At 44.8% G+C, this 72,089-nt stretch overlaps 1 protein-coding gene across 1 annotated transcript; it reads right to left on the reverse strand.

Annotated features, from left to right (window-relative positions):
- Positions 1-35,387: 35,387 nt before the first annotated feature.
- Positions 35,388-36,138, reverse strand: LOC145823872 (uncharacterized). Its single transcript, XM_082923416.1, has 3 exons — positions 36,130-36,138; positions 35,660-36,047; positions 35,388-35,575 (listed from the first exon to the last, which is right to left on the reverse strand). Exons 1-3 carry the CDS (start codon positions 36,136-36,138, stop codon positions 35,388-35,390), a joined length of 585 nt encoding a protein of 194 aa, XP_082779542.1.
- Between the last annotated feature and the right edge of the window lie 35,951 nt (positions 36,139-72,089).

Consider the following 72,089-nt stretch of genomic DNA (forward strand, 5'->3'; position numbering starts at 1 on the left):
CCTTCTCTTTCGTTTGAGACGCTGAGAATTGCCTCTCTTCTCTTGCGTGTGATACGTTGTGAATTGTCTTCCTTCTCCTGCGTGTGATACGCTGAGAATTGCCTTCCTTGTCTTGCCTGTGATACTCTAAGAATTCCCTTCCTTGTCTTGCGTGTGATATGCTGAAAATTGCGTTCCTTCTCATGCGTCAGACACGCCGAGAATTGCCTCCCTTCTCTTGCATATGACATACTGAGAATTGCCTCCCTTCTCTTGCGTGTGATACACTGAGAATTGCCTTCCTTCTCTTGCGTATGACACGCTGAGAATTGCCTCCCTTCTCTTGCGTGTGATACGCTAAGAATTGCCTTCCTTCTCTTGCGTGTGATATACTGAGAATTGTCTTCCTTCTCTTATGTGTGATACGCTGAGAATTGCCTCCCTTCTGTTGCCTGTGATACGCTGAGAATTGCCTTCCTTCTCTTGCGTGTGACACACTGAGAATTGCCTCACTTCTCTTGCGTGTGATACACTGAGAATTGCCTCCCTTCTATTGCGTGTGATACACTGAGAATTGCCTCCCTTCTCTTGCGTGTGAGACGCTGAGAATTGCCTTCCTTCTCTTGCGTGTGACACACTGAGAATTGCTTCCCTTCTTTTACGTATGATACGCTGAGAATTGCTTCCCTTCTCTTGCATGTGATACTCTGAGAATTGTTTCGCTTCTCTTGCGGTTGATACGCTAAGAATTGCTTGTTCTTTCTTTTGCGTGAGATACGCTGAGAATTGTTACTCCTTCCCTCTCTTGCGTGTGATACGTTGAGAGGTGTTGTGTTTGAGGCTGTGGGTTTGATCGGTAGTCGCTTTTAAACTTCTCCGCCTGAGACGCAGCGAGAATTACATCATTTTCTTACATCCTTTCTGCATGTAATGTAGTTAGATTTGTGTTCGCCTGCTAAAAACTGTTTCATGTTTTGCTTCTTTATAGCTTTCTTTGCATGATCATAAGTTATGTTCGGCATCGTGCATTGTCATTTGCATCTTGCCCCCGCCTGCAGGCGCATATCTTTGTTATCTTGTATGCTTGTCTATGTCTTCGGCCTTGTCGAAAATGGGTCATTTCTGGGCTTTGACATTCACTCCCATCATCTTATGACTTTTGAGTACTGTCAAAGAGGGACAATAGTAGACACCCCATTTTTAACCGTCCTTAAACTTGGACGTCATCATTTGAACACTCGATGGTCATCCATGCTCGTGTTCATTTTGAGTTCCCGAAGGTCTAGGCTGCGCGCCTCGCCTTAAGATCTCTTAACTCGTCTGTGTGGAGAAGTGGTTTTGGAAATACTCTTCAGATCCTGGGAGACGCTAGTGATCCTCAGCTAGTCACCTAAAAAGACGCAAACACTCCGGTCGGGGTTGCCGGAATTAGCACTCCGACGGACAAGTCAGTTCTTGTACTCAAAATAGCTTGTCCTCTAAGTTAAGAAAAAAATGATTGTTACATACCTTTCTAAATATGTGGTTCTTGTATTTATAATTGCTTTTAGGGCCTCAGGGCCTGAGCCTACTTTTATCCCATTCCCCATTTATTTATTCAAAACTACTGATCTCCGGCTATTCGGCCTTCCTAACGCATTCGGCATCCTAGTTACGCAATATGAAGCCGAATAATATCTGATTTATGGGGTACGCACCTTCCGACTCTTCTATTTATTCGGCTCCCACAATTGCCCCCCAAGCACTTTACCAACGGCAGTTGGCTGGAGCGCTTGGTTCCGAATTTCGAAAAGTCAAAGCCAAAATTCGGCAGTTGACCTCATCCTCATGTGGATATCTAAGAGCACCCGTTTTGGTCATCGTATCGACTTCCCGCCCCCTCGTACGTATCTATTTATTGTGATTTAAAATTTTGACGTCCTTTCGAGTATGTATTTTATGACGCTCGTCACTGGATTGCCTTTTGAATCGTCCCTACAACTCTCTTCTCCGATATCCTCTTCGTCCTTTGTAAGTTCTCTCCTTCCTTGCTTCGAAGACTATTTCTGGTTTATTCCTTCCTTGGCATATTCTTATAAACTGTAGGGTATGGCGAAACATTTAAAAGACCTTCTCTCGTCAGATCAAATTGCTGGCTTTAAACGCCATTTCTCCATTCCTGATGATGTCCGTCTATCGTTTGTGGCAGACGGCGCTCCTGATATGGAGAGGAAGGACAAAACCACGATTGTCTTTCCTCTTTTGTCAATCGCAGAGGGTGGAGTCCATTTTCCCCTTCACCCGTTTCTTAGGGTTGTGCTTCGCCATTGGGGTTTAATCCCTTCCCAATTCAATGTGAATTTCTTTAGAATTATAATGGGGGTGGGTTATAGCCCTCAATCGTCGCCTTAGAATTAACCTTGGCATTCCAGCCATCCAGCATTGCTATGCCTTGGCTAAGTCTTCTGGTCGGCACGGGCGTTTCTTCCTTAGGGCCAAGGATATCGACCATCAGCTAATTGCTATGCTTTCCAGTTCTGGGAAGCTAGTTGATGATGTTATGGTCGTTGTCCAGGGTAACTGGGAATTTGGCGACGGGGAGGATCACGTCAACCCTATTCCTAGACGGAGGGCGAGCCAGGTGGCCAATTTCCTTCTCGCTTTTATTATTTGATCATTTTTGTTGTAAAGCCTCTTCTTTGAAATGTTACGGCTTAGCTTGCGCAGGGAACGATTTGAAGAAAGTCCTGTCTTTGACTGACGACACCGTTCTTTCGAATATCAATGTCGCGCTCAAGTATTTCGGCCGTCGAAGTCTTCAGAAACAAGGGAGGGCGGCCCATGTTCTGCTTCGTTACGAGCCGACATATACGACCTTCTCAGTGGAAGAAAATATCCCGGTTATGGAGGGTGAAGATTCTCTTATCGCTCTTATTTTGTCCGACTTTAAAAACTTGAGGCATGTTGGTTTTGAAGGGTCTGATTCGGAGCGAGATGTAGCTAATGTTACCGAATCAGATCAATACGAAACCGAGTCTGACGAGGTATTGAATTCGGCCGATCCTGCATCCACGTCGGGCCGAGGGGAACTTTCACTTGACGACGTTTTTCACGGCTTAGAGGATCTTCCTGCCGCAGGCCCCGAAGACATGGCCGGGTTAAGCCTGACAAAACTTGCCAGGAAGGCGAATACGGAAAGGTTAGCCGCGCGGCGAAGAGCGGAGGCCCTTCTGTCTGAAGTACCAATCGCCACCGAATCGCAACTCTCCCTGCCTATTAGCGAATCAGAGTCCCTGCGCGTTATTGAGATGGAGACGGCAAAAAATCAAAATGCCAAATCTACTTTGATCGTGCAGGTCAACCAAGAAGTTGAGGAAGAGGCAGAGAAACGCCTTGCCGAGTTTGAGGCCGGCTCAGAAGAACAAGACGACAAACGTCCTTGATTAGAGGGATCAAATGTGAGCATTCCTTTTGTCATTCAACCGATGATAAAAAACACGTCGGTTTCTTCTGATGCTTCGGCGCTTAAAGATCCAGAAGTCGCATTCAGCTTGGCTACATCCGTGTCGTTGCCGTCTGACAGGGAGGCTTTTCGGGTGGAACCAGATCTGAATGTGACAGCACTAGCCGTCCAATCGGCACTTTTGGTACATATTCAGACTTTGCTTCACTTAATCCAAATACTGTTGAAGTTATGGTTTTAAATTCTTATTTTGCAGACCATCGGAAGGATAGCCGATATGGGCCGTCGCCATCGCGACGCCGTCAAACAGATTGGTCGTTTACGAAAGAAAGTTGAGGACTAGAGGAGAAGGGCCGAGGTCGAAGCTTTGAGGCCGAACAAGGAAGCCTCAAGGGCTAACGCCGAGGTGGAGAGGGCTCGTAGCACAGATCAATTGAGATCGGATGCCGAGAATGAGGCGGACGCGAGCAAAGATGCGCCCAAATTGGCCCAAAAGGCGGTTTCCAAACTGGAGGTTGAGTTGGCTGAAATGAAGGCGGCGAAGGAAACACCCGATTCGGAGGCTTCCAAAGTATTCGAGGCCGGGAAAAATGCTGGACTCGCTGAGTATTTGGACCAAGTCCCCAAGTTTGAAAATCGGGGATTCAAACATGGCTGGCACAAAGCGCTTGCTGCTGTAAAAGTTTCATTGATTATGCCAAAACCATATGAGCAGGTGGATGTTGAGCCGTTGGAGTCTGATTCCGATGACTGATCTGGGCGACTGACATAGTTTTTAGGATGTCGAATGTATTTTTACAGTTTTTAATTTGGTATTTTTCATGTGTTGCTACAGTCATAGTTTTTTGCTAGTCATTTTCATGCGGGCTTGTAGGTTTTTGTTTAGTAATTTGCGTACATAAAATTTCATGAGTTGTGCTCAACTTGCTAAGGAAAATGTTGTTGATGAATGATATTGCATTCGGTTATGGTTAGATTGGCTGCTTAGCTTAGGTATTTGGCCGACCAGATTAGTAAATCTACCCTTGCCTTAGCCAGGGCGCGAGCTTGCGAAGCCGAATGGGCCTAACTCGTGGGCTGGCTGAGGCACAGATTGATCGGCGCTTGCGCTTGAAAACAAGGCCTAATCGATTCATGAGCCGGCTGGGGCAGTTGAGCCGAATAGATTGATGAATCTGCCCTTGCCCCAGGCGGTGCATGATCATTCGAGCGCCGGATGAGGCGACCTTAAGAACTTTGAAGAATCGATTCGTGAGCCGTCAGGGGCACTTGAGCCGAATATATTGATGAATCTTCAGAATTTTGAATAATCGATTCATGAGCCGGTTGGGACAGTTGAGCCGAATATACTGATAAATCTGCCCTTGCCCCAGGCGGTGCATGATCATTTGGGCACCGAATGAGACGACCTTAAGAACTTTGAAAAATTAATTCGTGAACCGTCTGTGGGCACTTGAGCCGAATATATTGATGAATCTTAAGAATTTTGAAAAATCGATTCATGAGCCGGCTGGGGTAGTTGAGCCAAATAGATTGATGAATTTGCCCTTGCCCCAGGTGGTGCATGATCATTCAGGCGCCGGATGAGACGATCTTAAGAACTTTAGAGAATCGTTTCGTGAACCGTCTGAGGCACAAACTGATCGGTGCTTGCGCTTGAAAACATGGCCTAATCGATTCATGAGACGGCTGGGGCAGTTGAGCCGAATAGATTGATGAATCTGCCCTTGCCCAGACGGTGCATGATCATTCGGGCGCCGGATGAGACGACCTTAAGAACTTTGAAGCATCGATTCGTGAGTCGTCTGGGGCACTTGAGCCGAATATATTGATGAATCTTGAGAATTTTGAATAATCGATTCATGAGCCGGCTGGGGCAGTTGAGCCGAATAGATTGATGAATCTGCCCTTGCCCAGGCGGTGCATGATCATTCGGACGCCGGATGAGACGACCTTAAGAACTTTGAAGAATCGATTTGTGAGCCGTCTGGGGCACTTGAGCCGAATATGTTGATGAATCTTCAGAATTTTGAATAATCGATTCATGAGCCGGCTGGGGCACTTGAGCCGAATAGATTGATGAATCTACCCTTGCCCTAGGCGGTGCATGATCATTCGAGCGCCAGATGAGACGACCTTAAGAACTTTGAAGAATCGATTCGTGAGTCATCTGGGGCACTTGAGCCGAATATATTGATGAATCTTGAGAATTTTGAATAATCGATTCAAGAGCCAGCTGGGGCCGTTGAGCCGAATAGATTGATGAATCTGCCATTGCCCCAGGCGGTGCATGATCATTTGGGCGTCTGATGAGACGACCCTAAGAACTTTGAAGAATCGATTCGTGAGCCGTCGGAGGCACAGATTGATCGGCGCTTGTGCTTGAAAACATGGCCGACCAGATTAGTAAATCTGCCCTTGCCCTAGCCAGGACGCGAGCTTAGAAAGCCGAATGGGCCTAACTCATGGGCTGGACAGTTGTCATCCGTCTTTTGACGTTTGGGATTACTGACATTGCCTCGGGAGAGCTGCATACATTGAAGGATAAATGGGGCGGGTGCACGCCAAACGCCCTACTTATTTCCATTCAGACAACTTGGGAGGAACGAAGATTGGCTGAATTAGACACCACAATGAGTCGCAGTAGTGAGCCTATGCGTACGGGAAGAAAAACGTCAAAGGATCGGGAAACACAGTAGCCCCTTAGTCGTCGAAGCAGATCGCCTCGAAAGGACAAACAACAATGGGGAAATTCTCCGTGCCCGCGACTGAGAATCATGCTTGATGCGACGCCACGACTGTTGAGTTTTGCTATTTTTGGGAGGAATAGACCAATGACGGAGGCGGATTATATCATTAAAGACCCAGGTGTGGCAGTCGAGTTCGCTCAACAGATCTTCCTGCCAGAAGTCCAACAATCGATGGTCGGACGTCAAGATTTTGAAGTATTTCGGGACGACATACATGGAGCCATGAAAGGACTATATACTGCTTACGAAGTCGACATGCGTCTACGAGAAGCGCGACGTGAGAGTGAGGAAAAGGACGAAAGGAATCGCAGTCTGGAGATTCGCACGGAAAAGGCTGAGTGTGAGCTTCGGGAGCTGAAGAATGTTCAAACGAGCGTGTTGGTGGCGGTCGTCAATCTAAATTGGTCGTTGAGGAGAGAGTGACCCAACGGACCTCGAGTTATGAAAAGGGGTTTCAGGACAGCCTGAAGGTCGGGATAGAGAAGACCAAACGAGACCTTGCCGAGGAGGTCTGCTGATGTGAAAATCGTGGATTCAAGCACGGCTGGATCAAGGCCCTTCAAACCGAGAAAGCTCTCGAAGTCGTGGGCATTGATTCGACTTCGCCCCTGTACCATTGTCACTACTTACCCTATTCCGACTTCAAAATTGAGAGGAGCAACGATGAGGGTGCCGAATAAATTGACTTCGCATTGCGAGAACAGACTTCGCACCGAACAAATAGAATTTCTTTTATTTTCAACGTTCATATTTGGTCTTGAAATGTTATGTGCTTAATTAAACGTATTATTTTAACTTACTGGCAAGTTTTGTGTTGCATGGTGCAAGTGTTTAAACATGCATTGACTGGCTTGAATTAAGAACAATTCTCAGTGAATATTTATTCGGCCAGTGAAGTGATCTGAATGCATCGCTCACAAAGGCTCCAAATCCGGAGACTATTTTGGCCAATCGTGATATCCTCGAAGGGCGCTCCGAATTCGGAGTCTTAATCGGCCTTAAGAGGTTTAATCGGCCCTAAGAAGCTTAATCGGCCCTAAGATGTCATGCGCGGAAAGGCACTCCAAATCCAGAGTCTTAATCGGCCTTAAGGTGTCATGCACCATAAGGGGCTCCGAATCCGAAGACTTTAATTTGGCCAATCGTGATATCCATGAAGGGCGCTCCGAATCCGGAGACTTCATCGGCCCTAAGGTGTCATGCACCAAAAGGGGCTCCAAATCCGGAGACTTTATTTTGGCCAATTGTGATATCCACGAAGGGCGCTCCGAATCCGGAGACTTAATTGGCCCTAAGGTGTCATACACCAAAAGGGGCTCCGAATCCGGAGATTTTATTTTGGCCAATCGTGATATCCACGAAGGGCGCTCTGATTCCGGAGACTTAATCGGCCCTAAGGTGTCATGCACCAAAAGGGGCTCCGAATTCGGAGACTTTATTTTGGCCAATCGTGATATCCATGAAGGGCGCTCTGAATCCGGAGACTTAATCGGCCCTAAGGTGTCATGCACCAAAAGGGGCTTCGAATCTGGAGACTTTATTTTGGCCAATCGTGATATCCACGAAGGGCGCTCCGAATCCGGAGACTTTATTTTGGCCTTAGAAGGCTCAATCGGCCCTTAAAGGCTTGGGAGCGAGCTTGAGGAAACGAGAAGCTTTGTATTGCAACGGTGGAATATGTACAAGTATCAAGCCCACAAGTCGGGTCAATGATAGAATTTACGTAAATGTGTTGAATTCCAAGGCCGTGCCAGGCTTCTTCCTGACATATCTAAGAGTCAGTATGCCTCTGTTCCTATGATGGATTCTATCTGATAGGGGCCGTCCCAGTTTGGACCCAATTTTCCATCGGCTGGTCTCCGGTCGGCTGGAAGTACCTTCTTTAGGACCAACTCTCCTGGCGTGTATCGGCGCACCTAAACTCGCTAATTATACGACTTGGCGAGCTGTTGCTGATACCGTGCCGTGGATGCCAGGGCGCGGTCTCTTCGTTCTTCGATTAGAATCCGATCCAGGGCAAGCATCATGTCATTTCGGCCCGTATCAAAAACTTGCGATTTCAGAGTTGGGAGGCCGATTTCTAGAGGTAAGATTGCCTGGGTTCCAAAGCATAGAGCCAACGACGTTTCTTCAGTGGATCTCACCGGCGTAGTACGATGAGCCCACAATACACTCGGCAATTCTTCGACCCATTTGCCTTTAGCTTTTTCCAGCCTCTTTTTTATGCCGTCCAAGATGCATTTGTTAGAGGCTTCGGCTTGACCATTGCTTTGGGGGTAGGCCGGTGTAGAGAAGTAAGGCCGAATGCCATATTTGCTGCATAACTCTCGATATACGCGACAATCGAACTGGGTGCCATTGTCTGAGATGAGAGCTCTCAGAATGCCGAATCGTGTTATGATGTTTCTCCATACAAAGTGTTTAATGTCCGCATCTTGTATATGTGCTAAAGCCTCCGCTTCGACCCATTTTGTGAAGTAATCTATCGCGACGACTAAGAATCGCTTATTCCCTGGGGCCCTCGGCAATGGTCCTACGATATCAAGTCCCCACTGAGCAAACGGCCAGGGACTGGTGATAGAGTTCAACCCTTCGGCAAGCAGATGGGTTAATGGAGAGAACTTTTGGCACTGTTCGTATTTTTTTACATAACTCTCCGCGTCAGCTCTCATTGTCGGCCAATAATACCCCTGTGTTATAGCTCGATGGGCCAGGGAGCGTCCGCCAGAATGGGCACCACAACTGCCCTCATGTATCTTTGTCAGAAGCTCCGCCACTTCGTCGGGGTGCACGCATTCCAAATATGGACTACAGAGGGACTTTTTATAAAGCCCTCCTTGCGGATCTAGATTATATCGCAGGGCTTTATTTTGCAACTTATGTGCTTCTTTTTTGTCCTCTCGGAGTTGTTCAGAAGAGAGGAATGTAGCAATGGGGTCCATCCAACTTGGTGCGGATTCTATAACGTTGACATGGATTTCCTCCGAAGGGCCAATACTCGGCTCCGAGATGAAACCTACCTCTATGGTCTGTTTGATCTCAGAATTGATGGCAGAGGCTAGGCACACCAAGGCATCCGCGTGTGTGTTCTGGTCGCGTGTTATTTGGTTCAGTTCGTGATGGTCAAATTTTGCCAGCAAAGAATTGGTCGTTTTCATGTAGGCCACCATACGGTCGCTTCTTGCCACGTACTCCCCCTTTAGCTGACTGATTACCAATTTTGAATCACAAAACACAAGCAGACGCCGAGTGTAGACGTCCCCGAACGCCCCTGGAGGAACGAGCTCCCGTTCCATTCATTTTGGGGTCACTACAACTCAGGACTCTCAAATTTGTCACGGTTCTAAGTCTGAACCAAAGATTCCAAATCCGGCAAATCGTTTTGAGAAAACAGATTTTTGAAAGAAGTGCCAAACATGGACTGCTTTGCCAGATACAGAGTCGCCACCTAAATGTTTTTTAATGGGAAATTTAGGAAACCCTGACTCGGTGCCAAAGGCCACGTGTCCGTCATCACCAAAGTTGCCTCGGCTCGGGAACTTGGGTACGATTGGGGAAGGTCACTTCGTGAGCACCCCCGCTCGCCCGATCAAAGATCGGCCTCTACTAACCATGATATCTATTTTTGAAAACTTTGTGTGTTCTTATTCCGGTTATTAGCCTAGGTTACTATGTGATGCGCACAGCATACAAGTATAGACTGGATCGCCTGAATTGGAACAAAACATTTCATGCTTGTTTATTTGAAAGATGGTTTGCTACTCGCAAGTAGGCTCGAAATGCAGATTTTGCCACCCTCAGGTGGGCTTAAGAAAAGATGGTTTTGCCACTATCTAGTATGCTATTCATGGCATTCACTCACACCATGGCTTAAGAAAAGATGGTTCCAATCCAAATAACCCAACCTTCACCCACAGGCATTCAGGCAGTTATATCACATAAGCAATTAGCCTAATGGTAAGTATGCTATTCATGGCATTCACTCACACGCATGCAAGGATGCTAAAGCATAAAACTTACCGAGTACTCCAAGCCAAAACAGACATTCATTAGAAACCCATGCATGAATCCTAAGTATACAGAAATGCCTAATGCAACACATGCAAAATGCAACTATAGCAGGCTCGGCTATTCTAAACATGGCATATGGAATGCTACAACTAACATGTATTCAATTTGGAATTGAAAGTACAATGCAGTTAGTATGATGCGCCGAGCCCGGTGCATGCAAAACAGATGAATGATGCAAACATGCTGTCATACTGTATGCTAATTGAAATATGCCCTAATCTAACCATCATAAGCAGGTAAATAAAAGGGAGGAAGACGTGGGGTTGGAAGACATACAACACACACACGCACACTTATTACAATTATGCCCTCGCTAGGAGGGTCCGAATAAATATACAGTCCCGAATAAAAGAATAGTACAGTCCAAATAAATATACAAATTCCTAATTAATTAACAAATTAACTAAGAAAGCTGTAAAACTGGCATGCAAGCCAGGGACTGCCTTGCTTCTGATGAATGATGCATGCCTGGGCTACCTTGCGCGGAAATCCACTGGGATGCCCCGATTAGCCTCTGTTTTGTGATTTTTCTTGGAAAGCGTGCCAAACTCCAGAAGTTTGCTGATTCTTCATTTGCTGCAACAGAGAGCAGGAAAGGGGCATAGCAATGTATTTTCACTCAATATAGAATGAATGCACATATAAACACAAAAGGACCTAACTTCATCATGGGTAATCCGGAGTGTTGGTGACTTGGAATTGGGACACGTTCCGTCACTCGGAGTACGGAACGCACCTCGTTTCCTGCGCCCGGGCTAACTCCTATTCCGAACACAATGCAATATGCATGATATGCATGAAATGCAACTAAGATACAGCCTAGTATGCACTATGTTGTGAAAATGAGATGCCTCGAAATGCGTGCACACGGGCACGCAAACTGAGACAATGGAATTTGCAATGAAATATGGCTAACATGGCATATAGAATGCAACATGGACTTATACTAACATGAGAGAGCCTCAGCCGCACTCACATAAAAGGCCGATGGATAAAAATGAAGTGTCTCGAAATGCGTGCACACGGGCACGCAAACCGAGACAACGACATATGCAATGCAATAATGGGCTTACACCAACACGAGAGAACCTCAGCCACACTCACATAAGAGGCCATCAAATGAAAACAAGACAACTCAAAATGCGTGCACGCGTGCACGCAAACCGAGGACCGACCCTCAGGCACCGAAATGCCACTCTAATGAGACATGGCAAAGACATGGAATATGACATGTAAATATGCAAAAATCAGTAGCAAAATAAAGGGGAAAACAGCCCCAAAATAAGGCGAAACGACACCCGATGCAGGGAATCTCTCCCGAAATGCAAAACTAGGTACATGAAATGACTTACAGCTATACAAAGCATGCATAATTGGTACATGAGATGAAAAGACAGAAGCAAGGCAGCCTCAAAATCAGTATTTTTCCAGTTCAAAGCATGGCCAAAAAACAAACATAAATAGGGCAAAACTAGTATGCAAAAATGGCCCTAAATGTGAGGTTATGAAGCAACTCACAGCTGCTGACCTCAAACAGGTTAGGGCCCTTCAACAACATTGAAGAGGGGCCAAAAATAAGCCACTTTACAGAACTGTAAAAACCCCAAAAACAAACATAGATATGGCTAAGCTCTTATGCAAGAAAATGGGCCAAAAGGTGGCCAAAGAAGCAAGTGGTAGATACAAAGCCCAAGCTGAAAAATTCCCTTCTACAACACTGAAGAGGGACCAAAAATATGTATATTTACAGAGCTGCAAAAACCCCAAAAACAAACATAGATACACTCAAAATGTCATGCAAGATGAGGCTCAAAAAGAGGCTATAACACAAAGTCTATAAAATATTCCACAAACGGCCAAAGACCCTTAACGAAACATGAATAATGGGCCAAAATAAGACTATTTTCAGTACTGTAAAAAGGCCAAAAATAGAAGCACAATGGGCTGCCAAAGCATGCAAGAAAAGGCGACCAAAGAGGGATATAACATGAAGTGGCAGATGGAGGTCCCAAACAGTAATGAGCCCTTCTTCAATGTTGAAGAGGAGCTCAAAATAATCCTATTTACAGTTTACATCATGCTCCAAAACAGATCACATATAGGCTAAAAATATCATGCAAGAAAATGGCATTCAAGGAGGATATTGAAGCAAGTGCAATATAGGGGCCTCAAACAGTGTTGATCCCTTAAGCAAAAGTGAAAAAGAGCTCCAAAGAAGGCCACTTTCAGTTAGGGCCGGAGCTCAAAACAAGCAGCATATATGGCTTAAGAATGACACAAGAAATGGACCAAAAAGGGGGAAATGAAACTCACCCTTAGAGACAAGTCTTTGGTTGCTTCTTGGCTTGAGAAGTGATGCCTCCTAGCTGCTGGAAAGCCCCTCAAGCTGCTGGAAATGGAGTAGTGGTGGTGGTGCTTGGTGGTGGTGAAGAAATGAGGTAGAACTTAGGAGTTTACAAGGAAAATGAAAGAGATGGATGGAGATATGTATGTATATGCTTGAAGCAATTTTTTCTAACCCCTAAAACCAATGTTGGCAGCTGGTTATATGGACCAAGGAGAGGGGGAGCATGGAGGGAAAGGGTGGGGGAAAAGGACCAAGGCTTTTCCCCAAAAGGTGTCCCCCGGATTTAGATATTTCTGGGGGACAACAGCTATACAGCTGTAAAGTGCCAATTGTGAGGATCATGGCCGGCCACCTTTTGGAGTTGCAGGTGGCCGACCGGCCACCCCCCCTAGCCAGCCGGCTAGGGGTCAAAAAGGTCAAGTTCATTTTCTGGCCGGCCACCACAAAAACATGGCCTCCCAGGTCCCCTCATCACAACCCTGTGGTTCGAATTTGGAAACTCTAAAACAGGAGAGAGAACAAGCCATTTTTAAGAGGGGTTCAAAAGGGTCAATTGGAATTTATGGCCGGCCACCAACTTTTAGGGTCCTCCCATGTGTGTACAACACAAATATGTGGTTTGGGGTTGAAGAAAGTGGCCCCAAGGTGTTCAACATTGGCTCGGAAGTGAGAAAAACGGGTGCCGGAGGGCGAAAATGGAATATAACTGGTTGCCAAGATAATTGCTAGCCTCCCACCCTCCAGTGACCTTCCTGGTGATAAAACAGAGGTACCTGCCAAAAATGAACGAAAACCGATGCAAAACGAATGCTCAGGGGCCAAAACACGCAGTTTGGGGTCCCGAAAATGGGCTACTAAGCACCAAAAGTGGCGTTCGGCCACGAAGTGGGTTTCTCAGACCCCAGTGTCCCTTGAAAGGGAGAAAATAAGATGTATGCCAAAAATCAGAGCAAATGGAGATGGTTGAGCGGTCCCGAACCGAGGCACACGGCCTGACGGCTCCGAAAACCGGGAACCGGGCTCCGAAATGGGCAAAATTGCCTATAGGCACAAAATGTAGCCCACGGACACTGAGAGATGGTCTACAAGACCTCTCCCTCCCCTCAGGAAAAGAAACAGAGAAAACCAAGTCTGGTTCGCAAACTGAGGCAAGGCACAGAAGAGGGTTCGAAAATCCGGAGGCAAGGCTCATGGCCGCGACTCTGAGACTTCTGAACGAGCGCGATATGCAACATCACCAAGCGCTCAATTGGTGACGTCTGAGTCTTAAGGTCGGTCAAAAAATGGGGTGTCTACACCGAGCGCCAAGAAGGTGCGCATTCCGCCGACCAGCTAGAAGGGCTTCGTATTCGGCTTTGAAGCCAAGCTTGACGGCCGCCATGACTGGAAGGGATAATCTGTTAGCACCCCAGTGCTTTGTCCCTGGAAGTAATGCATCAGTTTTCTTGCCGCCATGACTAGGGCTAAGATGAGTTTTTCCAGCAGAAGGTAGCGTGTTTCAGTGTCAACCATTGCCTTGCTCACACAATACACTGGCCGTTGCTCCCCCTCATCCTCTTTTAGCAGTACGGCACTGATAGCCCTATCGAAAACTGCCAGATATAGAATGAGCGGGTCACCAGCAGCCGGTGTTGTCAAGAGAGGTACTGAGCGGAGGTAGGTCTTGAGTCCGTTAAAAGCTGTTTCGCATTCGGTGAACCATTCAAAAGCCTTACCCTGTCGTAGTGTCTGAAAGAATTGTCGGCAGCGATCTGTAGACCGATTGATGAACCTGTTGAGTGTAGCAACCATCCCCATCAACTTTTGGACTTCTTTTACTGAACGGGGGGAGCCGAGTTCCAAGATTACTGTGACTTGCCTCGGGTTGGCTTCGATTCCTCGGTGATTGACGATGTAACCCAGGAATTTGCCAGAGCCGATTCCGAACGCGCACTTGGAAGCGTTCAGTTTCATTCTATATTTGCGTAAGATGCTGAATGTCTTTTCTAGATTAGCTATATGATTATGTTCTTCTTTGGACTTGACCACCATATCGTCGATGTATACTTCCATAGTGTGGCCGAGTTGCTCTTTGAACATGGTGGTGACCAGTCTTTGGTAGGTTGCCCCTGCATTCTTCAGCCCAAAAGGCATAACTTTGTATCAGTAGGTTCCTCTCGGGGTGAGGAATGCAGTTTTGTCCTAGTCATCTGGATCCATGGCGATTTGATAGTAGCCTCTGTAGGCATCGAGGAAGCTCATACATTGATGGCGTGCCGTCGCATCGACAAGCTGGTCGATTCTGGGTAGAAGAAAACAGTCTTTGGGGCAAGCTTTGTTCAAATCCGTGAAATTGACGCACACTCACCAAGTCCCATTTTTCTTCTTCACCACCACTATATTGGAGAGCCACGTAGGGTAAGTGACTTCTCTAATTGCTCCGGCGTCAAGCAGTCTGTCTACCTCCTCAACAATGGCGGTAGTGTGCTCCGCGGCTGACCGACAGCCTTTTTGAATGATCGGCTTACATTTGGGATCGACATTCAGATGGTGTTGTGTAACTCACGGGTCTATTCCTGGCATTTCGTACGGAGTCCACGCAAAGACGTCGAGGTTGTTGAGCAAGAAAAAGATCATTTGCTGCCTGTCAGCCTGATTCAGAGAGGCGGTGATCATAAAGAACTTGTCTGGGCTTCCATCGATGTCAACTCGGTCTAAACCTTCCGTGGCCTTCTCATTTGGGTGCCACCCAACGTCATCAAGGATCTCCCGATTCGGCACCTCAATGGAGTTTACTTGCAGTTCCTTTGGCATTTTGGCGGCAAGGAGATAACATGCTTGTGCCAATTTTTGGGAGTCGCGGATTTGCTCAATGCTGTGTTGTGTTGGGAACGTAGCAGTTGATGATAGGTGCTTGGGACGGCCTGCAAGGTATGTAACCACGATCGCCCCATGATGAGATTGTACGGCGATGGCAGCCTGACGACCAAGAATTCCATATCCACCGTTTTGGAACCTGCTCGAACGGGTAAGCTGATCTTTCCTAATGGGTACTCTGGATTGGCATTGAAGTCGAATAGTGGATAAGGAGCCGGAGTTAGGTCTGACTCGTTGAATCCGAGTTTGATGAAGGTTTTGTAATACATAACCTCTGAAGTACTGCCCTGGTCAATAAGAACGTGTTCGACGGTGAAGCAGTTTACACGTAGCTTAACAACCAATGGATCGATGTGAGGGAGTGTTAGGCTGATCAAATTAGAGTCGTCAAAGGTGACACTTGGCGTTTCTCGGAGCCACTTTGCGTTTCTCGGAGCCACTTTGCGAGCGTGAGTTGCTGTTGGGGCCTAGATGTGATTGGATCGCATGCACAGCCGAAGCTGCTGGCAGGCTGTATATCATGTGGACGGTGTCAAGCGGAAATGCATCCTTTGGAAGGCCAGGTGTTTTGATTGCACTCCTCCGGACACATTGTTGGAGACGTTCGTCCTTTGCCAACTCCTCAAGATGATCTGTTAACGCATAGTGGCCGTCAGTTTCGTGCTATCGGGCTCGAGATCATCGATCATCTGCCCTCGGGGGTCGCTCAGAAACCTGGCTCACTGGTTGTTTGGATTTTGCTATTTCTGAGGTCAGATCGCGACGAAGGCGTTCGTTCTCAGTGATGATGTTGTCCAACCTCTATTTGGTTTGCCTAGCTTGTGCCATGGTCGCTTGTATTGTCTTTTGCGTTGGGGTTTGAAGATGAGCAGAGGTCCAAGGCAAGTCTTGCTGCGATGGTTTTTGGTCCAAGCGAGTTTGCTAGAGTGAGGTCATGTTGCTGTGTGCTCTTGTCAGTGGCTATCGGAGGATCTTCTGTCACGCCTGTCATGGATGTATTTGAATATTCCCACAGACGGCGCCAATTGTGGAGAAATGGTTTTGGAAATACTCTTTAGATCCTGGGAGACGCTAGTGACCCTCAGCTAGTCACCTGAAAAGACGCAAACACTCCGGTTGGGGGTGCCAGAATTAGCACTCCGACAGACAAGTCAGTTCTTGTACTCAAAATAGCTTGTCTTCTAAGTTAAGCAAAAAGTGATTGTTACATACCTTTCCAAATCTGTGGTTCTTGTATTTATACTTGCTTTTAGGGCCTCGGGGCCTGAGCCTACTTTTATCCCATTCCCCATTTATTTATTCGGAACTACTGTTCTTCGGCTATTCGGCCTTCCTAATGTATTCGGCATCCTAGTTACGCAATATGAGGCTGAATAATATCTGATTTTTGGGGTGCGCACCTTCTGACTCTTCTATTTATTCGGCTCCCACAGTCTGTTTTGTGCTTGGTTGTGGACCGAGGACTTGTGTTTTTACTTCTGAGGAAAAAGGGGGGGGGGGTGGCTTGTTAGCCATCTCCACACCCCATCGGCTATGGCATGATGCCATCGGCCTTGCTTCCTTGCCATCGGCCATAAGTGTTGGCCGATTGGCACTTTTTTTTGGTCGGCCGGCCCTTATGTTGGTCAATCAGCCATTTTTGGTGGCCGAACCCTGTTCATCTACTTTATGCAGATATTTTATGCCAGCTAGCAGGCATCCATAATTCACCCCCTCCATACGTGGTGGAGGGAATTGTCCCTTGTTTTAGCTTGCTTAGGAAGCTTTGAAATTGAATTCCTATAAGAGGGGTGCCTCCCCTCCCGTTCCAGAGGTACTGAAGATTAGGGTTAGAAGATTTGTATCTATCTATCTCTATATCTCCCTCTCTTTACATTTGTGTGTGTATTTATGCTCTAAAGTGTAGTATTGTCTTACTGTTGTACACAAACACACACTAGAACACCATCCTCTTGTTACTGAGGCACTAGGGAGTTGATTTCAGAGTTTTTGGGGTGGTTTAGGCTTGAAAAAGTTGCTGGAACCTTGTGCTGGAAAGTGCACTTCAAGGGTGAGCATTCTTGCTTTTAATACCCCATTTTTGATTAAGCTTTTAGCCTATCTTGCTTATTGTTTTAAGCTTAACTCTTAACTAATAAAAGTTCTGATCTTACTTGCTTTAGACCTTTGTTTCAGGTCACTCTTTGGTTTGGGGTTGTTTACCCTCTCCAAGGCCTTGTTAGGCCTTGTTTTAGGCCATCCCTTTTGGCCCTTTTTCTTAGCTTTGCATGACCTTTCTACCACTGAAGAGGATTTTCAGTGGTGGAAAGGTGGTTTTGAGGTCTTAAATAGGAGAGGGTCATCCCCTCTCCTTGTTGTCTTGAATGCTTTTATAAATGGCTTATGTAGGTAGCATATGTGCTTAGCTTGTTTTAGCGTCATTTCAGCATGTATTAGGCTTTTTTTTGCCATAATACACCTTTGTTTTGAGTTGGTTTGATGGCCTCTTACCTGCTTCATGTACTTGCCTTGTAATCCTCTTATTTGCCTTAACATGCATCATGCTTTGACATGTTTTTCTAGCATGATTTTGGCTCAACTCCATGAAGCTTTTAGCCTTGTTATAGCATGCTAGAGCCCTGATTTGAGTTGTTTTAACCATGTATGCCATGCTTTGTATAGCCACCATGCATTTTAGCTTGTTAGCTTTGAGAGTCCAAGTCACTAGCATGCTTTACTTGGGCCATTTCAGTGATTTGGCATCACTTTTTATGTTATTTCAGCCCATGTTTCATGCTCACATGCTTGCACTTATCACTCCTTTAATGCTTTAAAGAGTTTGTGTTTTATGCCTCATGAATGTGTCATTGTGTATGCCATCATGCTTAGGCCTTTGGGATGCCATCTAAGTAGTTTTTTTGGGCTCATTCTAACATGCCATAACTCTGATTTTATTGGCTTAAGTCATGCCATGTTTTGTTTTCTTGGGTGTAGTGTAACACCCCTTTTGTCGCCTTGCATGCCTCATGTTTTGAAGCCACCTTTCTAGCACGTTTTAGCCTTGGCCATTGCATGTTTTAGGCTTTTTTTGACATGATTAAGGACGGTTTTGGGTTATACTTACCATGTGCTCTTTGTTTTGTGTAGCTTTGGTTTAACTCCCTTTACTAGTCTTAGGCTTTAAGCCTTAGTGTAGACACCCCATTTTTGACCGTCCTCAAGACTTGGACGTCACCATTTGAACACTCGGTGATCATCCACGTTCATGTTCGTTTTGAGTTCCCGGAGGCCTCAGCCACGCGCCTTGTCTCAGGATCTCTTAACTTGCCTATTCTGTGCTTGGTTTTGCACCAAGGACTTGTGTTTTGTGCTTCTAAGAGTGGGAAGAGGCTTGTTAGCCATCCTTGAAACCCACCAGCCGTGGCATGATGCCACCGGCCTTGTTTTTTTTTCTACCAACCAAATGTTTGGTCGGTCGGTATTCTCTTAGGTGTATCGGCCTTTTTGTATGGTCGGCCGACTATTCATTTGGCCGATTGACTCCTTTTCGGGCCGATACCTCTTTTTCGCCTTTTTCAGGCATGGTGCATGCCAGCTGTGCCAGCTGGAGTGCACGGACTTGTCCTCCATACACGTGTATGGAGGATTTGCCCCTTTTGCACGCTTTTGTTCTAAGCTTCTTGGCGAAGCTTGCACCCTTTGCTCAAGCTTCTTGAGGAAGCTTGGACCTTTGTCTTAGCTTCCTGAAGAAGCTTGGACCTTTGAGTTAGCTTCTCTTAGAAGCTTGACCTCCTTGACCCTTTTGCCTTAGCTTCTTTAAGAAACTTAGGCCTTTGTCTTCCTCTATAAAAGGAAGCCTTCCTTCTCCTTTGAAGAGGTTCAGCAAATCAGAGTTATATAGCATATATACACCACTCTCTCTCTATATCCCCCTCTCTCTCTTCATTTGTGTGTGTGAGAGGGCCTAAAATGATGTTTTGTTCTTAGTTTTGCACTAAGGCACCTAGTATTACACCATACTTGGGTTATTGGGGTCTTGAGAGTTTGTTCTTGGAGTTTTGAGTTGATTTTGATCAGAAGAAGGGGCCTGAGGTTGTTATTCTTCAAGTGTTCTTCAAGGGTGAGCATAGCTACTTTATATTCCCCATTTTAGCACTAGCTTTTAACCCACTTTGCATGCTGTTTTGAGCTTTGTGTATAACTGATAAAAACTCTGATTTTTCATTAAGGTCACTTTGGTGTTGGGGGTCGACCTCCCCCTCTTTGGCCTTGTTTGACCTTTTTTTGTGCCTTCTTTGTTGAGCCTTTGTAACTTTCGCATATTGGCCTTATCACCACTGAAATCCAGAGGATTTTCAGTGGTGAAGAAGAGGTTTTGAAGTCTTGCATAGGGGAGGGACACCCCTCTCCCTTTGTGTCTCATTTGTTCATGTTTTTGGCTCGTAAGGGTAGCATGCATGCTTAGTTTTGTTTGGTCTTGTTTCAGAGGTTATTTGGAGTTTATTTAGCATGTTTTACCTCTATTCTATGTTGGTTTATTGACCCCTTGCATGCATAATATACTTGCTTGGTATTCCTCCATTTTGCCTAGAAATGAATCTCGCCTTTAGACCTCCATGCTTGCATGTTCTAGCTTGACTTCATGATGCTTTTGGTCATATTTCATCATGTTTAAGGTCTGTTGGGTGCTGATTTGATCATGTTTGCCATGTTTGGTATAGCCTCTTTGCATTTTGGCTTGTGAGCCTTGAGTGTGTGAGTCATTAGCTTGCATTACCTAGGCTATTTCAGTGATTTGGAATCAGTTATTATGCCATTTCAGTCCTTGTTTTGTGCTTACACGCTTTCATTTGCTACCCTTTCAATGCCTTGAAGAGATGTGATCTTATGCTCAATGTTAGGGCCTTGGTGTATGCCTACATGTTTGAGGCTTTGGGCTGCCATATCAGTGGGTTTTGGGGTCCATTTTGATGTATTGAAACTCTATTTTTCGTTGTCTAGTCCATGCCATAAGCAGTTGGGGTGGTTGTAGTAGAGTGCCCTCCTTGTGGCTTTGAATGCCCTTTGTTTTGGGCGCATTTCTTGGCATGTTTTGATCATGTTCTATGCATGCTTTAGTCTTGTTTTGGAGTACCTTAGGACTGTTTTAAGCCATTTTGGTCCTTTGGAGTTTGGTTGACATAGCTATGGTTTGGACCCCTTTGTTGGCTTCAAGTTTTGGTCATTATTGCATGCCTTACTTGCATAACATGGTTGATTTGGCATTATCCTCTATGCATTTTCAGAGTTTAACATGTTGGCCTAATGTCCATGTTTATCATCTTTTGAGTGTTCTTGAAAGTTACCTTTTGTGCCTTAGCTTTAGGCCCATTGGTGTGCATGTTTGCATGAGCATTTGTCCATCATTTGCATCATCTTTGGCCACTATTTATGGCAAGGCTGAGGTCTGTCCTTTGTGGTTTAAGTCCACCATTGCATGTTTTGACATGTTGCATTACTTTGGTTTCATGCTTGCATTGTCTCATCTTTGCACGTTTGCATATTGTTTAGCTAGTTGCATTCCATATCCTAGCTTGCATGATAGGTTGCATTGCATTGTATCTTGCATGTTTGGCACATTGCACTAGGCATGTTTCTTACCTTAGCCTCATATTGCATGCTTGAGACATGTTGCATACTTGAGTCACATTGCATACTTGCATTACATTTTGTTTGGTTTGGGGTGTCAAACCAAGCATGAAGAGTGACGTAACGCGCCTCAATCCTCGGTCGTCAATGTCCTTGATCTCAACATGATAGGGCGTGTAGCACTCATGTGTTTTGTTGCATTCATTCACATTGAAATGCATACTTGATTTCTTGGACCATCAAGAATTGACATGCGCGATTGGTGGTCCGAGGGTCGAGCACCAAACTCCCTTGAGCCCATAGCATGATAGGGAGAGTGGCCATGCACACATTACTTTGAAAATTCCATACCATGCACTGTCTGTTCTCTACTGCTGTCAAAACAGGGCTCTGCAGGAAGAAATGGCCGGTCGACCACTTTTGGTGCCAACCGACCATCAGTGTCCAGCCGGTGGTTCAATATTTGGTCGATAAGCCTATTCCCATGGCCAGTGGATTTGAATTGTGGCTGGTGATATTCCACAACACTCAGGGAGTGATTCAGAAGGATTCTGGAAACTTTCATAAATTTCAGAGGAGCATGGTAGTGTAAACCGAGGCAACAGTGGCATGGTACCGGGTTTCCAGGCGAGGCGAACCGAGCATGCATCATCCCATCATTCCGAGGCGAGCTGCGGCCACTTTCCTTCTGTATTTAATTTGTTAATTAATTAGAAGCTTTGTAATATTTAATTAGCTAGAGTAGTTAATTATTTGTTTAATTTGTATTATTCTTTCGGACCCTCCGAGCGAGGGCAATTGCGTAATAAGTGTGCGTGCGTGTGTGCATGTCTTCCAACCCCACGTCTTTCTTCCTTTTATTTACTAGCTTATGATGGTTAGATTGGGGCATGTTTCAATTAGCATACTTATGCTCGCATGTTTGCATCCATTCATTTGTCTTGCATGCACCGGGCTTGGCGCATCATACTAACTACATCGTATTTCAATTCCAAGTTGAATACGTGTTAGTTGTAGCATCATCACATGCCATCTTAGAATAGCCAAGCCTAGCTTAGTTGCATCTTGCATGTGTTGCATTAGCTATCTAAACATGAACTAGGATAATACATATGATTACTAACTGGTTTCTGTTTTGGCTCGGAGTACGCTGTAAGTATTTATGCTTTAGCATCTCGCATGAGTGTGAATGTTAACATGAAAGCATGCTTACCATGTGGCTATGTGCTTATGTGATATTACTGCCTGAATGCCTGTAGGTGAAGGTTGGATTGCTTGAATCGGAATAATTCATCGAAATCCGTGTTTTAGCCTACTTGCGAGTAGCGAACCTCAAACTATTTTCCAAGCAAATGGATATGCAATGCTTTGTTCCTAATTAGGAAATCTAGTCTATACTTGTGTGTTGTGTGCATCACATAGTAAATTCTAGCTAATTAACCGGAATAAGAACGCATATGTTTTCAAAACAAGATATCATGTTTAGTAGAGGCCGATCTTTGATCGGGCGAGCAGGGGTGCTCGTAGCTGACCTTCCCCAATCGTACCCAAGTTCCCGAGCCGAGGCAACTTCGGTGATGACGGACACGTGGCCTTAAGCAACGAGTCAAGGTTTCCTAAATTCCTTCAAAATAAATGTTTAGGTGGCAACTCTGTATCTGGCAAAGCAGTCCATGTTTGGCACTTCTTTCTTAAAAAAAAAATATGTTTTCCAAAAATCGATTTGCCGGATTTGGACTCTTTGGTGATTTATCAGTCTTGCACTGTACTTTGCAAGATCAGATTAAGAACCGTGACAATTTGAGTCCGAACTGTAGTGAGCCCTAATGAACAAAATGGGATTTCCCTCACGGGGCGTTCGGGGGACGTCTACACTTAGGCATGCTATGATTATGATTATATGTGTGACTTGGCATCATTTCTAACATCATTTTAGAGTATGTAGTGTTGTCACACTTGCATGCTCTTCACTCTTTTAAGTGTGCTTAAGAGTTATGTCTTCATGCCTAGGTGATAGGCCAATTAAGATGCATGTTTGTATGTGTTTTTGTCTATCATTGCTTAGCACTTTGGCCACTGATTTGGGCATGTTTGAGAGCTGTCCATATTAGTTTGAGTCCATTTTCGCATGTTGTTGCATGCTTGCCTTGCATATTGTTGCATACTCGGCCTATCACATGTTGTTGCATGCTTGAGTTATATTGCATTTGGCATGCTTTTTGTAAAGTTGCTTTGCATGTTTGCATGCTAGTCCCATTGCATGTTATTGCATACTTATCATTGGTATTGTTGTTGCATGCCTATTACATTGTAATGCTTACATGATTATGCTACTTTGTTAAGTTCATCATGCATGTATTACATTGGTCTAAATATACTTGTCCCTTTACATGTTGTCACGTGTTTGCATCACATGTTGTTGCATGTGTGTCATTGGCATTGTTGTTACATGCCTTGCATGATTACTTGTTTAGGTTATATGTCTATTGCACATTGCTTGCTTGTCTGCTCATGTTGCATTAGCTTGCTTGCATGCTTAGGTTGCATAGCATTATACATGTATCCCTTGCCTTTTGATCAAGCATGGTAGAGGTTGGGGCCGCTTATGTGTTTTGGTGTGCATTTCATTTGGTATTAATTGCACGTTCGACTCCTTTGGCCATCATGCATTGAAATGCGTGATTGATGGTCCGAGGGCTGAGAACCATACTCCCTTGAGCTCATGACATGATAGGGAGGGTGGTTATGCACACATTGTCTTGCAAATGTATTGCCATGCTCTATTTGTCCTCTACTGCAGCAACAGGAGCATTTCACAGCAAGAGATGGCCGATCGACTATCTTCAGTGCTGGTCGGCTAAACATTGTTGGCCGAGAGCCTTACATATGGTCGATGACCACTATCCCTTGGCCGATGGTCCCATATTTTGGCCGATGGCCTCACAGCATGCCCACAAGGTGATTTAGAAGTGTCACAGATGATGGCACAATTTTCAGAGGTACAGAGCAGTTCAAAGAGAGGCAATATGAATCATGGCAACGGATTTTCGAGCGAAGCCGATCGAGCATGCATTTGTCCCTCTTCCCGAGGCTGTTTTACCTGCTTTCGTAGCTTAATTAATTTGTTAATTATTTAAGTGTTGTAATAATTAGTTGCAGCTAATTATTCATTTGGCTTTGTAATTAATTAATTAGCTTGTTAGTTAGTTAATTAGCTCATTTGTATTATTCTTTTGGTCCCTCCATCGAGAGGGCCAATTGTGTAATAAGCGTGCGTGTGTGTGATGCATGTCTTCCAACCCCCCATTTCCTTCTCCCTTTTACTTAGCCGCTTACGATAGTTAGTTTTAGGGCATATTTCATTAGCATCCTTATGCTATGCATGTTTGCATTATTCATCTGTATTGCATGCACCGTGCTCGACTCATCATACTAACTGCATTGTATTTCAATTTCTACTTGAATACATGTATCGAAATGTCGCATCCCATATACCATCTTAGAATAGCCGAGCCTATTTCCAATTGCATTTTGTATGTGTTGCATTAGCCATCTTAACATGAACTAGGATCATGCATTGATTACTAACTAGTTCTTTGTTTTGGCTCGGAGTACACTGTGAGTGTTTATGCTTTAGCATCTTGCATGTATGTAACTGTTAACATAAAAGCATGCTTGCCATGAGGCTATTTTCTTATATGATATAACTGTCTGAATGCCTGTGGGTGAAGATTGGATTGCTTGAATTGGGACAATTCATCGAAATCCGTGTTTTAGCCTACTTGCGGATAGCAAACTCCAAACCATTTTCATACAAATGAATAGGTGATGCTTTGTTCCAAATTAGGCAATCTAGTCTATACTTGTGTATTGTACGCATCACATAGTAATTCTAGCTAATAACTGGAATAAGAATGGATATGTTTTCAATAACAAAATATCATGCTTAGTACAGGCCGATCTTCGATCGGGCGAGCGGAGGTGCTCATAGATGACCTTCCCCAATCGTACCCAAGTTCCCGAGCCGAGGCAACTTTGCTGTTGACGGACACGTGGCCTGAAGCAACGAGGGTTTCCTAAATTCTGCCAAAACAAATATTTTGGTGGCGACTTTGTATCTGGTAAAGCAGTCCATGTTTGGCACTTCTTTCTTAAAAATCAGTTTTCCAAAAACAATTTGTCGGATTTGGACTCTTTGGTGATTTATCAGTCTTGCATTGCACTTTGCGGGATTAGATTTAGAACCGTGATATTTTGAGTCCGAACTGTAGTAGCAAAGCCCAAGGGTGCGTCTACAAGGCCGAGTTGCACAAATCAATGTCAATGAATGCACACAAATACCACATAAGACTCGATAAACCTCGACCTTATCAGACATGATCAAAGGTGCCGGTGACCTAAGGAATGAAGCACGTTTCATCACTTTGAGTATGAAACATCCCTCGTTCCTCGTGTTTGGATTGACGTCCAACCCAAACAAAATGCAGCACACAACATGCTAACAACATGAACATGGCAAGGGCTATGTAATGCAATACTCAGTGGACCAAACCAACTTCAAACAAGCCTCATGCATGCCAAGGCAATGGCCAAAACATGCTGAAAATGAAGTCCAAAAGCAAATACAAGCATGCATACACATTGGTTCTGTCACGACCCAAACTCGCTCCTAAAAGTTTGGGCATGATTTATTTAGAAATGGACATTTAACCTGATATACATAACGTACGGGTCCTTAACGGAAGAATTAAATATCATAAAATAATAGAAAAAACTCCATTGAGCTGCTACTACTATGCCAGGATCATAAACATCATAACGGGCAAATAAAATCCAAAACATGCACCTGAGCATCGGTTATATACATATACAGGCCCAGCCCTATGATTGGGCGTATAACAAAAAAAAACATTGTGGGAGAAAGTGTTATACACACTTCAACCTTAGGCCAATAATTAGAGTGCAATGCCAAAAGTTCGTCAAAACTTCACAAAAATATGAGTTGCTTCATCTAGGGCCTGGACACACAAAAGTTGACAAAAGAGGACGAGCGTCATGGCTTCGGACTGACCACTTGGCTGGTTACCTACAAAAACAGACATAATACGGAGTGAGCCAGGCTCAGCGAATAGTAATACATTTATAATTTGATGTTCAACTTAATCATAAAATGCGTATGTAAATGCACAGATTAAAGGCCTGATCTTGAAACATAATGGCTTTAAGCCCTTGAACGGAGTGGCAATATGCCCTTGAACATATTGGCATTAGGCCCTTAAACATGTTGGCATTGAGCCCTTGAACATATTGGCATTAAGCCCTTAAACATGTTGGCATTGAGCCCTTAAACATGCATGTATGAACCCAAGAGGTGTCTCACACGGATTCTAGAGGTGACTCACATCGTGGCACTTAGTTCCGTGTAGCACTTTGTTTCATACCATAACAACTTAAGCGGAATGGCCATAGGCCCAGATATCTTCAGAGCAAACTGATTTCAGCGTCTTATAGAATTTCATAATCATATGAATGTAGTTTCATCCTTCCCATTACTTATTCTCATTCTTATCATTCTTAGAATCATTCACATCGTTACATAATTAACACAATTAACAAAATAATAATGGCAAACATTAGCTGTGGTAAAGCGTACTACTACTCACAGTGTTGTGACGACGTGCTACTTCCTCCTGGAGTGTGTCCTGCACACATTCATAACTTTCAAATTAGTTCATTCTCTTTTTTGAATCATTTCCAAATTCATTTCACTTCAAATGAATTTTACACACATTAATAGGCCTAAAATACAAATTCTAAAAATATCTGAGGGTCCAGCATGCAAAACGGAGCAAACAAATTTTCTCAGCATGGGCCACACGTGTGGCAAAGGTCCCCGCACGTGCGGCAATGATGCCCCGCACGTGCCTTTTTAGCAGTGTTCAAAGTCCAAAATTGCAACATTTCCCGCATGTGCAGTAGTGACTCTCGCACGTGCGGCGATTTTGCAAAATTCTGTCTGAAAATGAACAAAAATCAAACTCTTGGTCGGCTTTTATAAGGCTCAAGGTAGGTCCTTTAATTGATGAAGTAAGGTTTAACACTCATGCACTCAAACATTACCACATATCTCCATCTTGGTTTAACTTGAATCTTTAATCTCTAAAGCTTATGAACATAACCCAATTCCACATTAATTCTAATTCTTCATACATCAACACACACTCACACACACACAACCATGTAGATGGATTCAAACTTGATAATTGAGGAAAAATAAGATAAAACACTCATTAGATACTTCACTAGATAACCTACTCAAACCCAAATCAAGTCAATATATGGAATAACAACTCAATTAACCACATAGCATAAAATCTAGAGAAATTCCTTCTCTAAGAGAGGGGTGAATTAAAACAAATGAGTAGACATACCTTGAGTCAAAGCCTCTACAACCTTCTACTTTCCCCCCAATTCCTTCTTTGAAGAACTCCTCCTCTCAAATTCTTCTCTACCATCTCTCTCTCTTTCAAGATATTTCCTTAAATTGAGGCTTCTAAGTCAAAGTTAGAACATATATATATAAAGGTGAGTAAAAAAAAAATTAATCAGTTTAATCATTCCTAATCAAAATTTCACAAAAAATCTTGTTAAGAACTAGTAATCATGCTGACTTCAAATGTAAAATCAATTTCTGGTAATTAAGCCTCTAAGGATTTCAATTTCTGGTTCAAACATTATAATTGTAACAGATGTTTTCCTTATCAGACAGACATACATCCATAATCATAGGATTCACTTAAATAATCTCAATTTCTTATAGAATTTCACAGTAAGCATTTGAAAGCACAAAATAGGGACTGAAAATATATCAGAATCGTATGCGAGGGTCGGGTTATTACACTCTCTCGCCCCCTTAAATAAGTTTGGTCCCTCAAACTTGTTTTACCTTAAAACGAAAACAGATGTGGATATCGGTGTTGCATTTCCTTTTCTTTTTCCCAAGTAGCTTCGATCCCATAATGTTCTTGCCATTCAACCTTTACCATTAAAATTTTGCGAGTTCATAACTGTTTTACTTGCCGATCCAGAATTCGAATTGGTTTTTCTTCATAAACTTGTCATCCAACTCAATTTGGTGGTAATCAATGACATGCGACAGATCCGGAAGGTATCCTCGAAGCATAGAAACATGAAACACGTTATGTACTTGACTCATATTTGGTGGAAGGGCAACCCGGTAAGCTACCGGACCCACTCTTTCAAAAATTTGAAAGGGACCAACATATGGGGGTGTTAACTTACCTTTTTTCCCAAATCTTGGATGTCCTTTCATCGGAGTGACCTTTACAAAGACATGACTATCCACTTCAAATTCCAAATCCCTTCGCCGGTTATCCGCATAACTTTTCTGCCTACTTTGAGCAGTTTCAATGTTTCCCGAATAATTTTAACCTTTTCAGTTGTCAACTGAACACTTTCAGGCCCTAGCAAGGATTTATCTCCAACCTCAGCCTAACACACGGGAGAACGACACGGTCTTCCATACAGAACTTCATAGGGTGCCATTTTAATACTCGAATGGTAACTATTATTGTATGCAAACTCTACCAACGGTAGATGGGTTTCCCAACTTTCTTGAAAATCTAGCACACACATTCGGAGCATATCCTCCAGAGTCTGTAACGTTCTTTTGGATTGATCGTCAGTCTGAGGGTGGAAAGCTGTGCTGAACTTTAATTCTGTACCCATTGCTTCCTGCAGACTTTTCCAGAATCTGGAAACAAACTTTGGATCCCTATCGGATACAATTGAGACTGGAACACCTTGAAGCCTTACAATTTCATTCCCATAAATTACCGCCAGTTTATCTGCATTATACTGAGTCTTCACTAGTAGGAAGTGAGCAGACTTAGTTAATCGGTCTACAATGACCCATATTGAATTCATACCCTAAGGAGCCTGTGGTAACCCCACAACAAAATCCATGGTCAAATGTTCCCACTTCCATTCCGGGATTGGAAAGGGTTGTAACAAACCTGCTGGTCTCTGGTGCTCCGCTTTTACTTGCTGACATTGCAAACATTGGAGACAAACTCGGCGATCTTCTTCTTCATACTTGGCCACCAAAAATTTTGCTTCAAATCTCGGTACATTTTGGTACTCCCTGGATGCATTGAAAATCTTGAAGTATGTGCTTTTTCCATAAGTTTCTATTTAAGTTCCAATACATTGGGGACACATTCGGTTTGGAAATTTGAGCACTGAATCTACTAAACTGAATCTCAATTTTTGTTTTGTCTCTAACTCCCCACATGCCTTCTTTAGAGTTTCATCTTCCATGTGATGTAATTTAATCTCTTCAAGTAGGGTCGGTTAGGCCATCATTGTTGCCATTATAGCTTCCTGCCCATGTAGTACAAGGTCTCCTTCCATTTTATCCAATTCAGTTGCTAATTCCTTTTGCCCTGTAACCAAATTTGCCAACTTTCCCATATTCTTCCGACTAAGCGCGTCTGCAACTGTGTTGGCTTTACCGGGATGATAATGAATCTGGAAGTCATAATCTTTAATAAGTTCCAACCACCGTCACTGCTGCATATTTAACTCTTTTTGAGTAAAAAGATACTTGAGACTCTTATGGTCGGTGTACACTTCGCAGGTAGTGCTATACAGATAGTGTCTCCATATCTTCAAAGCAAAGACTACTGGTGCCAGCTCAAGATCATGCGTTGGATAATTCTTCTCGTGGGGTTTCAGCTGTCGAGAGGCATAAGCGATAACCCTTCCATTTTGCATAAGTACACAACCAAGCCCTTTATGCGAAGCATCACTGTAGATTACAAACCCTTTAGTACCGGATGGTAAGGCTAGCACTGGTGCCGTAGTTAACTTTGTTTTCAATTCCTGGAAAGCAGATTCCCTTTCCTCTGACCATTCAAATGCAACTCCCTTTCGAGTCAGTTGTGTAAGCGGCATAGCGATTTTGGAAAAATCATGAACAAACCTTCTGTAATATCTGGCTAATCCCATAAAGCTATGCACCTCAGTCACATTAGTGGGAGTTGGCCAATGCATAATCACCTCAATTTTGTGTGGGTCAACAAAAACTTCTTCCTTTGTTATAATATGCCCCAGAAATGCCACCTCATGTAGCCAAAATTCACATTTCTTCAGCTTTGCATACAGCTTCTTTTCCCTGAGGGTCTGAACGGTCAAGCGAAGATGGTTCTCATGAGGTTCCACATTGTTCGAGTAAATGTGGATATCATCAATAAAGACCACCACAAACTCATCCAAATAGGGCTTGAAAACACGGTTCATTAAATCCATAAATGCTGCAGGTGCGTTAGTTACTCCAAAGGGCATAACCAGAAAATCATAATGACCGTACCGGGTTCGAGAAGCTGTCTTCTCAACATCATCAGTTTTGACCTTTAATTGATGGTACCCAGACCGTAGATCGATTTTGGAAAAAACATGAGCCCCATGAAGCTGGTCAAATAAATCGTCAATCCGTGGCAAAGGTTACTTATTCTTAATTGTCACTTTATTGAGTTCCCTGTAATCAATACACAAACAAAGTGTTCCATCCTTCTTTTTCACAAACAGAACTACTACACCCCAAGGAGACACACTCGGGCGGATGAACCCTTATCAAGTAAATCCTACAACTGAACCTTCAATTCCTTTATCTCAACTAGCGACATTCTATACGGAGTCTTAGAAATGGGTTGAGTTCCCAGTGCCACTTCAATTGTAAACTCAATTTCACGGTCTAAATTCACGAACAACTGGAATTATATCTGTACTCCCATTCATCACTTGCCCTTCCAAAACACTACACAAATACCCCTGACACCCTTTCTAAATTAATTTACAAGCCTCTGCTGTAGAAATCAAATAAGGTGGAGAAATCACTTCCTATCCCTGAAAAGTAGACTTTGATTGACCCAGAGGGTGGAAACTAATTTGCTTAGTCAAACAATCTATAATTACTCCATATTCACTCAGCCAGTCCATTCCCAGAACAATATCAAAATATGTCATGTCGAGGGGTAACAGGTTAGCATATACTCGGATATCCCCAAGGTGGAGTTCACAAGCAACATATATAGAAGTACAGATCACAGAATCCCCTAAAGGTGAGGACACACATAACATATAAGATAATACTTCCTCAGATTTATCTAAATTGGGAGCAAATAAGTTTGACACGAAAGAATAGGTAGAGCCACAATCAAACAATACATAAGCAGAATGACTGTGAACCATAAATGTACCTGACACTACCGTTGTTGCATTTTGCACATCTCCTGGAACCAAAGCAAACACCCTGCCCTGTCTTGTAGTGTCTTTATTGTTAGTTGGTTTGGCAGCTGACTTGGTGTTGGTAGGTGGTGTAGACCCCGCTGAACTAGAAACGGCCTGTAGACACCCCATTTTTGACCGTCCTCAAGACTTGGACATCACCGCTTGAACACTCGGTGATCATCCATGTTTGTGTTCATCTTGAGTTTTCGGAGGCCTCGGCTACGCGTTTGTGTCTGGTTTTGCACCAAACACTTGTGTTTTTTGCTTTGGAGGGCAGGGAATGGCTTTTGGGACATCCCCACACTCCACCGGCCATGGCTTGAGGCCACCGGCTGTGTTATGTTGCCATCGGCCAAATGTGATGGCCGGCCGGCCAATTTGACTGCCGGTCGGCCACTTTGATGGCCGGGCGGCCAAGTGTGGTTTTCAACAGATATTTCTGTAGACAGCTGGCAGCTGTCATTCTAGGCCATATCCCAGCCCATACCTGGACGTGGGTGTTCTGAGGAGCTGCAAATTGATACATATCTATATCAATCAAGCTCTCTCACATAAGGAAAAGAAGAAGGGAGGAAGAGATATAGAACTTGGAGCAAAAAATCTCTCTCTCTCTCTCTAGATTTTCTGCCTCTCTCTCTAAGGTTTAGGGCTTGTTTGTGCTCAAAAGTACATTTTCTTTGCACTTTTGCATACAAACACCTAGTTCTCTACTCCCTTCATTGAGCTGAGGTCCTTGAAGGTGATTTTTTGGTTGATTTGAAGCCTTTTCTTGGTCCAAAAGTTGCTGATTTGCTGTTGTGCTTCGAGGGTGAGCTTTTACCTCTTTTAAGCCTTGTTTTCATAGCTTGTTTTTCCATATTTGAAACTATTTTTGAGCTTAACATATAACATAGAAAAGTCTTGTTTTTCAGTGCTCTAAATAGTTTGTTAAGGGTGTTTTAAGATTTGGGGTTGTTTGACCCCTCTTAAGGCTTGTTTGGCCTTTGTTTTGTGCCATTTCGGTTGAGCTCCGAGACCATTGTGTTTGGGCTCCTCACCACTGAAATCTTGAGGGATTTCAGTGATGAGGATGGTGCCTTGAGGTCCTAGGAAGGAGAGGGCCACCCCCTCTCCTTGTTATCCTTGAAAAGGGCTATTTTTAGCCTCTTGAGGGAGCATATAGTTTGAGTGTGTATTAACCACGCCTTGACTGATTTTCATGCTTATTATGTCATAATATAGCATTGTTGTATGTTGGTTTTGGTACACCATGCTTGCTTAGCATACATGCCTTGTAATGCCTTGTTTTAGCCTTAACATGTCCTATGCTTTGAGCCCTTATTCAAGCATGTTTAGGCCTAGCTTTGTGAAGCTTTTATGTTTTTCTTGCCATGCTTAAGGTTTTTCCTTGGCTATTTTGGTCGACCAAGACATGCAGTGCATAGTCCCTTTGCATCTTGGATTGTTAGCCTCAAGTGTGTGAGTGTGTAGTGTGCGTTGCTTGCATCATTTTCAGTGGTTTGGAACCACTTAACATGCTATTTCAGTTCTCATAACATGCTTGCATGCATGCCCTTGATGCCTCTTTGATGCCTTACAAGCTTGTGTTGTATGCTCCATGTTTGGCCTCTTTTGCATGCTTCCATGTTTAAGCCACTTAGATGCTATCTAGGTGTTCCCTTTACATGGTCTAGGCCTACCTTGAACCTGTTTTAAGCCCTCTTGGCCTTGTGAGGCTTGGTTGGCTTAGCCATGGTTTAAGTCTCCTTGACTAGCCTCAAGTACTTGGACCAATTGTACGCTATGTTTGTCTTGGTTAAGTTGGTTTGGCACCATCATTAGCATGGTTTTCAGAGCTTACATTGCATGCCCTTAGTCCATGTTTAGTCTCTTCCAAGCGTGCTCGAGAGTTGCCTTTTGATGTTTAAATGTTGGCCCATTAACATGTGCATGTGTGTGTGTGTGTTGGTCCTCATGTTTGAGCACTTCGGCCACTGATTTTGGCATGCTTGCGAGCCATCCTAAATTAGTTTAACTCCATCCCCTTAGCTTGATTGTGTGCTCACCCCGTATGTTTGCTTGCATACTTGCATATTCGCATTGCATTGCCGTGTTGTATGCTAGTTCACATGCTTAGGATTGCACTGCATGAGTATGCATGCTTGACCTCTTGAAGTGAGTATGATAGAGGTTGAGTTCAATTTATTTGATCATGTGCATTGCATGGAAATGCACGATTGGTGGTCTGAGAATCGAGAATCATATCCCTTTGAGTCATGAATATGATAAGGGTGTGATTGGTGCATACATTGCCTGAAATACATTGCCATGCCAAGTTCTGTCCTCTGCTGCTGTCAAAACAGATTCAGCAGGAAGATTTGGCCGGCCGGCAGTGTTTAGTGCCGACCGGCAAATAATGTTTGGCCGAGAGTTCAATTGATGGTCGATGACCACTTCAAAATGGCCGGTGATGATCCCATTCAGCCAGTGGTGTTCTACAACACTCAGAGAAGCAACCTTGGGAGTTGTGCAATTTTCAGAGAAGCAAAACAATCAAAGTAGAGGCAAACTTGTGCATGGCGTTGGATTTCTGAGCAAACCCAAGCATGTGCGCATTGGATCCTCTTCCCGAGGCCTTTACTGCTTTCTTAGCTTAGTTAATTTGCTTAATTAATTAGGTGGTCTGTAATAATTAATTAGCTTGTAGGTTAATTAATTTGTATTATTCATCTGGTCCCTCCGAGCGAGGGTGAATTTGTAATAAGTGTGGGTGAGTGTGTGCTTGTCTTCCAACCCCCATTTCTTTCTCCCTTTTACTTACCTACTTTGATGGTTAGTACTAGGACATGTTTACTTTAGCATACTTTATGCTATGCATGCGTGCATCATTCATTAGTCTTGCATGCACCAGACTTGGCGCATCATACTAACTGCATAAGTATTTCAAATCTAACTTGAATACGTGCTACTTGTGCATTTTAACATGTCATTTATAGACTAGCCGAGCCTACTCTAGTGACATTCCATATGCGTTGCATTAGGCATTTAAACATGAACTTGGATCATGCATGATTGCTAACATGTTCTTGTTTTGGCACGGAGTACTAGGTGAGCTCTTTATGCTTTAGCATCTCACATGAGTGTGAACGTTAACATAATAGCATGACTACCATGAGGCTAGATGCTTATGTGATATAAACTGCTTGAATGCCCATGGGTGAAGGTTGGATTGTTTGAGTTGGGATAACTCATTGAAATCCGTATTTTAGCCTACTTGTGAGTAGCAAATTCCAAAGCGTTTTTCCAAACAAACGGATATGCAATGTTTTGTTCCAATTTAGGCGATTTGGTCTATACTGTTTGCTGCGCGCATAACATAGTAATTCTAGGCTAAAAAATGGAATAAGAACACATAGCGTTTTCAAAACTGGGTATCATGGTTAGTAGAGGCCGATCTTCGGATCGGGCGAGAGGGGGTGCTCATAGCTGACCTTCCCCAATCGTACCCAAGCTCCCGAGCCGAGGCAACTTTGGTGATGACGGACACGTGGCCTTTGGCACCGAGTCAGGGTTTCCTAAATTCCCCCATAAAAAATATTTAGGTGGTGACTCTGTATCTGGCAAAGCAGTCCACGTTTGGCACTTCTTTTTTAAAAATCTATTTTCTCAAAACGATTTGCCGGATTTGGACTCTTTGGTTCAAATTTAGAACCGTGACAATTTGAAAGTCCGAACTGTAGTGAGCCCAAAATGAACAGAACGGGACTCATCCGCCCGGGGCGTTCGGGGACGTCTACACGCCCCTATTGCCATTTTGTTGCTGCCTCTTCTGAGGGCAATCCCTTATCAAGTTACCCATTTTTCGACATTGAAAGCAAGCTCCAGACTTTTGATAGCACGTTCCACGATGCTTCTTTCCACATTCTAAACAAACAGGAATTGAATCCTGACTAGGGGTAGAAGTATTTGAAGTCCCTGAATTGTGTTTCTTATTTGGTGGAATAGTTGACCCCTTTGGCCATTGAGTATTCTGCCTCTTTTCTTTCTACTCAGAAATCCGGTTCTGTGCAGCAATATTTCCTTCTGCTATAACAGCCCTCTCCAACACATCAACATAAGTGGGTAACTTCAGCATATTGACTCGGTCCAAGATAGCATCCCGTAATCCCCCTTCAAACTTCCGCCCCTTCTTATAATCCGTGTCTACCATATGAGGTGCAAACTGGGCTAGCTCTGCAAATTGGGCTTCATATTCAGCAACGGTCTTGTTCCCTTGTCTGAGAGTTTCAAATTCAGTCACCTTCTTATCTCGCATACTTTGAGGAAAATACTTATCACAGAATAATTCCAGGGATCTGTCCCGTGTCAATCCTTGACGTATAGTTCTCGTAAGCATCCACCATCTCCGTGCCTCGTCCTCAAGAGTGAAGGCAGCCAGTTGCACCTTTTGAGCTTCGGTACAAGGGAAAACTTCGAATAACTTCTCTATTCCCAGCACCCATGCTTCAGCTTTCATTGGTTCAATTCCTCCTTTGAATGACGGCAGTTTCATCTTTTTAAACTCCTTAGTAAGGGTAATGGTCCGGTCTTTAGCATGGAAGTCTTTGACAGCCGGTGGAGGTACCGGTGGCGGTGGCGATTGATGTTGTGGCTGTTGTTGTTGTTGCGTAGGATCTCTGCCATTTCCATAATCATTCGCTCCATCCTATCCAACCGTGCAGAAGTAGCATCTTCCGGATCTTTTGTCCTTGTTCTCACCATAGTCTACACATCAATCAATTATATACAATAGACATAGTTCAAAATTGTTAGCATTATCAGAGTACACTTAACGTTGCCATCGATCTTTTCATATACTTTCAGGATGTCATGCATAATGCCCAAGTCTTGCCTAGACACCTTACAGCTCAATGGATCCGTGTGTGAGATAGCAACTCGTGCTCTGATACCACTTGTCACGACCCAAACTCGCCCCTAAAAGTTTGGGCAGGATTTATTCAGGAACGGACATTTAACCTGATATACATAACGTACGGGGCCTTAACGGAAGCATTAAATATCATAAAATAATAGAAACAACTCCATTGAGCTACTACTACTATGCCTGGATCTTAAACATCATAACAGGCAAATAAAATCCAAAACATGCACCTGAGCATCAGTTATATACATATAGAGGCCCAGCCCTATGATTGGGCGTATAACAAAAAAAAAAAAAACATTGTGGGAGAAAGTGTTATACACATTTCAACCTTAGGCCAATAATTAGAGTGCAATGCCAAAAGTTCGCCAAAAGTTCACAAAAATATGAGTGACTTCATCTAGGGCCTGGACGTAGAAAAGTTGACAAAAGAGAACGAGCGTCATGGCTTAGGGCTGACCACTTGGCTGGTTACCTACAGAAACAGACATAATACAGAGTGAGCCAGGCTCAACGAATAGTAATACTTTTATAATTTGATGTTCAACTTAATCATAAAATTCGTATGTAAATGCAGAGATTAAAGGCCCAATCTTGAAACATAATGGCTTTAAGCCCTTGAACGGAGTGGCAATAAGCCCTTGAACATATTGGCATTAAGCCCTTAAACAGGTTGGCATTGAGCCCTTAAACATGCATGTATGAACCCAAGAGGTGTCTCATACGGATTCTAGAGGTGACTCACATCGTAGCACTTAGTTCCGTGTAGCACTTTGTTTCATACCATAGCAACTTAAGCGGAATGGCCATAGGCCTAGATATCTTCAGAGCAAACTGATTTCAGCGTCTTACAAAATTTCATAATCATATGAAAGTAGTTTCATCCTTCCCATTACTTATTCTCATTCTTATCATTCATAGAATCATTCACATAGTTACAAAATTAACAGAATTAACAGAATGCTAATGGCAAACATTAGCTGTAGTAAAGCATACTGCTACTCACAGTGTTATGACGACGTGATAGTTCCTCCCGGAGTGTGTCCTGTACACATTCATAACTTGCAAATTAGTTCATTCTCTTTGTTAAATCATTTCCGAATTCATTTCACTTGAAATGAATTTTACACACATTAATTGGCCTAAAATACAAATTCTAAAAATATCCGAGGGTCCAGCACGCAAAACGGAGCAAACAATTTTTCTCAGCATGGGCCGCACGTGCGGTTGTGAGCCCCGCACGTGTGGCAATGGTCCCCGCACGTGCGGCAGTGATGCCTCACACGTGCCTTTTTACCAGTGTTCAAAGCCCAAAATTGCAACATTTCCCGCACGTGCGGCGATTCTACCAAATTTTGTTCGAAAATCAACAAAAATCCAACTCTTGGTAGGCTTTTATAAGGCTAAAGGTAGGTCCTTTAATTGATGAAGTAAGGTTTAACACTCATGCACACAAACATTACCACATATCTCTATCTTTGTTTAACTTGAATCTTTAACCTCCAAAGCTTATGAACATTACCCAATTCCACATTAATTCTAATTCTTCATACATCAACACACACTCACACACACACAACCATGTAGATGGATTCAAACTTGACAACTGAGGAAAAATAAGATAAAATTCTCATTAGATACTTCACTTCACTAGATAACCTACTCAACCCCAAATCAGGTTAACACATGAAATAACAACTTAATTAACCACTTAGCATAAAATCTAGAGAAATTCCTTCTCTAAGAGAGGGGTGAATTAAGACAAATGAGTAGACATACCTTGAGTCAAATCCCCTACAACCTTCTACTTTCACCCCAATTCCTTCCTTGAAGAACTCCTCCTCTCAAATTCTTCTTTACCCTCTCTCTCTTTCAAGATATTTCCTTAAATTGAGGCTTCTATGTCAAAGTTAGAACATATATATGTAAAGGTGAGTAAGGACAAAATTAATCAGTTTAATCATTCCTAATCAAAATTTCACTGAAAATCTTGTTAAGAACTAAAAATCATGTTGACTTCAAATGTAAAATCAATTTATGGTAATTAAGGCTCTAAGGGTTTTGAATTTCTGGTTCAAACATTATAATTGTAACAGATGTTTTCCTTATCAGACAGATATACATCCATAATCATAGGATTCACTTAAATAATCTCAATTTCTTATCGAATTTCACAGTAAGCATTTGAAAGCCCAAAACAGGGACTGAAAATATATCAGAATCGTATGCGAGGGTCGGGTTATTACAGGTTCATAAACAAGGTACGAAGTGCCGACCCTCCAAAGCATTGAAGAAGTCGAAAATGTAAGACTGCGGCAGTGAAATAGGCTGTGAAATCATGTAACGAATGATGCCAAATCATGCACATAACACAAGCATAGCATCCTAAGAGGCTCAAAACTTAAGGCTAGCAAAGGGACTTGCACCATGGCGATATCAATCAAGCCCTAAAGAGCCGAGATGACTCAAAACCGTCCCAAGGCAGGTCAAAACAATGCCAAAAACATGCTTGAATATAGACAACACAAGCCAGAATTAAAGGCATGAAACATGAAGCATACTAGGCCAATAAAGAGGATTACACTACACCTACCAAAACCAAGCATGAGATGACTTCACCAACAAAAATCAGAGTTGTAGCATGGCAAAATAGGACCAAATACACACTAAAATGGTGGCCCAAAGACTTAGGCAAAATGGCATACACATTGACTCATGCTTAAGGTATAAAGCACCGACCCTCCAAAGCATTGAAAGAGTGAAAGATGTGAGGGCATGATGCTAAAACATGCTCTGAAATCACATATCAAATGATGCTAAATCATGCAAATAGCCCAAGCAATGCATGCTAGTGGACTAGAAACACAAAGCTAGTGAGCAAGAATGAACTATGGCTATACAAAGCAAGGCATGCATGACCAAAACAACATAAAACAAAGCTTAAGCACGGTAAAACATGAGTAAAAGCTTGCTGGAGTTGAGCCAAAAACATGCTAGAATGATGGTCCAAAACATGATGCATGTTAAGCTAGTTTAGTGGAATTGCATTACAAGTGCAAGGAACATGCAAGAGGCTATCAAACCAACCCAAAATAGAGTTATGCCATGGCAAAACAACACAAAAATCATGCTGAGATAGAACCAAAACATGCTAGAAAGGCATGCTACTTTGCAAAGCTACAAATAGGATTAAACTACAAGTATAAGAAGCATGCAATGGGTGACCAAGACAGCCAAAACTAGAGTCATGGCAGGTCTAAAAGGTCACAAAAAAGTGCTCAAACAAAGCCGCAAGAAGATATAACTACATGCTCTTTTGGTGAGCCACCAACACAAGCAAACAAGAGAAGAGGAGGGGGGACAACCCCCTCCTATTTGAGGCCTCAAAACACACTTTCTACCACTAAAAATCCACTGGATTTCAATGGCTAAAAGGCCAAGAGAAGGTGATCCAAAGGCCTAAAAGAGATGACTCAAAGCAAGGCCAAACAAGGCTCAAAGGTGGTAGACCCCCCCCTCCCCAACACCAAAGAGGTCTCAAACCAACATCTTAAACACTTAAAATCAGAGCTTTTTACAATTGAGAGTTAAGCCAAAATAAGCATGCAAAGGTGCCTAAGTACTCAAGTTAAAACAAGGCTAAAAGGAGGTAACAACTGACCCTTGAAAAACCACAGCCAAGCAACAACTTCTGAGCCGAAGAAACAAACTTTGAGAGTCCAAACAAGGTCCTCTAGTACTTCAGTAACAAAGCAATGGTGCTTTACTAGGTGTTGTAGTGCAAAGGTGAAGAGAAAACACACTTTAAGGTACAAACTCACAGAAATATAGAGAGAGAGGAAGAAATATAGAGAGAGAGATATATATGTTTTGTATCTTAGATTTTCAGAACCTATGGAAAAGGAGAGAGACCTCCCTTCTTATAGAAATTCAAGTTCTAAGCTTGTTGGACAAGCTAAGGGCTTGGTTCAATCCCTCTATACATGTGTATGGAGGATCAAATTTGTGCTCACCAGCTGTCACAGCTGGCACAAAAATATCTGCAAAAGCAAATAAAAAGCCCTCGGCCAACAAACATGGCCGACCGGCCAAAAAGGGTGCCGACTGGCCATAAAATGTGCCGACCGGCCACCACTGATGGCCGATGGAGAGAAGACAAGGCCGATAGGCACAGGGCCTGGCCGATGGGTTGTAGGGCTGGCCAACAAGCCACCTCCTTCCCTCATAAAAAAAACCACATGCTCTTGGTCCACAACTAAGCACAAAACAGACAAGTTAAGAGGCTCCAAGGCGAGGTGCGCAGTTGAGACCTTCAGAAACTCAAAACGAACACGAGCATGGATGATCATCGAGTGTTCAAACGATGACGTCCAAGTCTTGAAGGCGGTCAAAAATGGGGTGTCTACAATGACACGATTGGGCCGAATAAGCCTCCGAATTCGGAGCGCCCTTCGTGAAAGCCTCCGAATTTGGAGCGCCCTTCGTGCACGACACGATGGGTTGAATATGCCTCCGAATTCAGAGCGCCTTTCTTGCATGACACTATTGGGCTGAATAAGCCTCCGAATTCAGAGGGCCCTTTGTGAATCACGATTGGGCCGAATAATCCTATGAATGCGTATTTACTTTCACGAATATTGTAATCACAAATGCAATTGAGGTAAAGTTGTAGTTGGTTATAGCTTAATTTATAAACATTGACTGACATGACAAGCAAACATTTAAAATAATATGTTTCATTAAAAATTGATCATGAATACAAGATTCGCATCCAATTTGCATTAAAACGTTACAATATGTTTTATTCGGGACCACCTTCGTCATCACTCTTCTCAACTTCGAACGCCGTCAAGGGAAAATTCTGCCCCTGATATAGCGGTGACACCGAATCAACGCTCGCTGCCGGGACAGCCTCTATGGCCTGCAGAGCCTTGATCCACCCGTGTTTAAATCCATGATTCTCGCATCGGCAGACCTCCTCGGCGAGTTTCTCCTTAGTCTTATCTATCCCAATTTTTCGGCCGTCATGGAAACCTTTTTCATAGGCCCTAGTCTTGGCAGCGTCTATCACGAACATGCTAGCCGTTTCTGGATCGGCAATCGCATGACTTATAAGCTGTTGGGTAACCCGTTCCTCCACAATCAGATTAGCCCAGCTTGTTGACAGATTCTTGGCAATTTTGGCCCTCCTCAGTTCACGCTCGGCTTTCTCTGCGCGGGCTTCTAAGTTTTGAATACGTTCATCTTTCAGCTCTATCTCCCGCCGCACGGCACATAAACGCATGCCGATTTCGTAGGCCGTGTATAGCCGTTTCACTGCTCCATCAACGCCCTCCCGAAACACTTCGAAATCAGTTCGACCGACCATTGACTGCTGGACTTCCGGCGAAAAAATCTATCGTGCAAACTCGTCTGCTACATTTGGATAGTAGATAATGGAATCTGCCTCCATCATCGGTTTATTCCCAGCAAACACCGAAAAACTCAATGGACACAGTGTCGTGCTGGTTTCACCTCTCGGTTTATTCCCAACAAACACCGAAAAAATCTATTTTTCCCTTCGGGGAGACCTACTTCAGTGACGTTGGGATTGGCGTTTCTCATGCTCCCTCGAAGTCCTATACACCGTGCGCATAGGCTCGCCACCCCGGTTCACCACGAGTCCAGCTCTGCGAGTGTCCTACCTTCCCTCCTGCTATTGAAGAATAGTCTTCTTGCCATCCACAGTCGTCCACACTTCTTTTTTCTTCTCCCAATTTGTTGGATTAGAATGAAACAATGGTAGCCTTACGTACATAGCCCCGCCCCATTTATTGATTATGGGGGCCGTGCTCCCGAGGCGATCTCATCAATGCTCGTATTCATGAGCCACTGATATTCGGCGTTCCAGTCCATTAACTTGGCCGATTTGTTAATATTAGTGGCTAAGGATTCACTAACACAATCAGTCAAGTATCAAGGCCTTCCGCCGAAAAGATTATGTGCCCCAGCCATTCCATGAGCCACCGATATTTGGCATACTAGTTTATTCCTTAGCTGGGGTAGTGGCAAATTTGTTAATCTTAGCAGCTATGCATTCAATAATTTAATCAGCCAAATATCAATGCCTTGAGCTGATTGAATCATGTGCCGCAGCCATTCCATGAGCCACCGATATTCGACAAACCAGTTCATTCCTTAGCTGGGGCAGGGGCAGATTCGTTAATCTTAGCGGCTAAGGATTCGGTAATTTAATCGGCCAAATATCAAGGCCTTGAGCCGATTGAATCATGTGCCCCAGCCATTTCCTGAGCCACCGATATTCGGTGTACCAGTTCATTCCTTAGCTGGGGCAGGGGCAGATTCGTTAATCTTAGTGGCTAAGGATTCGGTAATTTAATTGGCCAAACATCAAGGCCTTGAGTCGATCGAATCATGTGCCCCAGCCATTCCATGAGCCACCGATATTTGGCGTACCAATTCATTCCTTAGCAAGGGCAGGGGCAGATTCGTTAATCTTAGCGGCTAAGGATTCGGTAATTTAATTGGCCAAATATCAAGGCGTTGTGCCAATATTCAGTGTTCCATTTTAACTAAGGCATGTTCATGAATTCATTCGGCTAAATTGAAAGACGACTATAGACACCCAAACTTTTTTCGTGCGCCCCCCTTTCGGAGAAGGCGCTAATTGGTTCTCCTACTATAGTTCGGACTCCAATCACAGTTCTGAATCTAATCTCACAAAGTGCAATGTAAGACTGATAAATCACCAAAGCGTCCAATCTGGCAAGTCATTTTGGAAAACTAATTTTCAATCAAATAATGCCAAAATTGGACTGCTTTGCTAGATCACAGAGTCGCCACCTAAATATTTTATTTTTTTGGAAAATTTAGGAAACCCTAACTCGTGCCAAAGGCCCCGTGCCTTAGCTCGGAAACTTGGGTACGAGGGGGGAAGGTCATGGAATGAGCATCCTCGCTCTCCCGATCAAAGGATCGGCCTCTACTAAGCATGTTATGTTATTTTATACACACATGTGTTCTTATTCCGGTTATTGTAGATACCCCATTTTTGATCGTCCTCAAGACTTGGACGTCATTGTTTGAACACTCGACGATCATCGATTCTCGTGTTCGTTTTGAGTTTCTGAAGGTTTCGGCTGTGCGCCTGTAGACGTCCCCGAACGCCCCGAGAGGATGAGCTCCCGTTCTGTTCATTTGGGGTCACTACAGCTCAGGACTCTAAAATTGTCACGGTTCGTAATCTGAACCAAAGAGTCCAAATCCGGCAAATCGTTTTGAGAAAACAGATTTTTGAAAGAAGTGCCAAACATGGACTGCTTTGCCAGATACAGAGTCGCCACCTAAATATTTTATTTTGGGAAATTTAGGAAACCCTGACTCGTTGCCTAAGGCCACGTGTCCGTCATCACCAAAGTTGCCTCAGCTCGGGAACTTGGGTACGATTGGGGAAGGTCACTTCGTGAGCACCCCCGCTCGCCCGATCAAAGATCGGCCTCTACTAACCATGATATCTAGTTTTGAAAACATTGTGTGTTTTTATCCCGGTTATTAGCCTAGATTTACTATGTGATGCGCACAGCATACAAGTATAGACTAGATCGCCTGAATTGGAATAAAACATTTCATGTTTGTTTTTGAAAGATGGTTTGCTACTCGCAAGTAGGCTTAAAGATGCAGATTTTGCCACCCTCAGGTGGGCTTAGAAAAATATGGTTTTGCCACTATCTAGTGGGCTTAAAACACACATTTGATGAATTGTTCCAATTCAAATAACCCAACCTTCACCCACAGGCATTCAGGCAGTTATATCACATAAGCACATAGCCTCATGGTAAGCATGCTATTCATGGCAGTCACTCACACGCATGCAAGGATGCTAAAGCATAAAACTTACCAAGTACTCCAAGCCAAAAAAGAAGCTAATTAGAAATCCATGCATGATCCTAATTATACAGAAGTGCCTAATGCAACACATGCAAAAATGCAACTATAGTAGGCTCGGCTATTCTAAACATGGCATATGAAATGCTACAGCTAACATGTATTCAATTTGGAATTGAAAATACAATGCAGTTAGTATGATGCGTCGAGCCCGGTGCATGCAATACAGATGAATGAATGCAAACATGCTATCATACTGTATGTTAATTGAAACATGCCCTAATCTAACCATAATAAGCTGGTAAATAAAAGGGAGAAAGACGTGGGGTTGGAAGACATACAACACACACACGCACACTTATTACAGTTGTGCCCTCGCGTAGAGGGTCCGAATAAATAGTACAGTCCAAATAATACAGTCTGAATAATACAGTCCAAATATATACAAATTCCTAATTAATTTATAAATTAACTAAGAAAAATAATAAACTGGCATGCAAGCCAGGGACTGTCTTGACTCTTCTTCTAATGATGGATGATGCATGTCTGGGCTGCCTTGCGCGGAAATCCACTAGGATGCCCGAATTAGCCTCTGTTTTGCATTTATTCTTGGAAAGCGCGCCGAGCTCCCGAAGGTTGCTAATTCTTGATTTGCTGCAACAGAGAGCGGGAAAGGGGCATAGCAATGTATTTTCACAAATGTATGCATGCCTCGATCCTCGTGCCACCAATCACGTATCTCGATGCATGATGGTCGAGGGGTTGAATTGTGCAACTCAATATAGAATGAATGCACATATAAACACAACAAGACCTAACTCCATCATGAATAATCTGTAGTGTCGGCGACTTGGAATTGAGACACGTTCCGTCACTTGGAGTACGAAACGTACCTCGTTTCCCGTGCTCGGGCTAACCCCTACCCCAAGCACGATGCAATATGCGTGACATGCATGAATGCAACTAATATACAACCTAGCATGCACAATGCTATGATATGGCATACACAATGCACGATGTAACAAGGCATACACAATGCTCTAACATACAACCTAGCATACGCAATGCTATGAAATGAAATGGCATACACAATGCAATATGGGCTTACACCAACATGAGTGGACCTCGGCCACACTCGCATAAGAGGCCATTAGATGAAAATGAGACAACTCGAGATGCATGCACGCATGCACGCAAACCGAGGACCGATCCTAAGGCACAAAATGCCACTCTAACATGACATGGCAAGGCATGGAAAATGGCATACAAACATGCAAGTTTTAGCAGCAAAACATGACCCAAAACAGCCCCGAATCATGAACACATGGCACCCAATGCATGAAAATGGTCCCAAAATGCAAGATTAAGCACATGAAATGACTTGTAGCTACATCAAGCATGCATTATTTGAAAATGGACTGTAAAGACAGAGTCAATACAGCCCAAAAATAAGCACATTTACAGTCCTAATCAAGGCCAAACAGCAAACACAAATAGGGAAAAACTAGCATGCAAAAATGGCCCTGAATGTGAGGTAAAGAAGGAAGTCACATCTGCAGACCTCAAAAAGATGAGGTCCCTCTTATAATTTTGAAGAGGGGCCCAAAATATGATGTTTTACAGTTTACAACAAATCACAAAAACCAACACAGGTATGGCCAAGCTCTCATGCAAGAAATGGGCCAAAATGAGGGACAAAGAAGCAGGTGGTGGTTTCTGGCCTCAAACACAAAGGGGCCCTTCAACAATGTTGAATAGGGGCCCAAAATATTTCACTTTACAGTTGGTGGCCGGACCCAAAACAGTATGCATGCAAGCCTAACATACTATGCAAAATGAGGCTAAAAAGAGAGATATAACACAAAGTATGTAAGGGATGCCTCAAAAAGTGAAATACCCTTAATGAAACATGAAGAGGGGGTCAAAATAAGGTCATTTGTAGTTCGGACGAGAACTCAAAAACATAAGCATAGGAGGCTAAAAAATCATGCAAAAATATGGCCAAAATAGAGATATAAGGGCAAGTAGAAAATGGAAGCCACAAACAGTGATGAGCCCTTCAACAATATTGAAGAAGGGCTCAAAATAAGAAACTTTACAGTTTATGACATGCCTCAAAACAGTCTACACGTAGGCCAAAAATACTACACAAGTAATATGCATACAAGAGGGATAATGAAGCAAGTTCAACAAGGAGGCCTGAAACAGTGAGAGGCCCTTAAACAAACATGAAAAATGGATCAAAAGAAGCCTGGTTCCAGTTAGGGTCAGAGACCAAAAAAGCAAGTAAATATGACTTATATATGAATCAAGAAAAGGGTTGAAAAGGAAAAAAAGGAGCTCACCCTTGTAGACCAAGTCTTGACAGCCTCTTGGCTTGAGTTGCAGCACTCCTAAGCTCTGAAGAATCACCTCCAACTACTGGAATGAAGGATGGAAGGGTGGTGCTAGGTGGTGGTGTAGAGAAGGGTATTGGACTTGAGAGGTTTTGGGCTTGGGAGTATAGAGAAAGAGAGATACAACAAGGGAGCTTTGGGGGGATTTTTTGTAACCCTAAAATCAGAGCTGGAGCCCCTGTTATAAAGGAAAAAAGGGGGGGGAAAAGGGGGGGAAAATGGAGGGAAAACCAACCAAGTTTTCCTCCAAAAAGCAGCCCTCCCGGATACAGAATCTGGGGGGAAAATAGATGCATATTTGCACTGTAGCTGATGTAAGGATTCTGGCCGGCTGCTTATCTAGGTTACAGGTGGCCGGCCGGCTACTTCCCATGGCCGGCCGGCTAGGGGTCAAAAGGTTCAAGTGAATTAGTGGCCGGCCACCACAGAAAGAGGGCCTCCCATGTGTGCACAACACAACCCTGTGGTTGAACACTGGAAAAAGTGAACCAGGAGAGAGAACAACCCACTTTTCAAAGGGGTTCGAAAGGGTCAACAGCAATTACTGGCCGGCCACCAAATATTGGTGGCCTCCCAGATGTGTACATCACAAATATGGGGTTTAGGGTTCAAGAAAATGGCACAAGGGTGTTCAACATTGGCTTTGAAGTGAGGAAAATCGGGCGACGGAGGGCGATGAAGGGATAAAGTTGGCTGACAGAACAATTACTGGCCTCCCACCCTTCTACGGCCTTCTTACCAATGAAACAGAGGTCCCTACCAAAAATGAACCAAAACCAATGCAAAACGAAGGTTCGGGGGCCGAAACGCGCAGTTCGGGGCCCCGAAAACTGGCTGTTAAGCACCGGGAGTGGCGTTCGACCACGAAGTCGGTTTCCCGGGCCACAGTGTCCCTCAAAAGGGAGCAAATAAGAAGTATGCCAAAAATCGGAGCAAACGGAGATGGTTAAGCGGTCCCGAACCGAGGCACACGGCCAACGATTCTGAAAAATCGGGAACCGGACTCCAAACGGGCAAAATGGCCTACGACCACGAAACGTAGCCTACGGCCACTGAGAGATGATCTACGAGACCTGTCCCTCCCTTCGCGAAGAGAAACAGAGAAAACCGAGCCTGGTTTGCAAACCGAGGCAAAGCGTGAAAGAGTCCGAAAGTCCGAAGGCAAGGCTCGCAGCCAAGACTCCGCGACTTCTGAACGAGCACAATATGCAATATCACCAAGCGCTCAACTGGTGACGTCTGAGTCTCAAGGTCGGTCAAAAATGGGGTGTCTACAGTTGCCCCTCTTTGAAAGAACTCGAAAGTCATAAGTGACGGGAGTGAATGTCAAAGCCCAGAGACGACCCATTTTTGACAAGGCCGAAGACTTAGACAAACATACAAAATAACACAAATGTGCCCACAGGCATGCCCGCAGGCAGGGGCAAAATGCAACTGACAATGTAAGAAGCCAAAAGTAACTCAATGATCGTGTGAATGCAGCAAGCTATAATGAAGCAAGTATTCGCAAATAGATGCAACAAGTTTAAGCAAGAATGCAAAGCAACAACTACATTTCATGTAGTTAGGAATGCAGAGAATTATTCAATTCTTGTCACGTCTCACATGGAGAAGATACGATACCTGCGCGATTCGTCTGGTCGCACCAGCCTCAAATGAACCGTACATACAATATCGTGCCTGGAAACAAAGAAACTCAACAAGCACAACATATTTAACAGCATAAGTTCAATCTGATATCGAATGCAGACAATCACTGTGTTGATAGAAAAGTGCATCGCAATGCGGGAAGAAATGCTCATTTCGGCGAGGGTGGCTCGATCGCGGCCTCCGGTTCACCTCCCGGAGAGGTTACAACATGTTCAAAAGGATACATCTCACTTTCGATGAGTAATCGATGAAACATGCATTGGAGGTTGAAGCTGAAGTTCCGGCGGGGCGGTTTCGCGACAGAAAGTGCACTTCTCTTGTACTTTTTCAGGTCTCGGGGACTCCAATCTTCCTCAAAATTTGCAGGGACCTTGGAGGGCATGTGGGGAACATGGCCGGCCAGTTTTATTGGGAGAGGGAGGCCACCGGCCATTTTTTGAAAAGTAAATGGCCGGCCTGCCAGAAAAAGTGGCCGGCCGGCCACTTTGCCTAATCCGGGGGCAGTTTTGTCTTTTTGGCCTCTTTTCTTTAAATACGTCCACTCAAACACTTCGGGCTCATAAGTGTAGGTCCGAAATCTTCTTCTCTAGCTTCCCAAACCATTTTCTCCCTCAGATCTGTGCCCTATACGCGTTTTCCAACGTCCCACGCAAGTTGTTTCCGCAAAATCTTTCAGTTTCAAGCACTTTGAACCGATTAAATTTTGGTTTCGGGGCTTCTTTTCTCATTTTCGCCACTTGAGGTGAGTTTGTCTCAATATTTGGAAGATTTTCTCGGAAGTTGACTTTTGTTGACTTTTTCACTTTTCGAGGGTTGACTTTTGTTGACTTTTTTCAATTTTTGCTCATTCTTGCTCATTTTTGCCCCTTTTGCAGATTTCTTGAAATGGTGGGTCAATTTCCCCACGGCGGAGGTTCTCTAGGCGCCGAAGGCGAGCCTGACATCATGTCTCTGTCTCCGAGAGTTCGCCCCTTTATACCCGAGAGGTATGATCCACCAGTACACGTTCTTCCGTGGGCTGTTTTTCATCATTTCACCGAGTTCGACGCGCGAGCACCCGGGGATCTTCTCCTGCGGGAGCCTGAGCATCATCTCTCCCATGAGGCACGAGAGGTATTTACTTCATTCCTACCTTTTCTGTAACGTATTACAAATTTTTCTTGCATTCTGCTTGCGTTTTGAGCACACGGTCTTATCACTAGAATTCCTGAGCACTCAGCCCATAAATTGATTGTGACCACACAGCACACACTGATCGAGTTTTGAACACCAGCCCAAACACTCATATTCTGAGCACACAGCCCAAATTGAATTTCTGAACACACAGCCCAGATTGATTTTCTGAACACACAGCCTAGACTGATTGAGATTTGAACACGCAGCCCAAAACATTAATTTTCTGAACACACAGCTCAAATTGATTTTCCGAACACACAACCCAGACTGATTGAGATTTGAACACGCAGCCCAAAACATTAATTTTCTGAACACACAGCCCAGACTGATTGAGATTTGAACACACAGCCCAAACATTGATTTTCTGAACACACAGCCCAAATTGATTTTCTGAACACACAGCCCAGACTGATTGAGATTTGAACACGCAGCCCAAAACATTGATTTTCTGAACACACAGCCCAAATTGATTTTCTGAACACACAGCCTAGATTGATTTTCTGAACACAGAGCCCAGACTGATTGAGATTTGAGCACGCAGCCCAAAACATTATTTTTCTGAACACACAACCCAGATTGATTTTCTGAACACAGAGCCCAGACTGATTGAGATTTGAACACGCAGCCCAAAACATTATTTTTCTGAACACACAGCTCAAATTGATTTTCTGAACACACAGCCCAGACTGATTGAGAGTTGAACACGCAGCCCAAACATTGATTTTCTGAACACACAGCTCAAATTGATTTTCTGAACACACAGCCCAGACTGATTGAGATTTGAACACGCAGCCCAAACATTGATTTTCTGAACACACAGCCCAAATTGATATTCTGAACACACAGCCCAAACTGATTAAGATTTGAACACGCAGCCCAAAACATTGATTTTCTGAACACACAGCCCAAATTGATTTTCTAAACACACAGCCTAGATTGATTTTCTGAGCACACAGCCCAAATTGATATTCTGAACACACAGCCCAAACTGATTAAGATTTGAACACGCAGCCCAAAACATTGATTTTCTGAACACACAGCCCAGACTGATTGAGATTTGAACACGTAGCCCAAAACATTATTTTTCTGAACACACAGCTCAAATTGATGGTGAACACGCAGCCCACTTACTTTACTTTGTACGCAGCCTATTCATTTTATTCGCACGCAGCTTTATTCATTTCATGCTGAAACATGTGTTCATTCTGAATGCAGGTGACTTCTCGCAACGTGCGAGGGTATGGCTCTACAGCGGCTAGAGACGGGTATGCTGAGCTCCCGGAGGCCGTTCGGGATTTGGTCGACTTGATGGGGTTTGGGCCCTTCTGTGCTGGGCTGTCTCGTTGTCCTGCCAGGAGGACGCTGATGGCCGCCCTGGTGGAGAGATAGTGGGACACCACCAACTCTTTCCATTTCTCTGCCACTGGGGACATGACTATGACCCCTTTTGACTTCGCTGTATTGACCGGCCTTGATGTGGGAGGCTGGGCGATCCCATATGATGATGACATGGGCGAGTGGGAGGCTGCTTGGATATATCTACTGGGGACTCGCCCGCTTGTTGACAGAGCTTCGGGGAGAGTGCGATATACCTGGTTCTCTTCCCATTTTCGGCAAGTGGAGATGGAGCCCGAGACTCCTGATGAGGCGGCACAGTATGCCCGCGGCTTCCTGATGTTCCTCTTCGGGACCACTCTGTTTGCTGATAGAGGGAACACTGTAGGGCTCTACCTGCTGAGTACTTTGGTGGACCTATCACAGGTCAGACGATACGACTGGGGTGGCGCCGGCTTGGCTACCCTTTATTGCTATATGAGCGCGACCTCACGTGGACGGGGGGAATCACCTGGCGGCTATTGGAGAGCCTGGGAGGTACTTTCTGCCCTTTTGATTTACATTTCTGCTCCTCATTACTTGCACATTGCACACATGGCGCACTTTATACTCTGTATCGTGCACTTTGCCCTCAGCACTTCGTATTCTGCTTTGTTTTCCACAGTTGTGGGTCTATGTGTATTTCTCGACATTGGCCCCAGAGATGGTGGTAGAGGGACCTCTGGTGACCCCATACTAACTGGTATTTGAAGGCCAGCGCCGGCCAAGACCTCGGGAGTCTCTCCTTTTCTTGCGGCAGTATTTCGAAATGGTGCGCTCGTCGGAGGTACTTCAGAACTCTCAGTTCCTTCTGTTTTCATCTTTGATTTGTCCTGTACATCTTCGATTTCTGCTTGGTTTATGCACCTGTTATCTGCCGGTTACATGGCAGCCCTGGGCACCCTTAGGTGAGGGTCTCCGATTCCAGTTTGCCGGAGGGTGGGGTGCCTCCCGGTACAGGCTCCTGTTCGAAGGGCCGGTTGGTAGGGCCTTCTTTTTGGGGGAGCGTTTCTTGCGTCAGGTCTGGGGGTACACTTCTCAGGACCCTCCCTCAGCACCCCCAGCCGACATGCGGATTGCTGATGTACTCATTTCCCGGGATGTCGTTAATGTTATGCTGGGCACTGATGCTTTGGTATATATTGAGGAGGGGGACTACGCCACTTACCATCACACATACCTGATGCCTCCATTGACGGGAGTTCGTACTCCGATGATGAGGCCCGCTAGTGTGCCATCTTCGACCCAGGCCCGGGCTCGGGCTGCAGACGCCCCTTCCACCAGCAGGGCTGGTACATCTAGAAGTAGGGGTAGATTGGTTCCCCCGATTCCTTCGACTTTTCCTCATCCTGGATGGCCGGACATGCCGACTGAGCTGATGGGGTAGCAGTATGGGACTACCTCTCCGATTCCGATCCTGATAAAGCCTCCGATGCCCGGTCATCGATATGTCAGGGACCCCGACTCGCCATCGGTATGTTTTACAGCTTTGATTCAGCACTCAGATATTTGGACGTTCATTCCCTTACTGACACCCTTGCCTTTGCATCTGCAGCCCCCTGTCGAGTACATGGATCAGGTGCTCGAGATGGTAGCCTCACTTGAGGGGATGGTCCTGCGGAGGGAGGCACAATTGTCTAACATGGGCTTCCAGGTACCCTTTAGTTTTTCGGCATTTATCATACTTCTGATGACATGCTGATCTCTACTGCATTGATAGGCTATTTGTGTAGAGCACATCTGACACACACCCCACTTGTACATTGTGTTTACATGCACCCACTTTATGCAATTTTTGCTTGTATCTGCATCTGATATACACATTTGGACTGATAAATTGAACTCTTTGTTCACAGATGCCTCCGGTATATGCTCAGCCGCTGGCCCGGCCACCTGGGCCTTCTCGGGGAGTTGGGCCATCCAGGCCTTTTCACGGAGCTGGGCCATCCAGGCCTTCTCGAGGGGAGGGGTCGTCTCGCAGACGTAGAGCACATATTGTGGAGGAGGAGCCTGATGAGGACGAGGAGGAGGAGGTTGCAGACCGTCAGTCGGAGACATCTGCTGATAGAGAGGACGGCTCCGGCCTTGGTTCCGAGAGTGGAGGCGAGCCTGAGGGGGATCCCGAGGATGACGACTCCGATTCGGATGATGGCGATGGCGATGGCGGCGGAGAGTCTGTTCCGCAGAAGAGGACGAAGAGGGCCTCTTATGACTGCTCTTGAGAGCACAGATGCGGCTGCTTCCTATTTTATTTATCTTTTTGCTAGTAGTTGTAGCACATTGTACATTATCGGGCAGTTTTATTTTCTGTAAAACTTGTGCCTTAGTCTGTAAAATGTTGTAACGAGCGAGGCATGATGGGATGAAACAGCTTTTGAAAAAAGTATTGTATTTTAAACACTTAGCATCATATCGCATCATTCTGCATCATAATGAGATTGAATGGAAATATGTATCGTGCATTTTAACCAGTCAGGTAGTGAACCGACGCAACAACTTAACTTTCTAAGATATAACAAAACCTTAGCAAGTTTACAACTCGATAAACAAAATACAATAATGTTGACAACTCGATAAACGAGACTCAAACAAAAGTTTAAACAAAGAGTAACAACTCAAAAACACGAAACACGACAGCTGGACAAACAACTCGATAAGCAAAACGACAACTCGATAATCAAAACAATCAACTCGATAAACAAAACTTAACAGAACGGAGTGTACTTCGGACGATCTGGGCAACGGAACGCATCCGAAACAGAGGGGAGTAAAGGCCTTCGACACATCCGTCGCATGGAAATGCTTGAAACTTTCCCTCGAAGGGTAAAACAGGGCTGAAGACACATATTGGAGCATGGCCGGCCACTTTTGGGGGCCGGCTGGCCAGATTTGTTGCAGAGAGGGGGCCACCGGCCAGTTTTGAAACAAGAAATGGCCGGCCTGCCAGAAAAGATGGCCGGCCGGCCACTTAACTCTGCAGCCGCCCAATTTTTGACACTTGTCCCCCTGAATAGTGTCTTTTCCTCTTTAAAAGCCTTGGCTCCGTGTTTTGATTCAATTTATCTTAGTTTTGCACAAAGATGGAGGCATTTCTCGTTGAAAATATCACAGCTTGGATCGCTTCTCTAGATGGCTCGGAAAAGTTGAACTTCCGGGGTTTCGGCTTGAATGCACTATTCACGCTGAGTCGTACTCCGCTACATCTCCCTTTCCTCCATGTCGCGGCGAGGTTTTGGAACCCAGTGACGCATGTCTTTAGCTTTGGCGGGCAAGAGGTATGTCCAACTTTTGAAGATTTTCAAGTTTTGATGGAGTCTGAATGTCATGAAGAGATCTTGCCCCAGTTCCGCTTTCGCCACGCCCAAGCTTTAGGGTGGATGTGTGGACTCACCGCGCATGATGCTCGATCTCTGATCTGCAATGGGGAACTGGATATCCTTGGTTTGATTCATCGCTTTTCTGACGCCGGTGATCGCAGCAACCATTATTGGGAAGGTTTCCGGCAACACGCCCTTTGCTTGTGCCTGCTGTCTCACTTTCTGCTTTCCCCGGGCTTTGGCAGATTTAGCATTCGTCTGATTGAGGTCGCTCAAGGCTTGAAAGAAGCAAAGAGATGCATTGCCATGACCTTGGCCGAGACGCTGATGGGCTTGGATTCTGTCTATCGCTGGGAGACGACTAGATTTGCTGGGAGTCCACTGCTGCTGCAGGTAATGTTTCCCACCCAATCTTACATATGTATTTGCTCACATCACTCGGCCCTCAAGCTCGATTTTTCTCACAGAAACCCTTTTCTCACTTTTCTCTTACCGTACATCTCTCTATTCTTTATTCTCTCATTTTTCATCCCTCCCCAGGTATGGTTAATGGACAAATTGCAGGTTGTGGACTCTTGCCCGGCCTACTCAGCTCGAGGCTATTTCTTTCGACAGCGCCTAGTCAATGCCCCTGATGAAAGGTGGTGGTTTGACTGGTTGTGCAATTTGTCCGCAGATCGCATTGCTTGGCGCTGTCCCTGGCTCAATCTCCCGGCAATGAGCTATAGCATGTCCCGGCTGATCGGGATCCAGTTGATTGGTCTAACCCACTGTGTGTTCTACTTTCCGTTCCGATTCCTGCGCCAGTTCGGTCATGATCAGATTTGCCCACCAGAGGGGATTGAGTATCCGGCTGCTTTCCCGGTCCGAGGTGCACAGCTTGCCCGATATGCCACAACATGAAGGACCAGAGAGCTCCTGGCTCCTGCTCCCACTTTCAGTTGCACTTTGTCTGACGAGTGCTTGGACTGGCTCAATGAGGAGGCACAGGTTGGGCCTAGCTTGGCGTCAGAGGCTTCGACCAGCTCTGGGAGGGGGCGCAGGGATACTTGACTTGACTATGCCCCGGATTTATTTCTTTATTAGTACTTTCAAGTTTTCTTTATGAATGTAATAAAAAAGCAACTTCGATTGTATGCAAGAGCAGGAGAACTCTGTTTTGAAATCAATGAAATTGAAGGTTGTGGTACTGAAAATTTTCTGCTTTGGTCCAAAAATGGTCTTAGTTGTAAAGAGATTAATTTGAACAAAGTCAACTTTTATTAAAACCTTTCAAAACCATTTTCGATATAGATCGGAACTGGACACGCCTAAGATCTGTCATTGAGATGCACAACCCCAGATCCCCGCAACTGGAAAATTGCCCCTAGTTTGAAGAGTACCACGGCACTACATGGCAACGGAAAGTTGCTCCTAGTCTGAATAGCGCGGCACCGTCGTGGCAACGGAAAGTTGCCCCTAGTCTAAATGGCACTGCACCGGAGATCGCGATAAATGCTGATGGATAAAGACGATCGAGATGATCAAAATGGACAAAGTTGATCTGGGAAAAGTTTATGGCTGAACTTCAGGGTGAAGTTGCCTACGTATCCCAAAGATAGGAATCAAGCCTTACGTAGTTCAGGCTTAGGTTCACTCGGGTATTTTCACTCTCCTTTTACGCTCTAACTTTTGCCAAGGTCGCCCTTTGCGGGTTTTCAACCTTGCGAGCTCAGTTTTTATATTTTCCAATTTTTTGTGCTCTAACTTTTGCCTAGGTCGCCCTTTCGGGTTTTTGGCCTAGCGAGCCTCTCAAGGGTAATATTTCTTCAACTTGTCCATATTGATTGGTTGGGAAAACTCTAGGCCATCTAGATCCATCAGGACCACAGCTCCACCTGACCAGATAGCTTTGATGATGTAGGGACCAGTCCAGTTGGGTTTGAACTTGCCCCTTGGGTCGTGGATGGGAGCTCGGTTGTCCTTGAGCACCAAATATCCTTCTTTTAGATTCATGGACTTAACTTTCTTGTTGAAAGCCCGGGCAATTCTGCGGTGATAGCCTTGAACATGGTACAGTGCTTTCAGTCTTCTCTCGTCAAAAAGCATGAGTTCCTCAAATCTGCTCTGCTGCCAATCTGCTTCGGCTATTTGACACTCAGACAGTACTCGTAATGACGGAACCTCAATCTCGATGGGTAGAACGGCCTCCATCCCATAAACCAATGAATACGGAGTCGCTCCGGTAGAAGTTCTGATTGAAGTCCTGTAGCCCCACAGAGCAAATGGCAGCTTATCTGGCCAGTCCCGGTAGGTTTCCACCATCTTCTGCAGTATGTGTTTGATATTCTTGTTGGCGGCTTCAACCGCTCCGTTGGTTTGCGGCCGGTATGTAGATGACTTATGGAAAGCCACGTTGTATTTCTCCAACAAGTCAATCACTTCCTTCTTGAAGTGGGAACCGTTATCTGAAACGATCTCGTTCGGGACCCCATAGCGACAAATGATGTTATTTCTGATAAACTTTGCAACGTGTGATGCCTTCAACACCGCATACGATTGGGCCTTGACCCACTTCATGAAATAATCTATCGCAACCAGGATGAACTCATGCCCATTCGACCCCTTCGGAGTGACAGCCCCGATCACATCGATTCCCCAAACTGAAAATGGCCATGGCGAAGTCATGTTGTACAGCTTCGACGGCGGGATGTTCATGCGGTTTGCATGAATCTGACACTTGTGGCATCGCCGAACAAAACTAATACAATCCTCCTCCATGGTGGACCAGTAGTAACCCTGTCTGAGGATCTTCCGCGCTAGCATTACTCCGTTCATATGCGCACCGCATTCTCCTCCATGGATGGCCTCCATTAGGCGCTTTGATTCCTCGGCTTCAACACACAGCTTGTGCATTCCCAGATGACCTCTCTTATACAGCTTACCCCCACAGATGATGAACTGGACAACCATTCTTCTGATTGCCCTTTTATCCTTGGCATTTACCCCTGGCGGGTATGCTTCTTTTTCTAAGAAATTCCAAATGTCATAATACCAGGGGTTTTGGTCCTGAACCTCATCTATAGCAGTGATCGACCCATAAGATGGCGCAAATTTCTGGTCAATGACGACTGGACGCATCCAGATTCCAAATGGGATGTCTATCATGGAAGATAGAGTTGCTAAAGAATCTGCGAACCTGTTGTTCTCTCTTGGAAGATGAGCGAAGTTTAGCTTTTCAAACCGAGGGATTAACAAGTCCAAGGTCTGGTGGTACATCATCATCTTTTCTTCTTTGACTTTCCAGTCTCCGTTTGCCTGAGATACAACAAGGTTTGAATCCCTGATGACGTCCAAATGTCTTGCCCCTAGTTCCAGGGCCGCTTCTAGGCCGGCAATGCACGCCTCATATTCTGCTTCGTTGTTCGAGACTTTGAACCGGAGTTTGAAGGCTAGAGGGATACGGGAATTGTCGGGTGCTATCAGCAACACCCCTATCCCATATCCGTACTGATTTGATGCTCCGTCAAAGTACATCGTCCAATATTCGTCGTCGATGTGCAAAATGGCTTCATCTGGGAATAAGTATTCCACTGCTTCACCTTCTTTGACTGGATGATCGGCCAAGAACTCTGCCACTGCTCTTTCTTTGACTGACTTGCGTGTCACATATTTCAGATCGAATTCGAAGAGCAACAGCAGTCAACGAGCTAGCCTACCCGTAAGTGCCAGTTTCTCGAAAAGGTATTTGATGGGATCCAGTCGTGAAACCAACATTACGGAGTGAGCTAACGAGTAGTGCCGCAGCTTCCTGGTAGCCCACACCAAAGCTAAGCAAGCCTTCTCGAGCGGAGTGTAGCGGGTCTCGTAGTCCAACATCTTCTTGCTTAGATAGTAGATGGCCCTCTCCACCTTATCCTCTGATTCTTGTGCGAGCATGCAGCCCATTGTAGTCTCAGTCACTGAAAGGTACAATATCAACGGTTTGCCCGACTCTGGTGGCGACAACACGGGCGGGTTCTGTAAATATTCTTTGATATGTTCAAAAGCAGCTTGGCATCGGCCGTCCCATTGGAACTTCTTGCTTTTCTTCAGGAGACCAAAAAGTGGTTCACAAGTCAAGGTTAATTTTGAGATAAACCGTCTTATGAATTGCACTTTACCCAGAAAGCCTCGCACCTCCTTTTCAGTCCTTGGTGATGGCATTTCTACGATGGCCTTGATTTTTGAAGGGTCGACCTCGATGCCCCTTTGTGTAATCAAAAACCCCAGTATTTTTCCCGCTGTAACACCGAACGTGCACTTCTGAGGATTTAGCCGCAACCGAAATTCCATGATCCTTTGAAAAAACTTTTGCAAGGCGATGTAGTGGCCCTCTCTTTCCTTGGACTTAACAATCATGTCGTCCACGTACACCTCAACCTCTTTGTGGATCATGTCGTGCAATATTGTGGTCACGGCCCGTTGATAAGTAGCTCCGGCATTCTTCAACCCAAACGGCATTACTCTGTAGCAGTAGGTCCCCCACGGGGTGGTGAAAGCAGTCTTTTCTCTGTCTTCTGGTGCCATTACTATCTGATTCTACCCTGAGAAGCCATCCATGAATGAGAGCAAAGCATGCCCTGCTGTGAAATCTACCAACTCATCAATATGCGGTAAGGGAAAGTCGTCCTTCGGACTAGCTCTATTCAAATCCCTAAAATCCACGCATACCCGGATCCTGCCATCCTTCTTCGGCACTGGAACGATGTTGGCCAACCAAGTCGGGTATTCGGATACCAGCAGGAAGCCTGCATCGATCTGCTTAGTGACCTCTTCCTTAATCTTGAGAGCCCAGTCGGGGTGGATGCTTCTGAGTTTCTGCTTGACAGGTCAGGCTTCGAGGTCAAGGGGGATCCGGTGCTGTACAATCTCAGGATCGATCCCAGGCATGTCTTCGTAGGACTACGCGAAAACATCTTTGAAATCTTTTAATAAAGCGACTAAGCGCTCGCGTTCCTCCGAAGACAGCGTGGACCCGATCTGGACCAGCCGCGGGTCCTCCTCAGTACCAATATTCACGGTAATGATTTCATCCGTTAAGGGTTTGACAAATCTCTCCTGCTCCTGCTCAATTAAACGTTGCAAAACCAGAGGAATTTCGTCCTCGTCGTTTTCATCAAAATTTTGAAAGTCTGAGTTTATGCAATAAATTAAGGGCACAGAAAAGTACTCAGAAACCACAGTTACTTGATTCTTATTAAGCACATCCAAATCGTCCGAATTCTCGGTTACAACAGACTCAAATGAGAAAGAGAAAGACGACCTGGACATAACTGTGGCATCCAGGTTATCATCCCTAGGATTACCAGACTCAGACTCAGACTCAGTCGAGCTGGAACCTGATTCCGACTCACAGGACTCGGTGGAATCAGATTCCGGCTCACTACCTGACCCGGTGCTGCTCGACAAAAATCCCTCCTCGTATTGCCAAGTGAGAGAGAGTGCAATAGATGCATCCAAGATAGCCGCTGGAAGGCACGCAGCTGTTTCATCCCCAATCATGGAAACCGAGGAGTTATCCCCCAAGCACTTTTGGTCGATCGAAGGATCTGAAAGTAGACATGCCAGTGCTACCCCCATCTCAAGTTCGGTGCTCTCGGAATCCACTGCCTTACACTGCCCAACCTCAGCTGGTGGGTCTGTCTACTCTTCGGCAACGTCATCCCCGGGTAGTTGCAAGTCGAAGAAGATCTCGAAACCAGGCACGCGCTTCCTCTCCGCGTTCAGCCATGGTTCTGGAAAGCCGCAAAATGGAAAGTCCTCCCTCTCCCGGACGAAGCGTCCGTTTAGGGTACCCAGAATGGGCCGATGCATTAATTCAAAAGGCTTCCCAGCCTTCTTTGCTCTGGCTCTTCCGGCCAGCTCTTTTCCCTTCCTCACCCAGTCCTCTTTGGTGGGCAGATAACCCAATCCAAAGGTGTGAGGGTTGTGTAGCACTTCGGCCAGTGCCGCGACGCCTTTCCGGCCGCTCCTTTCCAATCCTATTCCGGGGATGTGTTGCAATTTGTTCATGGGTAGACGGATTGAGCACTGACGTACACACCCTCATTCACAGCCATAACATTCTGTACCACTTAAGCCTCAGCCAAAGTGAACCCTGATAAGAACACATCCTCAGTGCCATGCTCGATTTCCAAGACTGGTATGGACACTTCCGGTGGCGGATGGATTGTTGAATTCCCAAAAACAATCGCTACCCCCTTCCCGTGAGGGTACTTCAACATCTGATGTAAAGTGGAAGAGACTGCCTTGACCTGGTGCAACCACGGTCGCCCCAAAAGTAGGTTAAAGGTTGCGGGAACGTCCATGACATGGAATTCAATGTTGTGTTGTCCTGGACCAACCTTGGTTTGAATTTTGACAGTCCCCATCACTTCCCTGCTGGTATTATCGTAAGCTTTGATCACTTGAGTAGTTGGCATGAAATTCGCGGGCTTCAACTCGATTGCATACGCTGTTCTGGTTGGGCAGACATTGATGGCGGACCCGGTATCAACAAGTACCACCGGTATCCACTTGTCTCTACATTCCACGGAAATGTAGAGGGGTTTGTTGTGATTTGTGCCCTCAGGTGGTAGTTCTTTGTCTGAAAAGGTTAATGCTGGGGAACCTCCTCCTGGAAAAACCAGCCCAACCAGCTGTTCTGGTGTAGTATCTATGGAGAGTTTGGACTTGTCCATAGCAGATAAGACAGCTTGCCTATGTACTAGCGACGCCATAAGCAGTCCCCAGATGGAGATGTCTGCTTGTATCTTCTTTAACTGTTTCAGCACAGCTTCCTCTTCGATCTGCTTCTCTTTCTGTTTCTCAGCTTCTCTATCCTTCCCGGATGCTTCGGGTTGGTCTAGGTGCGGGGGCATGAAGTACCGCCCGCTTCTCATCATGTGATCCACCTCATCGAGGTACCAAGTGTCATCCGGTTGATTGCTTCCCCAGTCTTCGTCTGTGTGGGCAAGACATAAGTCATCGTCTTCCCACCACATTCCGCTGGCATTCAAAAGGCACCTGTCTGGTTCGGACATATTTGTACTCACAGCACTTTTAGTCTGCATGCCCACAGCATCTTCTGTTCTTGTGCGCGCAGCACTTTCGATTCCTTCATGGATTTTGGCTTTCCCGGTTCTCTCAGAACCCTGTCGTTTTACCTGCGTCAGTGCAGTTTGTTGTTCAACTTTCCCTGCCTTCGCAATGCTTCCGTCCTGAGCGAAATTCTTCGTACCGGCGCTCTCCGGCAATGTAACCTGACTTTCGGCCCTTCCGGCAATAGCTGATACTCTCGCCCCTGCTGGGCCCTGTTCTGGTTGGGATTCTCCCACCACATCTGGTTGATCATCGAGCCATCCAATGGCCTCTGTCGATTCCTCATAGTCAAACCAGTTGACTGCCGCATCCCCTGGTTCTTGATCATCGAAAAATTGCAGGTTGGCAAAGTCCTCCTCTACAGCTGTCAGATCATTTGCCCCTTGCTCAGATCCATCCCCCTGGATCATACACAGCTCTCTCTTCTCTGGCAATTCTATACCCAGCCCAATCTAGCCTGTTGACAAGATGTACTCACTCGGGTCGTAGGCTCCCCCAGCAAAACTCTGTTCAATCTCGGCCTCAACAATCCCATCCTTTTCTGAAGTCTGCCTTGCCCCATCTTCGATGGTCACCACCGTCGGCTCTGGTTGGGTTGTGGAGATGTCCAACATGCACAGGGAGTGAATGCAGTCGGGAAGGAGCACCTCCGGCTTAGGTAGATGGGTGGGGGTAATATAGATGCTAGGATCGTAAGACACAACCCCAGTCTGGATAAGATTGACTCTTTTGGGAGGTGGAGTTTGGTTGTGTGTAGGGAGGGGGTTGGTTGTGACGTTGGGTTTTTCTGGCGGCAAAATCACATTTTTGTCAACGAGGTCTTGAATCTCGTGACGCAGCCTGAAACATTGGTCAGTATCATGGCCGTGCTGCTAGTGATATGCACAGTACTTGGCTGGGTTGTGAGAGGGATGGAGTGGATTCGACAATGGCCTCGACTCTAGGGGTTTTAGATGCCCCTTTCTGATCAAGACCCCCAGAGCCTTAGACAAAGGCATGTACAGTGGGGTGAAGGTTCTTTGGCCTCTGGGTTGGTATTTAGAGGTTTGAGTATTGCTTCCGGATGCACCGGAGAAGGGTGTGGCTGCCATGGGCCTTGGAAGGGGAGGGGGAATGGTGGTGACCATGCTGACCTCCAAAGCTCTTGCGGTTGCAGCGCCACTCGGGCCTGCATTGTTGTTACAGTTGAAAGTCCTCCTCGGTTGCTCCCTATCCTGGTCAATCAGACCTTGTTTCATTGCATCCTCAATTTGTAGCCCATCTCGTGTAAATCTGAGAAGGTAGGAAAGGGGAGTACAATCATTTTCTGCATCAATTTTGGTTGGAGATTGCACACAATCATCCGGATTTGGTCCTTATCAGTGGGCCTCAAAGTCATCATCGACGCCTTTGCCCTCCACCGGGTTACAAAATCTGAGAAAGTTTCCTTGGGCTCCTGCCTTGTCGTTTCGAGATCACGAGTTGTAATCTCAATCTGGGTGTTGTACGAGTACTGTGCGACCAAGGCCTCAGCCATTTCATCCCAGCTTCTTTTCACCTCATCTTCTAACTTCGCGTACCAGATGGCGGCCACACCCGACAGGGTTCGGCCGAACAGCGAAAGCTTTTGTGGTCGGGTCAGGCCCATTGGCCGCAGGATGTCTGAGAATAGCCGAAGATGAACCATGGGGTCCCCAGACCCGTCGAAACGGTCAATTTGCGGCATCTTGAACCTATCAGGCAATGTCACGGCCACATCGGTATATCCATCCTCGATATCCGGAATAGCCTTTACCCCTTGTGATTTCTTGAAGAGCTTCTCAAGTTTGCTCAGTTTCAGGGTTGTATGGTCTATTTCGAACTCGAAGGGAGAGTCCGGGTGGTTGGGTGTGTGGGTCTTGGACAGTTGAGGCGGAAGCGGGGGCGAAGCTGACCCCGTTGGAAGGTTCATGTCCTCTTGTAGGTTCTGGATATTTGGCACGGTGTTCTGGGTGTTAGGCAGAGCGTTCTGGATAGTAGGTGCCTGCTCGGGTAAGGGAGCCCCTGGCGGAGGAGGAACCTGATGTGAAGCAGACGCCGCATTCTGCTGTTGCAGTCTAGTGATTAGCTCGGCCTGCTAGGCATGATCGCGGCTTGCTGTTTGGAGAATTCCGCTTGACGGGCAGCATCCTCCTGCATTTGTCTCATGCTCTCCTGCATCTGGCGCATTAGGGCCTCCATCCCTGATGTATTTTGCTGATCCATCTGACTAACTGGTATGTCTATTTCTATAGCAACAATTGAGACCTCAGTCCTATTGTCCTCTGATGGAGTAACCCACTGTTCCGACAACCTCTGTTCTGACACACTGCGCTTTCTCGGCTTTCTTCTGACAATGGGGGGTAGAGAATAAAACACTGGCTGTCCGTCAATTAAATCCTCGGATCGATTGAGTCGGCGACCTCGTGTCCAAAGTGCTTGGGGAATATCTACTGGGTTGGAAGCAATTGTGCTAGAACTGCCCTAGTAAAAAGATAAATAAAGCAATAAGGAAATAAATAAACAGATAAACGGATAGCATAACAGCTTAAAGTAAATCCATGACACACAGTCGAGCATAACAATACACGGTCGACAAGCAGAATACACACTGTCCTCCAACACTGATTATTATCCTTGAATTACTGCCCCCAAAACTGAATCTGATACCCGCAGATAACTGATTCTCAGATACTGACTGATGTCCGCAGGCCTGATACCCACAATACTGAACTGACGCCCGCAGGCTTGATGCCCAAACCCTGTAAACTGATACTTGCATTCGTATGGAGACGCACCCCAGAGCACATAACAAGTAAGTGAGAGCCAAAACACCCCTATGTTGGGGTAGGGTTTCCCTGTCCTATTTTGTCAGGAGTTAGGGTTTCACTACACACACAGCGGTTTCAAACAACCTATAAACGGGTAAGCAACCTATCCTAGTTTGGAATGGTCACTATGGATCCGAATATGCACTAGGTCGAATGGTCAAAAAGGGTGCCCCGGTAAAACCGGGGTTTGTGTTCCCATACTGGCAGAGCCCATAACCGGTCAACGTTATGGTCATGCCTTGACAAGACAAGCCTCCGGCAAACCGTTCAGGAATAGCAGATGGCAAACACGGTGTCCTAGGCGCACCAATGCAAATGCAATGCAAAGAAACACGCAAGTGTAGTCAAAAACAGATATCACGAGTTCGAGTCAAGTTCTCTAAGTCCCCAGCAGAGTCGCCAGAAACCGTAGACGTCCCCGAACGCCCCGGGAGGGTGAGCTCCCGTTCTGTTCATTTGGGGTCACTACAGCTCAGGACTCTAAAATTGTCACGGTTCGTAATCTGAACCAAAGAGTCCAAATCTAGAAAATCGTTTTGAGAAAACAGATTTTTGAAAGAAGTGCCAAACATGGACTGCTTTGCCAGATACAGAGTCGCCACCTAAATATTTTATTTTGGGAAATTTAGGAAACCCTGACTCGTTGCCTAAGGCTACGTGTCCGTCTTCACCAAAGTTGCCTTGGCTCGGGAATTTGGGTACGATTGGGGAAGGTCACTTCGTGAGCACCCTCGCTCGCCCGATCAAAGATCGGCCTCTACTAACCATGATATCTTGTTTTGAAAACATTGTGTGTTTTTATCCCGGTTATTAGCCTAGATTTACTATGTGATGCGCCCAACATACAAGTATAGACTGGATCGCCTGAATTGGAACAAAACATTTCATGTTTGTTTTTGAAAGATGGTTTGCTACTCGCAAGTAGGCTTAAAGATGCAGATTTTGCCACCCACAGGTGGGCTTAGGAAAAGATGGTTTTGCCACTATCTAGTGGGCTTAAAACACACATTTGATGAATTGTTCCAATTCAAATAACCCAACCTTCACCCACAGGCATTCAGGCAATTATATCACATAAGCACATAGCCTCATGGTAAGCATGCTATTCATGGCAGTCACTCACACGCATGCAAGGATGCAAAAGTATAAAACTTACCGAGTACTCCAAGCCAAAAAAGAAGCTAATTAGAAATCCATGCATGATCCTAATTATACAGAAGTGCCTAATACAACACATGCAAAAATGCAACTATAGCAGGCTCAGCTATTCTAAACATGGCATATGAAATGCTACAGCTAACATGTATTCAATTTGGAATTGAAAATACAATGCAGTTAGTATGATGTGCCGAGCCCGGTGCATGCAATACAGATGAATGAATGCAAACATGCTATTATACTGTATGCTAATTGAAACATGCCCTAATCTGACCATCATAAGCTGGTAAATAAAAGGGAGAAAGACGTGGGGTTGGAAGACATACAACACACACACACGCACACTTATTACAGTTGTGCCCTGGCGCAGAGGGTCCGAATAAATAGTACAGTCCAAATAATACAGTCTGAATAATACAGTCCAAATATATACAAATTCCTAATTAATTTATAAATTAACTAAGAAAAATAATAAACTGGCATGCAAGCCAGGGACTGCCTTGACTCTTCTTCTGATGATGGATGATGCATGTCTGGGCTGCCTTGCGCGAAAATCCACTGGGATGCCCCAATTAGCCTCTGTTTTGCATTTATTCTTGGAAAGCACGCCGAGCTCCGGAAGGTTGCTAATTCTTGATTTGCTGCAACAGAGAGCGGGAAAGGGGCATAGCAATGTATTTTCACAAATGTATGCATGCCTCGATCCTCGTGCCACCAATCATGCATCTCGATACATGATGGTCGAGGGGTCGAATTGTGCAACTCAATATAGAATGAATGCACATATAAACACAACAAGACCTAACTCCATCATGGATAATCCGGAGTGTCGGTGACTTGGAATTGAGACACGTTCCGTCAATCGGAGTACGAAACGTACCTCGTTTCCCGTGCTCGGGCTAACCCCTATCCCAAGCACGATGCAATATGCGTGACATGCATGAATGCAACTAATATACAACCTAGCATGCACAATGCTATGAGATGGCATACACAATGCACGATGTAACAAGGCATACACAATGCTCTAACATACAACCTAGCATACGCAATGCTATGAAATGAAATGGCATACACAATGCAATATGGGCTTACACCAACATGAGTGGACCTTGGCCACACTCGCATAAGAGGCCATTAGATGAAAATGAGACAACTCGAGATGCATGCACGCATGCACACAAACCGAGGACCGATCCTAAGGCGCAAAATGCCACTCTAACATGACATGGCAAGGCATGGAAAATGGCATACAAACATGCAAGTTTCAGCAGCAAAACATGACCCAAAACAGCCCTGAATCATGAACACATGGCACCCGATGCATGAAAATGGTCCCGAAATGCAAGATTAAGCACATGAAATGACTTGTAGCTACATCAAGCATGCATTATTTGAAAATGGAATGTAAAGAAAGAGTCAATAAAGCCCAAAAAGAAGCACATTTACAGTTCGAAGCAAGGCCAAACAGAAAACAAAAAAAGGGCAAAACTAGCATGCAAACATGGCCCTAAATGTGAGGTAAAGAAGGAAGTCACAGCTTCAGACCTCAAACAGATGAGGGCCCTTCAACAATGTTGAAGAGGGACCCAAAATATGATGTTTTACAGTTTACAACAAACCCCAAAAACCAACACAGGTATGGCCAAGCTCTCATGCAAGAAATGGGCCAAAATGAGGGACAAAGAAGCAGGTGCCGGTTTCTGGCCTCAAACACAAAGGGGCCCTTCAACAATGTTGAATAGGGGTCCAAAATATTTCACTTTACAGTTGATGGCCGGACCCAAAACAGTATGCATTCAAGCCTAACATACTATGCAAAATGAGGCTAAAAAGAGAGATATAACACAAAGTATATAAGGGATGCCTCAAACAGTGAAAAACCCTTAATAAAACATGAAGAAGGGGTCAAAATAAGGTCATTTTTAGTTCGGACTAGAACCCAAAAACAGAAGCATAGGAGGCTAACAAATCATGCAAAAATATGGCCAAAATAGAGATATAAAGGCAAGTAGCAAATGGAAGCCACAAATAGTGATGAGCCCTTCAACAATGTTGAAATAGGGCTCAAAATAAGAAACTTTACAGTTTATGACATGCCTCAAAACAGTCTACACGTAGGCCAAAAATACTACACAAGGAATATGCATACAAGAGGGATAATGAAGCAAGTGCAACAAGGAGGCCTCAAACAATGAGAGGCCCTTAAACAAACATGAAAACTGGCTCAAAATAAGCCTGGTTCCAGTTAGGGTCAGAGCCCAAAACAGCAAGAAAATATGACTTATATATGAATTAAGAAAAGGGTAGAAAATGAAAAAAAGGAGCTCACCCTTGTAGACCAAGTCTTGACAGCCTCTTGGCTTGAGTTGTAGCACTCCTAAGCTCTGAAGAATCACCTTCAGTTGCTGGAATGAAGGATGGAAGGTTGGTGCTAGGTGGCGGTGTAGAGAAGGGTATTGGACTTGAGAGGTTTTGGGCTTGGGAGTGTAGAGAAAGAGAGATACAACAAGGGAGCTTAGGGGGGATTTTTTGTAACCCTAAAATCAGAGCTGGAGCCCCTGTTATAAAGGCAAAAAGGGGGGGGGGGAAAGGGGGAAAAATGGAGGGAAAACCAACCAAGTTTCCCTCCAAAAAGCAGCCCCCCCAGATACAGAATCTGGGGGAAAAACAGATGAATATTTGCACTGTAGCTGATGTAAGGATTCTGGCCGGCTGCTTATCTAGGTTACAGGTGGCCGGCCGGCTACTTCCCATGGCCGGCCGGCTAGGGGTCAAAAGGTTCAAGTGAATTAGTGGCCGGCCACCACAGAAAGAGGGCCTCCCATGTGTGCACAACACAACCCTGTGGTTGAACACTGGAAAAAGTGAACCAGGAGAGAGAACAACCCACTTTTCAAAGGGGTTCAAAAGGGTCAACAGCAATTACTGGCCGGCCACCAAATATTGGTGGCCTCCCAGATGTGTACATCACAAATATGGGGTTTAGGGTTCAAGAAAATAGCCCAAGGGTGTTCAACATTGGCTTTGAAGTGAGGAAAATCGGGCGACGGAGGGCGATGACGGGATAAAGTTGGCTGACAGAACAATTATTGGCCTCCCACCCTTCTATGGCCTTCTTACCAGTGAAACAGAGGTCCCTGCCAAAAATTAACCAAAACCAATGCAAAACAAAGGTTCGGGGGCCGAAATGCGCAGTTCGGGGCCCCGAAAACTGGCTGTTAAGCACCGGGAGTGGCGTTCGACCACGAAGTCAGTTTCTCGGGCCACAGTGTCCCTCAAAAGGGAGCAAATAAGAAGTATGCCAAAAACCGGAGCAAACGGAGATGGTTAAGCGGTCCCGAACCGAGGCACACGGCCAACGATTCCGAAAAACCGGGAACCGGACTCCAAACGGGCAAAATGGCCTACGACCACGAAACGTAGCCTACAGCCACTGAGAGATGATCTACAAGACCTCTCCCTCCCTTCGCGAAGAGAAACAGAGAAAACCGAGCCTGGTTCGCAAACCTAGACAAAGCGTGAAAGAGTCCGAAAGTTCGAAGGCAAGGCTCGCAGCCAAGACTCCGCGACTTCTGAACGAGCACAATAAGCAATATCACCAAGCGCTCAACTGGTGGCGTCTGAGTCTCAAGGTCGGTCAAAAATGGGGTGTCTACCGCGCCTTGCCATGGAGCCTCTCAACTTGTCTATTTTGTGTTTGGTTGTGGACCAAGGGCTTGTGGTTTTGTTTCTGAGGGAAGAGGGTGGCCATTTGGCCAGCCCTACAACCCATCGGCCAGGCCGCTTGCCCATCGGCCATGAACTCTTTCCATCGGCCATCAGTGTTGGCCAGTTGGCACCTTTGATGGCCGGTCGGCACCTTTAATGGTCGATCGACCGTGTTTGTTGGCCGAGGCCTTTTTCTTTGCTTTTACAGATATTTGTTTGCCAGTTGTGCCAGCTGGTGAGCACAGAATTCATCCTCCATACACTGTATGGAGGGATTGTACCAAGCCTCAAACATGTTCAACAAGCTTGAGACTTGGATTTCTATAAGAAGAGAGTTCCCTCTCCCTTTCCAGAGGTTCTAAAAATTTTCATTAGATCAAATATATCTCTCTCTCTCGAGAACTCTCTCTCTCTCTCGCTCTATATTGCTTGAAAGTGAGTGTTCTTCACACATTTTGCCTACAACCCTTAGCCAAACCTCTTGACCTTGGAGCTGAGATTCCACGGGACTTGTTTTAGCATCCTAAGGTTGGCTTCGGCTTAGAAAAGCTGCTGGTTTTGCTGTTCTTCAAGGGTGAGTCCCATATCTTTTTTTTTTAAGCTTTGTTTTGCTTAAGTACTTGGCCATTCTTGCATGCTTCTCTTGGCTTAGCTTTCAACTGTAAAAAGCTTCATTTTTAAGTATTAAGAATGGTTGTTCAAGGCTTTGTTTGAGTTAGGGGTGGTCTACCCCCTTTGGTGACATGCTATGCTTTGTTTTGTGCCACCTCTTTAGGCCTTTTAGATCACCTTCTCTTGGCCTTTTAACCACTAAATTCTAGAGGAATTTCAGTGGTGGAAAGTGTGTTTTGAGGCTCCAAATAGGTGGGGGTGGTCCCTCCCTTTTGAATCTTGTTTGCTTGTGTTGATGGCTCATCAAAGTAGCATATTTTTCTACCTCCATGAGGCTCTATCTTAGCATGTTTTTGTGACTTTTCTAACATGTTATAACTCTTTTTTGGGTTGGTTTGGTTACTTCTCGCATGCTCCTTGCACTTGTAGGGCAATTCCACTCACTAGGCTAACATGCATCATGCTGTGGACAATCATTCTAGCATGTTTTTGGCTCCACTCTAGCAAGCTTTTACTCATGTTTTGCCAAGCTTAAGCTCTATTTTATGTGGTCTTGATCATTTGGACCTTGCTTTGCATAGCCATAGTTCAATCTTGCTCATTAGCTTTGCATTTTGAATCCACTAGCATGCATTGCTTGGGCTATTTGCATGATTTAGCATCATTTGATATGTGATTTCAGAGAATGTTTAACTATCATGCCCTCACATCTTTCACCCTTTCAATGCTTTTGGAAGGTTGTGCTTTATGCCTTAAACATTAGCCAATATGCATGCCATCTTGTCTAAGCATTTGGGCTACCATATCAGTGTAATTTTGGTGTTATTTTGCCATGATACAACTCTGTTTGTGGCTGGTTTGGCCACTTGTGGTTTGCCTCTTGTACTTGTAGAGCAAATCTCACTTACTAGCCTTGCATGCTTGTTGTTTTAGCTCATTATCCTCACATGTGTTGGCACTACTACAACATGTTTTTGGCCTTGATTTGACATGCTCTAGGACTGTTTTGGGTTGTCTTGGCCATATGGTCCATGTATTGCATTGCTCTAGTGCAATAGGCTTGACTAGCCTTGTGTTTTGATGCCTCTAACATGCTTTGTTTGAGATGTTTGCTTGCCATGACATCATTTAACATGTTATTTTAGAGCATATTGCATTGCCATGTTCTCATTTCTTTCACTCTTTGAGTGCTTTTAAGAGTTGTGCCTTTGTGCCTCGTTTATGGGCCAATGCGTATGCATGCTTGTCTAGGCTTTTGAGCTCCCATCTCAACATGTTTTGGTCTTTGTTTTGACCTATTTGAGCTCTATCTATGGTTGGTTCAGTCATTTGTGCCATGAATTGCATACTTTTTGTGTAGTTCCTTTTAGTAGCCTTGTGCCTAGGGCCTCTTGCATGCTATACTTGCGTGTTTATGTGATTTGGCATCATTTAACACTTGATTTCAGAGTATATAGCATTGCCATATCCTTATGCATGCCACTCTTTGATTGTGTTTGAGAGTTGACCCTTATGCCTTGTATGTGAGCTATTGCATGGGCATCACCATCTTGCCTTCCATGCCATCATTTCAGAGCATTTTGGCCTTTGTCTTGGCATGCATGAGGTCTATTTGGGGCTGGTTTGGTCCATGGAGTATTGCATTACGTAGCCCTTGTGTTGTATCCTTCACTAGATTTCATGCTTTAGGACTCTAACTTGACATGCTCATGTTGTTTGCATGTTATTTGGAATGTTGTTGCATTGCATTGTGTTTGGGTTGAACGTTAATCCAAACACGAGAAACGAGGGTCGTTTTATACCTGAAGTGATGAAACGTGCCTCATTTCTCAGTCGCCAACCCTCTTAATCATGCATGATTGAGGTTAATGCCTTTATGTGTTATTTGTGCATTCATCGACATTGAATTGTGCAAACTTGGCTTCTCGACCATCGTGCATTGCGATGCTCGATTGGTGGCCCAAGAATCGAGTACCGTACTCCCTTGATCTTGAGAAATGATAGGGAGGGTGGTTGTGTGCACATACCTTGCAAATACATTGCCATGCCTCTGTTTGTGCTCTATTGTAACAAAAGGAGAAATTGCAGGAAGCAGTGGTCGACCGGCCATCAAAGCTGCCGACCGGCCACCAAGTCTGCCGATCGGATACCAAAAATGGCTGATGACCATAAACTCTGGCCGATGGCCATCCCTCTTGGCCGACCATCCCTCAGAATTTTCATAAGGTGGATCAGAAGCATTTTGGAAGTTGGAACAATTTTCAGAAATCCAAAAGAGTGCAAATAGAGGCATCATGAGGCACGGTAGTGGATTTCCGAGCGAAGTCGACCGAGCATGGATTTCTTCCTTGCCCACGAGGCCATTTCATTACTTATGATCAGTTTGTGTAAACTAGTCATTTGATTTGTTTTGTAATAATTAATTAGCTTAGTGTAGGTAGTTAGTTGATTTATTCGGACCCTCTGTCGAGAGGGAAAATGTTGTAATAAGTGTGTGTGTGTGTGATGCATGTCTTCCAACCCCATGTCTTTCTCCCTTTTACTTAACTACTTTCGATGGTTAGTTTTTTAGGGCATATTTCAATTAGCATCCTTATGTTTCGCATGCGTGCATCATTC

The sequence above is a fragment of the Camellia sinensis genome, chromosome 4 (assembly GCF_055761805.1).
Source record: "Camellia sinensis isolate YWXY chromosome 4, ASM5576180v1, whole genome shotgun sequence".
In the NCBI taxonomy this organism is placed as follows: domain Eukaryota; kingdom Viridiplantae; phylum Streptophyta; class Magnoliopsida; order Ericales; family Theaceae; genus Camellia; species Camellia sinensis.

Bases quoted from the DNA above. Each gene is read 5' to 3' on its own strand.
- LOC145823872 (XM_082923416.1), bottom strand. The intron at 35,576-35,659 runs GTATGCGAGATA...CCCAATTTGCAG, and splicing joins TGATAAGTATTTTCCTCAAA to AGCTAGCCCAGTTTGCACCT.